This window comes from Equus asinus, unplaced genomic scaffold (assembly GCF_041296235.1).
Source record: "Equus asinus isolate D_3611 breed Donkey unplaced genomic scaffold, EquAss-T2T_v2 contig_193, whole genome shotgun sequence".
Classification (NCBI taxonomy): domain Eukaryota; kingdom Metazoa; phylum Chordata; class Mammalia; order Perissodactyla; family Equidae; genus Equus; species Equus asinus.
Genome location: NW_027224842.1, coordinates 717,837 through 786,502, shown reverse-complemented (window position 1 = coordinate 786,502; position 68,666 = coordinate 717,837). Strand labels below are relative to the sequence as shown.

Sequence of the window (68,666 nt, the reverse complement as noted above, 5' to 3'; positions counted from 1 at the left end):
AAGAAAACTTAGGAATAAAGCTCCTTGACATGGATCTTGCAATAAACTTTTGTATATGGATTTTTTTGACGCATAAAGCACAGGAACAAAATAAAAAATAAACAAGTGGGACTGCATCAAACAAAAAAGCTTTTGCATGGCAAAAGAAACCATCAACCAAGTGAAAAGACAACACTTGGAATTGGAAAAAATATTTGCAAACCATGTATCTGATAAAGCATTAATATCCAAAACATAAAAACTCATACAACTCAGTGGCAACAAACAACGAAATTAAAAAGTGGGCAAGGGATCTGAATAAACACTTGTCCCAAGATATACGAAAGGCCAACGTACATAAAAATATGCTGAACCTCACTTGTTATTAGGAAAATTCAAAGGAAAATCACAAGGAGATATTATCTCATGCCTGTTAGAATGACCATGGTCAAAAAGACAACAGTTAAGAGATACTGACCTGGATGTGGAGAAAAAGGAATGCCTGTGCCCTGTTAGTGAGATTGTAAATTGGTACAGTCGCTGTGAAAAACAGTATGGAGGAGTCTCAAAAATTAAAAATAGAACTACATTATAATTCAGCAATTTCACTTTTGATAATATATCCAGAAGAATAAAAGCATAAACCCAAAGTTAAAATAATACTCCGAAGTAACCCCATTGTTAGCCTCCAATATGGTTCTTTTTGCTTATCATCACCTAGAATATCAATACAGATTACAAGATATCCTGCTAAAACTGTATGCTGCTTAGTTTCATATTTGGAGATGTCTTATAAATGTCATGGCAATAAAGTATTCTTTTATATTTTGATTTTAATACTCAACTTCAAGTCTGTGTTCTTCGTTTAGGTTCATTAATGCTGCTCTGTTTGTGATTATCAATTTTATAGAATATTCCATTGCACGTTTTGCACTATTCCTTGTATTAAACTAAAAAGTCGAATCTAGTACACAGGGTATCAAGTCTTGAGGCACATTTTTCCCCAAAATAGTTCTCTCCAATTTACACAAACTCCAGCAGTGTTAGAATTTTAATTGTTGCCAAAGTAATGTGTGGGCATACTTGAATCCCTCGTTTGTTCAATTTGCATCACCTTGACCTCTAGTGAGCTTGACATGCTTTTAAAATGTCTGGTAACATTTTGATCTTCCTCTTCTGTGAATTGCATGTTGGTATCCATTTCTCTTTTCCTATTTATTTAGGTATTCATCTTTTCCTATTGAATTTTTTGGAGTTTTAAAAGGCTTGTTCTTTATACCAATCCTTTTTCCATCACGTATGTTGTCTATATTTTCTTCTGATATGTCTTTTGTGTTTTGACTTTGAATATGTTGTCTTAGTTGTTATTGCTGCTGATTGCAATAATTATGTTAATATGCACTTAAATATTGAGGGAAAACCTCCTCATCTTCAGCTCTCTGCCGGCACCATGAAGCCCATCATAAACATCACTCGGCCTACCTGGGACGGACACCATGACCTGAAAAAGAGATGGTGGTGGGGAGGGGGTGAGACGGGAAATGGAGTCCAGTTGTGTTACTAAGCCCCGACTTCTGAACCAGTCTTCTCTGTAGGGATTTTAATTCAACTTGGCAGTTTGGGCTCATTCATGCCCCTCTTCTCACTGGTCACACTCTGGCATACTGCCGTATGAGGTTCACTCTGTGGTGGAAGTTCCTTCTTTAGGTTTAGAATGACAGTTCTTCCATCCTGGGAAAAAATGAAGCCTATTAAAGGAAAATGCCACAGATAAAATTATTTTTGTGGCAAAAAGAGGGGAGATCATGCATGCATGTATGAATACCTGCTATTGTACTCCATTCACGTGTGGAGATTCTGCCCAAATCTGAGCCCTTTTGTTGAACTAAGTGCTATGGACTGAATATCTGTATCCCCTCAAATGAATATGTTGAAATCCTAGCTGCCAATATAATACTTTTGTAGATGATTATGTCATAAGGAGGCAACTCTTAAAAGGGATTAATGTTGTTGTAAACAAGATGCCAGAAAGCTCCCTTACCCCTTCCACCATGTGAGGACACAACAAGACTATGGTCATCGATGAACCCTCACCAGACATCAGATCTGCAAGACCTGATCTTGTAGTTTTAGCACCCAAAACTGTGAGAAATAAATTTTTGTTTTTTAAGCCACCCAGTCTGTGAATTCTTGTTATAGCAGCTGAATGGACTTACACCAAGGAAAGTATCCTTTGAGAGGTTGGAAAAGATCACAGCCCCCAGTACAAGGTAGACGTGCAGACAGGGAAACTGCGGAATGCAGAAATTCTGCAATGTCGACAATTTGCTGCTTTGGGGCCTACTGTAGAAACAGTTCAGAGCTGGGAATGTCTGGGTCATAAGGAGAAGGTCTCTCTGATCGCTCACCAGGGGAAGCTGGTGATAATGGCCCCAAATATGCTGGGACACTAGACAAGTTCTTTCCTATGCTAAGGAAGGAGAAGTCACCACAAACCTGGAAACTATTCAGTGTATACTCCAGCACAGCTCCAAATCCAAATCTTGTCTATGGTCTTGTTTCACTCTTCCTCAAAGCTTCTCTGAAGAACAAAAGGTTCCCTCAAGTTTTGAGGGGAGGGTGAAAGCAGGGTGGTAAGCATCTTATATAAGCTTCTCTCCCATAATCAACTTAAAAACTAGTCTCAGAAACACACCCAACCAGAGACAGTGGAGAAGGCAGACCCTAACCCCCCACACAGGCTCTCTGACCACACGTAGCAGCTTAACATCTGGTTGTCCTGGCCGCTCTCACATCACAGGACAAAGATAGTATGATAACAAGCAGGAGACACTGCTTCAAAGTCCATTCTGCAGACTGCAACTCGGTCTTCCTTATAATCTGGCTATGAAATCAACTAAGGCATAATGGGAAGTGGGGGAGAAAGGTGATACATAGGTGGGGGGATGTTCCTGTTGTTGGATCTTTGCAAGCCAGCTGTTCCAGTCTGGTTCAAGCTCGCTATAAGCAGAGTATTCAGTCGGCAACCATATCCACCTGCACAATCATCTGGGCCACCCCTTGCCAGACCCCTTCCCTCCCATCCCCCAGGGACTTAGTGGAGGGCTCTCCCTTTTCCATACAAATGTGGCCCTCCTGGTTCAAGAAGTAATTGGCTGTGCCCCTCTTCCATGAAAAAATGAATTGTACACAGCAACTGCTCAGCCTTCTCTTGAAGGGTGTGAAAACACCACAGAGGACAAGTGAAGGAAACAGAGGGAGGCGTGAACTGTATGTGACTCCTTATGACAGGCCTGCTTCCCCTTGGCTGGTGAACTCTCCTATATGTGCTCCATTTAAAAATGATGTGATATGAAACATGGCAAACCACAGATAATCAATGTTAAAACTAATGCCAACAGTTCAAACATCCAATGAGGTAGCAGAATGTCAAACTAACATGCAACAGTCAGTAGCATTCATGTAACAAACAGTAGCCACAGCATATAATAGATGAATAGACCTTATTTACAATAGAAATAAGGAAAGATAAACTGAAAAAGCTACCAAGAAATGACCTGGACCTCTATACTCAAAAGTACAAAATAACCTATAAATGCATAACAAACAGAGAGACAGGATGGTCCTCTCTGCTAAGTTCAACCATAAAACCTGGACAACCATAAAAGAAGAAATTTAGTGAGAACTCTGAAAGGTGGTAAGAAGAAGGCAAACTGACTTGGGACTTCAGGACTGGAGGAACAACACAGTGACAGGGTGTCTTACCCCCCAACTTTAGAAGGAGACCCAGATTCAGTAATCTCAGATCCTGACCTGCCAACAGAACTCAGCGCAGGTAGGCTTGTCCTCCTCCAGATGTAATGAGTCTCAGGAATTGTTCCAAATTAGCACAGCAACACTCCCAAGGGGGTCTTTGGAAAGTGTCACTAACAAAGGAAACAAAGAGAAGATTCTCCTGCCCTGTCACCCATGAGACTTTCCTCCTTTCCCTGGAGGTACCAAGCCTGCTGGGCAGCAGCAAGAGGCACTTTGCCCACTGGAGGGGACAAAATGACTTCCTCCTAGGTTTTTAGGTTCTGTGGCTGCTCTGCAGATTAAGTTTGCGTGAGACAAATTAACAAAAGAAAATAAATTGATTACACAGTAATTTAACTATGGCTTGAATTTCATAAAATATAACACTCAAGAATGTAGCCAGATGACTCAGATTTTTTTCAATTTTTACCAATTTATTAAAGTAATGTTTCTCTAATAAACACTAACCGCCACTTGAGTGAGATTCATAATCATTCTTGTGATTGTGTTCAAAATTAGAGACAGTTTACTTACCCCTACTGCTGTGAATAAAATCAATTTTGTCAGTGCTGTTGGCACGTCATAACTGAAAATTCTGTAAAGTTGAGATTTGGGCCTACAAAACGCTATTTAAGAGAGCAGGTGGGTCTTGACAGTAAAGACAGTACCAAAAGCTGCATTAAGAACTTCATCCAGGCAGTTTGCTGTGACAAAACTTCAATGCTATCATACATTGTCTTGGATTTCTTTAAGGTCCTTTTCATTCCTCTGAGAAATGATGATTCACTTCCATCCTGCTCTGTGTGCTGCCAGCACTTTTTCTTTAATTCACTGGAAGATCAAGACCCCTCTGAAATTTCTCCAGTCATAACTACATTTGAATGTAAAAGCAGCCCACTAAAAGGTGAGGCAAGACAAGTCACTATGATAACTCCAGCATGGGGTCCATCTTTTGTGACAGCTCCAGCTGGAAAGTGCACATGGATGTCTGTGTTGTTAAGATCAAAACTTCCAGAAGCACAGGGCAGATGGTATTTCTCGGCATTGCTGCAGAGCCTGCTAATAGCAAGATGGGCAGACTCTTCTCATGATATCCCCTAGCTGAGCAGTTAGAGTTAAATGACCTTCACCATCCATTCAACTTGCCTCCACAAATATGATTTCTCCACCTAAGGGAGTCCAAGCCAAACTTATTGCCATTCCTGGTTGACTCAAATGCCCATTTTATCTATCTGGAGCCCAAAGATGTCTTTTGGAGCATAGAAATCAATCAAAATTGGCATTTCAGGTGGTAGGGCCAAGTAAGTGCTGTCATTGATAGATTCAGATTTTGCGTCTTCTAAGATGTTTTCTCTGTAAATTTCTTTCTCATTCACATCAAAATGGTCCAACTTGACTTCCTTATATTGTTCTTTTCCCACCTTCACAGCAACAGCTGGGCAAATGGCCCCAAACCAGCTATCCAGAGAATGACCCCCTGCCCCTCTGGTACACCTGGTGAAGATGTGAAGAGGAGTAACCTGAGAGATCTGAATCTGCTGAGGACTCAGCCCATGCTGTTCCAGTTGCTTTGGGATCAAGTGCTTGCTGGCAATCTATCTTCTCTTGTGTATACCCTGGCACCTGAATGTCCTCATTCTGTCCAAGAAGACAGGTGGAGTAGTAGCAGTGGTATTGGCGATAGTCATTAAAATAACTTGGGAGAGGTTAAAGCCCACATTTAGAGAATGATTTGTGAAGCTATGGTTTTGTTCATGATCCAATACCTCAAGCAGAGCTGCTGCAGGATCACCTGGACACAATTTTTTCTAATTTGTGAACCTCATCTAATAGAAACACCAGATTGTTAACCTCAACGGTCTTCAAGTCATTGATTGTATGACCAGGTATACTGCCAACATAGGTGTGCCTGTGTCCTCCAATGTCAGACTATTCACGTTCTCATCCAAATACAATCTTGTGGAAATCTCGATCTAGAGTCTTGGCCACAGACTTTCCAACATTGTTTTACCAGCTCTAGGAGGGTCAGCAAAGCAAAGAGTGGGCCCTTCAGATTGGTTTTCAGCTGTTTGACAGCCTAATATTCCAAAATTCTGTCCTTCAATTTTTCAAGGCAAAATGCTTATTATCCAGAAGAATTTGGGCTTCTTGAATGTCTGGATGGTCGGTTGTACTTTTGTTCCAGAAAGTTCCACCATAAATTCTAAATAATTTCTAATCTGAACATATTCTGGCATTGCTTGAAGCATCTTTTTAGTCTTTTTCTCTTTTTGACACAGACCTAATGGGCTTCTTCTGACATATTGGATGCTCACTTTTTCTTCTAGCATGACAATATCATGATTATCTTCTTCCTCATGTTCATCTTTTAAAGTACCTAGGATGCGGGCCAGCCCGGTGGTGTAGCAGTTAAGTGCTCACGTTCCGCTTCAGCAGCACAGGGTTTGCAGGTTCGGATCCCAGGCATCGCTTGGCAAGCCATGCTGTGGTAGGCATCCCACATGTAAAGTGGAGGAAGATGGGCATGAAGGTTAGCTCAGGGCCAGTCTTCCTCAGCAAAAAGAGGACAATTGGCAGCAGATGTTAGCTCAGGACTCTTCTTCCTCAAAAAATAAAAAAAATAAATAAAGTACCTAGGATGTGTGAAATCCTATTGAGGCATATTCATATAATGCATTTATTATTATCTTTCTTGCTTTTTCTGTTTTATTATTATTATTATTATTATTATTTTTAGGAAGATTAGCCCTCATTAACATCTGCCACCAATCCTCCTCTTTTTGCTGAGGAAGACTGGCCCTGTGCTGACATCCATGCCCATCTTCCTCTACGTTATATGTGGGACTCCTGCCACAGCACGGCTTGATGAGCGGTGCATAGGTCTGCACCCAGGATCTGAACTGGTGAACCCCGGGCCACTGAAGGAGAACACGCAAACCTAACCACTGTGCAACCAGGCCGGCCCCAAGTTTTCTGTTTTTTTAAAGCAATTTCAATTCTTGCATTGGTTTCACAAGCAGTGGTATCATCATCTTGGACAGTTCCTCCAGAGTCACAGTATCTTAAATTTGGAGCATCATGAGTTTTACTTCCAGGAACCCTACTAAGTTCTCACAGTGAAGAACCATGAAGAAACTCTGATGTTTCTGGCACGGGAGGGTGGGGGAGAAAGGTTACCATTTTGAAAGGATTTTGAAATATCCCCTGAGTGTGATCCGTAATAGAAGCCTCCACAGCAGGGGAAAAGAGTACCAAGCCTTATCCCACGTGGGTGAAGGGCAATTAACCAACTGCAGCCCCCTGTAGCCTTCCTGTCTCATCTAAAGAGTTCAAAGAAAAGAAAAAAAAAGCTTAGAAACACTTGTGAAGTTCACAACCCAGGGACACAGGCCCACTAAAAGATTTAATTATATCCCCTCCCTTAACACCTTCCTACCGTGTCCCCAGGGCTGCAGTATAGTGATGGGATCATAGCTGAAAGAGTTGCAAGGCATAGGCTCTGTTTAAGGAGGAGATTTAGGGGAACCTAAAGACACAGGAAACACAAAAACAAGGACACTAGAGGAAATTGAAGCCTCTGACATGCACAGCTACGGTAAATATTAAACACAGCCCAACACCTAGCCAGATGAGCATAAAACTTCACACTAAAGGTTTATTTATTTCAGTTCCTATTTCCTAATACAGCATGTCTGGCTTTCAACCAAAAATTACAAGGCATGCTAAAAGGCAAGAAAAAACAGTCTAAACAGACAAAGCAAGCATCAGATCCACATTCACATTGACACAGGTTTTGGAAGTATCACACATAGAATCCAAAATAACCATGATTAGTATGTTAAGGGCTCTGATGGAAAAAATAGATGGCACACAAGAACAGATGAGGAATGTCAACAGACAGAGGGAAATTCTAAGAAAGAATCAAAAAGGAATGTTAGAAACCAAAAACACTACAAGAAATGGAGAAGGCCTGTGATTGGCTCATCTGTAGATTGCATACGGCCAAGGAAGGAATATGTGAGTTTGAATATATGTCAATAGAAACTTTGCAAACTGAAATGCACAGAGAAAAAGAAAAAAAATTTTAAAGCCCAGACTATCCAAGAACTGTGAGACAGTTTCAAAATATGTCGCATGTGTAATTGGCATACCAGAAGGAGAAAAGAGAAAGAACAGAGTAGAAAAATATTTGAAGTAATAATGGCCAAGGATGTTCCAAAATTAATGACAGGTTAACCATAGATTGTAGAAGCTCAGAAAAGACCCAACAAGATAAATACTAAAAAGGTCTATACTTGGACATATCGTCTTCAAACTGTAGGAAACCAAAAGATAAATCTTGAAAGAATCCAGAGGAAAATAAACACCCTACATCTAGAGGAACAAGGATGAGAATTGTGGGATTCTCATCATAAACCACGCAAGCAAGAAGAGAGTGGAGTGAAATATTTAAAGTGTTGAAAGAAGAAAAAACACCACCCACCTAGAATTTTATATCTAGTGAGATTATCATTCAAAAGTGAAGGAGAAATAAAACCTTTCTCAGACAAACAAAAACTGAGGGAATTCATCAGCAGCAGACCTGCTCTGCAATAAATAGTTTTTAAAAGTTCCTCAGGGAGAAGGAAAATGATAACTTGGATCTTCATTAAAAAGAGGAAGAGAAGGAATAAATTAAGGTAAAATGAAACTTTTATTTTTCTTATTCTCAATTGAGCTAATAATAATAGTGACGATGTATTGGGTGATTATAGTATATGGATAAGTGAAAGGAATGAAAACAATGTTACAGAGGACTTACATTACTTATAAACGTATATTACAAACTCTACAGCAACCACTGAAATTTTTTTTAAAGAACAATTGATATAGTAAGAGATGAGAGAAAATGGAATCATAGAAAATGCTTGTCTAAAACCAGAAAACGCAGAAAAAGAGAAGAAAAAAGAATAGATATAATGAATAGTAAACAGTTATAGACATTGTAGATATGAGTCCTACCGTATTTTAAAAAAATCGCTAAATATAAATCGTGTAAATTCACCAATTAAAAAACAGAGACTGTCAGTGGATAAAAAAACAAGACCCAATTAAATGTTGTATACAAAATGCCCACTTTAAAAATAAAGATACAGATAGATTACAAATAAAGACAGAAAAAAATGTACCCTGCTAACACTAACCAAAAGAAAACAGGAGTAACTATATTAATTTCAGACAAAGCAGACTTCAGAACAAGGAAAACTATCAGGGATAAAGAGGGGTATTACATAACCATAAAGGGTCCATGCTCCAACAAGACACACAGTCCTCAACATGTATACATCGAACAACATAGTGTCAAAATATGAGGCAAAAACTGGTAGAACTGCAAAGAGAAATAGCTGAATCCATTGTTATGTTTGGAGATTTCACCCTCTCTCTCAGAAATGGACAGATTCAGCAGGCAGAAAATCAGTATAGATGCAGTTGACCTGAACAGCACCATCAGTCAACGTGGTCTAATTGACATTTTGTAGAGTACTTCATCCGATAATACTCATTCTTCTCAAACGCTCATGGAACATTCACCAAGATAGACCACGTTCTTGGCCACAAAACACACTTTAACAAAAATAAATAGAGATTGTACAAAGTATGTTTTCAGACCATAATGGAATTAAACTAGGAATCAATTACAGAAGGATAGCTGGAAATCCTAAAATGTTTGGAGATTAAACAACATGCTACTAAACACATTGGTCAAGGAAGAAGTCTCAAAGTATTTTAAACTAAATGAAAATTAAAATAGAACTTATTAAAATTTATAAGGTATAGCAAAAGCAGTACTTAGGGGGAAATTGATAGCATTGAATGCATCTATTTGAAAAGAAAGATTTGATATTTCTGAGGGACCTGATTTACTTACCTGATTGATGTCTCTCTCTTTCCGAAATATTGGGAAACATGGACTCCTCTTTAGGTAGCAGAGTGACAGAAGAAGGAGCCCCACCCCACACAGGAAGGCAGGGATGGGAATACCTAGGAACTCAAGCTGGAGCTCAGCCATGGTGCATTAACATTCCTCAGACAAAGAGGGTGATCTGCATCACCAGAAGTGCACTGCCACCTCAGGCAGCTGGGCGTTAAGAGTGCACATTCTAGACTAGAGTTCCAGGCCCACATCACAGAGCTTTAGCATAGACACCAAAGGTTCTTGAAGGTCGGGGAGGGGAAAACACAGAAGTGATGAACCCACAACCCTTCCCCCACCATCCAGGCCAGCAAATCAGTCCACCCCTCTGAGGCCCTTTAGATCCTTCCAACTTACCTTCCAACTCCACATGTTCACCATAGCATATATTTCACCTTGGTGAAATTTTCTATTTATTCTGTTACCCAGCTGTTACCTAAGAGCCTTTTATTGCTTGGTGATCTCCTTTTGGACCCCCACGTCATCTTTGAAAGTCGGTCCTGTGCCCAGGGATTTACATCCCCAAGATCTACTCGGCCTTCAACTAAAACTTCCCCTCATACATGATGTGTTTTTACCTGTATGAAACCACAAATACACTCAGCAGCAGCCCCACCTCCCGTTATCTCCTCAAAAGAATCCACTATCACCCAAAAGCATGAGAGAACAGAGTAGTCTGTATCAACCAACAGAAAGCATGAGAAAGAGGGCCACAAGGGCGTGGCACATCCGTGGACCCAGGGCAAACAACTTGAAAATGTTTGGTAGTTCTTCTTTTCCCCGAATCCCTCTTAGGCTAGTCAGCCTCTAAAGGTTCTCAAATCTGGCCCCCTCCACCCATACGGTGTCTCACCCTGCTGCTCCCTCTTTTTCTCTGCCAAAGCCCGTCCTCCCAGCAAAATTTTAAACTTTTCCATTATTTTACAGAGCAATTGTGCTGGACCATGACCTGCAGGGTCAAACTCATCTTGATTTAGGGACTAGGCTTCTCTTTAGCATAACTTCTAGTGAGCACAGTTGTAATCATATTTGACAGTACCTTTAGATTTTTTTTGAATCACACCTATGGTTACTTCTTCCATGAAAGGTTTTATGATTTTTTTCCCCATGTACTTTCTATCTTTTCCCCAAAATTCCCATTGACATCTCTGTAGCTTTTTAAACAATAATGTCCTTTTTGTTGATGGTGTATATATGTTTATTTCATCTCCCCCCACACTAGCTAGTCATTTAATAGTTATAACTTTTACAGCTTCATTGTTCAGTGCTAAACTGCTGGAATGAAGCCCTGTGTCATGTCCTCCCTTTGCCTGCCCGCATTCCCTCGCTGAGTCTGATGAATCTATCTTGGCCGCAGACACCCAATCCTTTCCCTCCCATGTGAGAGGGTTTACCAGTAATGACAGCTCCTTTCTTTCCCTGTCTTCTCCCTCATCCACAGCTTCACCATCATCTCTACCCAAAAGGAAGGTACACTTCAAGCCCACCCCTCTCATGTACCCTCCCTCGACTGCAGGAGGTCTCTGTTCAGACAAATCCCTCTATGTATCTTTGCTTCTCTGGCATTGTTTTTTTTTTATAGCAAGTCTGGTCCTGACTGCCCCTAAGGTCCCCAGGACTCATGATTGTCAAATCATCCTTTAAAGTCTGAGCAAGATCAGCTCCACCAACAATAGTTTCAGGTGGGGCCAGCCCCATGGTCAAGTGGTTAAGTTTGCACACTCCGCTTTGGTGGCCCAGCGTTTCACCGGTTTGGATCCCGGGCGCGGACATGGCTCATTCATGGACATCCATGTGTGCGTGTGTGTGTGTGTGCTGATATAGAGAGAAAGGGGAGGGAGGGAGCGGAGACAGAGAGAAAGTGGAGAGATATCGAAAATGGGTCAAAATACTAATGGGTACACCTGGATAAAGGGTATATGGTTGTTTACCATCCATGCAACTTTTCCACAAGTTTATCTTTAAATAAATACATTTTATAAATGGACCATTGGCTGTTGTCCCAAATTTTGCCTAACCTTTGAAATTTCTGGCTTTGATTCCCGCACCTGCCATCGCTAGCCTACCCAGACCCCAGAAGTGTGCAGTGGTGACTTTAAAACAGTTGTCGCAGGTTCTGTCCCAGGCAAGAAACCCTGGATCCTCTTTGCACATTTAAAGTGTGCTAACATTTCAACAGGGTTTCACAAAATACTGGAAAAGAGCATCCCCCCCAATTTTTTTTTAAAAAATTATACATAATATAAAACAAGAACCAAAGGAAAGAACAAAATATTCAACATGTGTACAGCATGAAACCCTTAATTTCTTCCTTATCTGGTGCCACTGGGTCGTCCGTCTTCTGGGGTTTTGTGGTGTGAGTTGGTTTGCCGGCACTGCCTCTGCTCTGCTAGTCAGTTACCACTCCTGCACCGGATTTCCGTCTTCAAAAATTGTGTTGACATCTTTTGTCATATCTTCTCCCCTTCTTGTCATCCTCAAGGGCCTTATTCTTTTTAAATCCTTTACTTGTTTTAGCAGCTTTATTGAAATATAGTTCACATACCATACAACTTACCCATTTAAAGTGTACAATTCCATGATTTTTAGTGTATTCACAGATGGGTAACCATCACCACAGTCAATTTTAAAGCATTTTCATGACTTCAAAAAGAAACTTCATAACCTTTAGCTGTCATTCCCCTGTCCTCTCATCCCCCCAGCCCTAAGCAACCACTAGTCTACTTCCTCTCTCTCTAGATTTCCCTGTTGTGGACATTTCATATGAATGGAATCATATGAGGTTATTTGTGACTGGCCTCTTTCACTTCTGCATAATGTTGTCAGGGTTTGTGCATATTGTAGCATGTATCAGTACTTTTTATTGCCAAAAAATATTACATTGTGTGGATATACCGTAATTTATTTACCCATTCGTCAGTTGATGGACGTTTAGGTTGTTTCCGTCTTTTGACCGTTATGAATAATACTGCTATGGACATTTGTGTACAAGTTCTTGTGTGGACATATGTTTTCATTTCTCTTGAGTGTATAGCTAGAAGTGGAATTTCTAGGTAATATGGTAATTCTGTGTTTAACTTTTGAGGAACTGCCAGATGGTTTTCCAAAACAGCTGCACCATTTTTCATACCCACCAGCAGCATAGAAGGGTTTCAGTTTCTCGGCCTTCAAACACTTGCTATTATCTAACTTTTTGATTCTAGCCATCCTGTGTGTGAAGTGCTATCTCACAGTGGTTTTGATTTGCATTTCCCTGGTGACTAATGATGTGGAGCATCTTTTCATGTAATATTTTACTTTTGGGGAAGGAGAGGAGATAAAAAAGTGTTTGATCTCCTGTGTTTAACTCATCATACAGTAGCTCGTTTTAAATGTATTACAGGAAAGAAACTTTCTTCTAAATCTTTGAAAACACTTGCATGGTGATGTGAAGTCCTTATCACATGTACAGTTTTCTCCTTCTGTGCTCTCTACGTGCTGCAGTCACTGTGTGACTGAGGGACTGCAACACCGTGCACTGCATTTGCTTAGGAAGATTCCTTTCTGCGTGGGGTGGAGGGAGGAGTTAACTCAGTGACTTCTCAGGCTTGACTACAGGGCTGAGCAGAACTGATGGCCAGAGCATCTGAAGCTCAGTGCGTTTCCTCCCCATGGCTCTGTCCATCTGTTTTGGGTCAGTGAGCTCCACAGGTAGTAAATGTCAAAGAAACGTGAGAGCTGTGACATGGGCACAAAGCATACACCTGAGAGACGGATGGCAGGATGTTCCCATGGGCTTTTGCCCCTTAACCGTACTGTAGGAGACGGGCCGTATCACACGTGCCAGATGATAACTGTGAAAGTGGGGTAAGGGGTACCTGGGAAGTCCCACTGCTCTTGTGCATGTTTAAACATTTCTGTAATAGAAAGCTTAAAATAATGAAAGAAGCTGGGTGTCTCCTAAAGAGAGGGAGGGGACGAGAGGATACCTGGCAAGGGGGCTCAGTCCGTCAAGACGAGGGTTTAGCTCTCTCAATAAGGACATTTCAGGAAGTGTAATCATTGAGGTTAGGAAGGAAACCTCTTTTCATATAACAGGAAAGAAGGAAAGGAGGAACGGGAAAAGGTTTTTGTGAAGGTTTATTGACGGAAAGTTCCTGTCTCCTGACTTCTAGTTCCTCTGTGATCAGTGGTCCAGCACATCTACTGAGCAAATGGAGACAGCCTAAATTTGAGGAAAGTGAAGGAGATTTGAAATAAATTTGAGTGTCCCTGGAGAGAGAATGGAATAAGGAAACAGCGACCTAAGCTCCATTTGTCTTGTTCTCATGTTAGTAAGCATGGGATAATTCTTTGTGGAATGAGTGAGTGATTTCCAGCTAGTGCTGGGGCTGAATTTACTGTGGCATCGGTAGACTCCATTGTGAGATTTAATCCAATAGTGATCAGTTAGTTATAGGAAGGCATTTCTGGGAAAGGCAGAGAGATGGGATTTTGCCAGACAGGCAGGATTAAAAGGGATTGGATGGGGCCCATTAGTAGTGGAGCTTTTTAAATGTTGGTTAGCTGACAGACCATCGAGTCTACCCCGGAGAGGGAGGAAATGTAAACAAGAGCTTGACCGACAGACAAGGAGTAAGTGGAAAAATGAAGGGCCTGGAGTTGAAAAGTTAACAAGGGGCATATGAATCAGAAGAATGAGAGACGAGGCCAAGGGGTGGAATGTCCGACTGTAATAATCTGGATGGCTGAAGTGTTCCTGGTGATAAGCTCTGCAGTGTGGCAGTAACTACACTGGAATGGAAGTAAAGGACCCTAAGATGAGATGATGTAGAAACTGAGAGGCTGGTCTTTGGCTGGTCTATCCACATCGATGGTAGAGCCCTCCATGGCCGCCTCACCTCTTCAAGTCTCCTGCCCTGGGCCCCATCCCCCTCCCAGGACCTCCACAGAATCTGCATTCTTTCTTTGACCTCAAGTTTCAGACATTGTGGGTTCAATGGCATAACTCTGGACAAGAAGATACAAGTGTGGAGTGAGAGAGGCTGTAGTGGACACCGGTTTTGTTTTTGGTTTTTGTTTTAACACCTAGCATTCACAAGCCTTTCTGGGAAAACTACCTCCAGTGCCCTCTGGGATACTCACCCCATTTGTGTGGTGTGTGTGTGTGTGCGCGCGTGCGTGTTCGGTTTTGTTACAATAGTTACCATTATACTTGTATCTTTTCTAATGTCCTCAAATTCCTTTCCCTTACTCGGAGTCTTATTTCGTTTGTCACCTATATCTTGACCCCCTCTTATTACTTATAGAACAATCATTTTATTCTATTTTTCCCTTTTTCTCCTCCCTTCCATTTTTAAAATCATGTTGTTTTTAGAAAACAAAATTGGTATTTTATTTTTCCACCCTTGTAGCCATCTTTATTTTACTTAGACGTCTACAACTTAATGTATTTAACGCTCACCATCATAATGCTGTTTGAATTTTGCCCCAGTTGACACTCAGCCAATTTTTGAGTCCCAGTCTGTCTAAGTGGAGTTGCCTTTCCTCCAAACCCCTATTGTAAGGGTGGGTATGTGTGCAGTCCATGGTGAGACCCCCATATATCTGTAACCTGGTGCACAGTCTGGGACTCACCTCTGGTTCATGAGCTGCAGGTGTTCTGGGGGAGACCAGCCATGGCTCCACCAAGGCCGTGAATATCAGAGGCGGCACTTCCATCCTGATAGGTGAACTGTACACACTAAGGGCAAGATCTTGTATATTCCTATTAAGCATAGATGGAAGGAAGGCAGCAAGATCACCTTCCCCAAAGAGGGGGATGCCATGCCTGATGACCTCCCTGCAGATATTGTTTAGTATTCAAAGAACAGCCCAGTGCCTTTTTGGAATAAGGCATCAGTGTGCTGTGCAGTGCCTGGATCAGCCTCAAGGTGGTGATGCCTGGATCAGATTGAGGAGGGGGCAGGGGGAACAGGACAGGGTCACCATATGGATGATGAGGCATAAAGCTTTGTTCTACCAGCAAGGTCCTCCTTTCCCCTCTTCATTTTTTCTTCCCTCCTCGCTTACTCCAAGTCATCTTTTCCTCACTCTCCGCTTTATTTTATCCTGGGAGGTAGGTGGCTACCTGGTCAACATTGTTACTACTGGCAGCTGAGTGATGCTTTTGCTCTGCAACAAAATATCATTTGGCAGTCTGAAGAAATACCTACAGAGGGGAACCACTTCCCCCAGGTGCCTTTCCAGTAGGGAAACCTCAATGTAAAGTTTAAAGTATTCTTCCCTAACACATTAATATGACTCGCATGACAGATTCTTAAGCCGCGTCTGTGCTGTTCCTAGCCCCTCCCCCACCAGCCCAGGATCCACTGCAGCAATACCCTCCCCCACCCCCCAAATCCCATTCAGGGTTCACCCACCTGTGGGGTCCTCTGGTCACTGACCTCTAAATCATGATGAAGCCACTGTTTTTTCTTCATTGTTGTTTTATGAATTGCATACCTATTCTTGACCCTCTTCGGATAGAGAACACCTGTCTTCCCTACTCTCTGAAGGATGTAAAACATTCAGTGAGCGGAAGGTGTGAGCTGCTCTACACTTTCGTTAAGGCTAAGCGAAGAGGCAGGAGGTAGAGCCCACCTCCTCAAACTTCATCAGGGAGGAAATGGGCTTTTGGGGGCACGTGATATCTCTTTGTCAACAAGAGCTCCAGAGCACTGGTGACCTTTTAGAAGCCAGAGGAAGCAATCAGTAAGAGCTGAACTCACTCCTCCTTTTCCCTAAGCACAAGCCCTGAGTTACCTGAAACCCATGCCCCCAACACAGGACACAGAAAAGACATCACTATTATTAGAGAATCATTTATTGGGGAGAATTAATATTCTCCACAAGAAGGAATTATTTTGCGGTGGGAAATTTTCCGCTCTCGAAACGCTGGAAAAGCGTTTTCTGTTGACATAGAGACGGATCCCTAAACATAGTGCCTTTAGCAGTGGTGAGAACAGCTGGAGGCCCCTGGGCCGGCTTGACGCCTGCAGGTGGAGCTTGGATGGGGCACATGCTCCCTGCGGGGCACAGATAAGGGACGCTTCTGATCCAATAGCTGATCTTTAAACGCCATGACTTTCTGAGGGTGTCTGTTCTGGTCCCTGATCCGTCTAGAACATGTAGGATAATTCTGGCCAGCAAAGACAACTTCTTGGTGGCGGGACTTGGTGCTTGGCACTTTACAGGAGGGAGCCCTGTAGTTGGAAGGATGCCCCTGGACGGGCTCTGCCTGGGCCTGCTCTTCTGCCTTCTGGTCAGTTTTCACAAACTTCCTCAGGGAAGGAAGGGGCTCTTGAGGGCGGGTGACCTCTGCTGCACACAGCTGCCCCAGTTTCTCCACTGGGAACTTCCCAGGGACCGTCCTGGTCTTCTGAGCCGTGGTGGTCCCAGTAACGGCAGCTCTCCCTTTAACCAGGCCTCTGCTCTGTGCAGATGATATGGGGCTGCCCTTTTCCTGGGGATGTTCTTGGTTTTTGCCTTTTGTCCCAGGACGAAGCCATTGAAAAATGTGGTTCATCTTTTTTCTGAACAGACTTTCAGGAGGCGGCTGTGCCTTCTGTGATGAGGTCTGGGAAGACTTGCTCCCAAGCGTCTCCTCTGATGCTGTGATCTGAGTAGGGAAACTCTTTCTTGTAGGTTGGGATGTCCCCAACCCTGCATCCCCTCCACCAAGCTCTTCTTTGTTGCTGCCCAGAGGGCTCACTCTCATTGTAGCTGGTGGGAATTTCTTATCCTCGTACCTCTTTCGGTCTTTCTTAGGGACCCAAGGCTCCTGCCGCTGCTGCCTGCTGATCCCAGTGTCCTCCAGATGGACATGCAGCACCTGGGAAGCTCCCATGTCCCCACTGGAGACACCGTGGGCATGAGTCAGTGAGGCCTTGTAAGTCAAGCTCTCTGAGGCAGGGGACCTGTCAGTGTGTTGGCCTTGGACCTGGCTCTGATTCCTCTTCTCTAGTTTCGACTTTAATTCCCTAAACAGATGTTCCTTAAGATCCGATGACTTCGGGTCTTGGGGAGCTTGTCTTTTTGGTGCAGGGCTTTCAATGGTCCCAGTAATTTCTATTTTACTGTGATTCTCACGTATCCTTTGGGAGCTTCCTGGCTTGCTGGTTGTCAACACATTAGCAGTTTTTGACTGCAGAGCGTTGAGCTCCTTGGCCCTGAATATGTCCCTGGCCGTGCTGTGCACGGAAAAGGGTTCCGACTTCATCTTTTTGTCCTGTCGCCCTTCTCTTCTATCACTGGGACTCACTCTCTCATCCTTTGTCTCATGTTTGGCACCAGCTTGCCTTGCAGGCAGCTCTGGGGGGCATCTGTTGCCTAGCTGAGTAAATTTCTGACTCGGTTTGCCTGTGATGCCACACGTGACAGGCAGATGAGTCTGCCTGGCACCCTTACTCCTCTGAACAACCTCTGCAATCTCTTGGTTGATACCAGAGGGTGATTGTCTCGGCACCCCTTGTCCTTGCCTACCCATAGGTGAAGTAGCAGGGCAAAGACGATCCAGGACCAGGGCTGAATTTGTTGTTTCTGCTTTTTCTTGAAGAACAGATTTAGAGCTTCCTCTATGGGGCTCGAAGCCCTCGGATTTGGAGTCCACTTCCAAAGTTGGGTTATTTGAGGGGGGACAGTAGAAATAGGTCAAGGACTGGGATGCAGCATCTTCCAATTTAAACGCCTGTATGGATTCAAGGACCCTGCAGGGAAGGCCCCACTCCATTCTCATACGAAAGCTTTTAATATGGGTTTCCATCATCTGTTGCGCACTGGAATCAATGAAGCAAAGCTCCTGGAAGGTATTCAGGGAGGAGTCCCCACCCACTGAAGGAGGCAAACTCCTCTGTGTTATTTGGGTGCGGGATTTGTCAGAAAGCAGCAATGTCTGCTTGCTGGCATGCCATGAACTGCGCACCGTCCCAGGGAGCCGAGCCTCACTGATTTCCTCAAACTTCTTGCTCAAATGTGCTTTCAGGACATTTTCAAGTTGTTTCTGATCTAGACTTTCCTCCAAGGCCCTTGAATTTTTCCCTGACAGACTTGCCACGTGACTATTTAGGTCTTTCTCAGAGTCATATGCCGGATCCTTATCTGAAGAGCTCTCTGGGTCACTCAACAGATGAGCTTTTGGGCCGTTCTCTGGGCCATGCCCCTGATCCTTCCCCATCTCCTTCTCTACCTGAAGCAGTTCTGAACCCCTCTCATGGAAGCTTTTGGACTGGCTCAATCCAACATTTAGATCTTTGTTCACCGAGATCCGTGAGAGTCCACGATTGCTCTCTGCCTTAGCTATCTCTGAGAAATCTCTTGGAGGCATCATCAGTGACAGACACTCACAGATCCTGCGGGGCAGGCCCCACCGGTGTTGGATGAGCCTCTTTCGAAGGTGATGTTCCAGTTTCTTCCTCAGCTCATCACTGAGAGGAAACTCTACGGGAAGGATGGAGATGGAGGCATGGGCCTGGGAGGCCCGATGGTAAGGAAAGTTGGGAGCTGAAGAACAAAATTCTTCCTGAGATCTTTGGACTACAGAGGGGGAACCCCACAAACTTTCCTGTTGCTTCTGCAACACTTTCCATTCCAGCTGTTGAATTTCAGATGAGGTGAGAGACTCTGATTCATCCTGGGGTCTATGGTGACACACTCCACAGATCCTTATCTGGGGTAGAGGACCAGATGGTAGGATTGGGAGTGGGGATTTAAGGTGGGCCTGGGACTTGACCTGAGTGAGAGGTAGGGGCTGGGATTGGGGCAGGGTTTGAGGCAAGGGTTGGGGCTGGATCTCAGGCAAGGATGGAGGTGGGCGCTGGAGAGGTACTGGGGATTCTTGGCCCATGGAGGCATTTGAGATGGTATTGAAAAGGAAGATTGTGGTGCAGTCACTTGAGTCACGGATAGCAGAGGGCAAGGACTCGCTGTGCAGAGATGGGAGACCCCAGAAGAGCTGCATACATTTTTCCTGTAAATGGTCCTCCCAGATTTTAGGATATGGGGGCTGCTCATGCATGTGAAGCTCCTTTGGTTTGCCTGCACTGCTCCAAAAAGGAAGGGAGAATGCTGAGTCACACTCATCAGCATTTGACTCTAGCATTTTCCCGAAGGATTTAGTTGGTAGTCTGGCCTAAGCTTTTTTGGAAAAGAACCCTTCTCCTTCTCCTTTTCCTTCCACATCAGGAAATCCCTCCTCTTTTGGACTTGTCTCTCCAGGAGTGCCAGGACATGAGGGCTGAGAAATGAGAGGTTACCAGGCTCTATAAGGTTAGCTGTAGGGTGTCTCTCCAGAGAGGACTCTGAAGAATGGAGGGCAAGAAACTCTCGATTAAAATCACATGGTGCCAAGGTGGAAGGTGCTAAGAACAAGTCTTTGGCAGAAGCTTGCCACCAGGATAATTCTGAAATTGACAGGCTTGAATGGTCAGTGCCTCTGACTGTTGGGACATAAGTGGACAACCCACCAGGGCTATCTGGAGATGAGTTCTCTGGAACAGACTTCAATAAGATGGAAACCGATTTAGATTGAGTCACAGTTAAAGGGTGGTCTGTCGGTGGTGAGACAGACAGCCTTGGTGGTGTGTGATGACAAGCCAGTGAATCAGTGGGATTGATTATCTGGGACAAATTTGGTAAGGGGTTAATATCTTGGGAAAGGGTGCGGTCAAGAGAGAAGATCGTATTCAGAGACAGAGTGGCCTCTGGTTGGAGAATAGGACCCGTTGCCTGGGTGTCATGTGGTGGCAGAGGGGGAAGGGCAAGGGGTTGGGGTGGGGAACGGTCTGCTGGGAATTTGGACTCCAAGGGAGGAAAAGGCTCTGGTGGCATAGAGTGACCCGGTGGTGAGGGTGAAAGAAAGTCAGCTAAGGGTGTCATTGGGTTAGGTGAGAGGACGGAGGGGGGCGGTGGGGAAGGGTCAGGTGGAGGGGATGGTGTTAGGTCTCCTGGAGGGACTTCTGAGAAGGCAGAGGACAGAGTGAATGATGACTCAGTCCCAGAAGCTGTGGAAGCCAGAGAGGACACAGAGGCGTTATCATCTTCCAGGTCCTCCAGGAGCCGATTGATCTCAGCAGTTGTGCTATTACACACCTCACAGGAGGGGTCTGGGCATAATAGTTGACGAAAGCGGGTGGTATCGAGAGGCCGGCCTAGGGGCCTGCGGGAGACAGGAAGTAGAAAACTGTAGCCCGGACCAGAACAAGGAAAGGAGGACCTGCTGGCCTGTCAGGGGAGGGGCCACCTGAAGCCTGCTGCCCCTTCACAATGCCCCACGTCTATGACTTCACCATACACTCAGCAGCCCTCACCCCAAGGCCTTCATTCACATACCCACTCCTACGGCAAACCCCTCCCATGACTACTGCAGGCTGTACTGAATCCCTGGAATTGCAGAGAACATGTCAAAGAGGGATCAGGAAAGAAAAGACTAGTCACCTTTTCAGAATAGAAATTAGCCTCCTTTTCTCCTCTGTTTCCCTCTGGTAATTTCTCCAACCTGGGAAACCAGAAGAGTGAATTACATGTAATAAAGGCAGAAGCATAGGTGTTACACAGGAGTCCCTTTAGGGGAGACCCTTGGGATATTAACGGGCTGTTCACTCTGAAAGCCCCAAGAACCAGTAGATGTGGTCAAACGGTCAATGATAATATTAATAAGGTTCACATGTGTTTGTTGCTTCATTTATAAAGTACTGTCACATACATTATCCCATGGGATGTTCAAAACCACCATGTGAGGAACATAGGTCAATGGTTACCTCGAGGAGTCTGATCATCCAGGAAGTCAACGTAGTTTCTACAAGGTCAGGAGACAGAAGTTCTGACTCTTGACGTCTCCCACGGCCACCCACTGGGCAACACCCATTGTCCAGGCCCATCACTGCTTCATGCCCAGAGCTGGGCAGAGCAGGAATCTGAGAAATGTCTCGGGTTCTGACTACCTTCCCATGAGCCTTTCCTCTGAGGCCTCTATCTTCTGAGAGGGACTCTATCTAGCGACTGACATCCTCAGAGACCATGGACCTGGGACCTCATGGAGAGGACAGGAAGGGTCACCCTTGGAGAGCTCAGGTGGGATAGGTGGAACCTTACCACTTGATGTTCCACCTCTTCTTCTCCTCTTGGCTCTGCCCTGACGCTGAGAACAAAAAGAAAAGAATGAGGAGCGAGGACTTAGTTGGCTTGCTCCTCTCTCTAGGAAACTCAGATATTCATCCAAGATTAATGTCACTCTCCATTTTTATTACTAGCACTTTGTGTTCTTTCCCTTTCTGAATTTCTAAAGGTGATAAGATACTTTCAATTTTTCCTTCTTTGAAAAACTCGAAGGAGGATTTTTGGCTAGAGTCCACACTTGATATTCTCAGTCAGAAGTCCTCTGCTCAAGGAAGGCATAGACTCTGAGGCCCACAGTCACATCTGTGCTTCCTCAGATAGGACCCTGTATCCTGGGACAGAGCTCACACTCCAGTGTCTGCTCAGAGGCTCAGCCCTGCTCTCCTGATCTGCCCAATACAAAGGACAGTTTGGTCGAATGACGCCCGACATGGGAACGTGACTCATGATCCAGTGTTGGGAACAGTGTTCTCCTACACAGATCCCAAACTCTCTAAATAACCTAATGCAGGGCCGTGAAATCAGTGATGGGATTTTATCCAGGAATCCTCCACCACACCCAGATGGTCTGTGAGTTTTAAATGGGAAACAGTCCCAGCTGAACCCCTAGTCCTGCCTGGCCTATTCCCCTAGAAGGATGATGTTCTATCCTCTATTCAGACTTGCCATCTTAGGAGTCTCTCTGGACCAACTCATTTAAAAATGTGGGACTAGAAATGGAAACAATAATAAAAAATCCCTGTTGGTGGCTTGCCCAGGGATCCTTACCTTTTGGTAGATTTTGGTTTTCCAGAAGGTTGGTAAAGATGGAATCCCCACCAGGAAGCACAGGAACAAAAGAAGCAACCACAACCCACACACGATGGTGAGGTTGTGGTCACTATCTAAGAATGTTGAGCAGATGCTCAACAACAACTCAATATGGCTATTCAGAAATGAGAGAACATTCCATTGACTGAACTCCATTTTCTGAATCGCAAGGCTGCCTGAGGCAACTGAGCTCTGAGAGTGTCCACACTTGCCTATAATCCCAGGCCTGCATCACAGAGCACTGAAGAGTCACAAAGGGTTTCAGAGGGTGAGGGAGGGGACATGAAGAGGGTGTGCCCATGGCCCCTTCCCCCCACCAGCCCAGCTGATCTCTCCATCCATCCTGGGCCCTCCAGGTCCCTCTGCCCTACCCTGCCATCCTATTTTCCAACTCTGTCCGTTCATCATATCATACAATTACATTAATGGAATTTTCTGCCTGTTCCACCTGTACTCCAGATATTGCCTGGGCCCCCTTGACTGTTTGGAGAGCTTGACTTTGGTTTCACCAATTCCACTGCCTCAAAAGTCTGAAATGCTCCCTGGAATTTTTGCTAGTACCCAGACATTTACACTCAGAATCATATATGTCCTCAAATCCATCTTTCCTTTAGAATGTTTTTGCCTTACATGAACCCTGATATAGAACTTAAAGTTCTTTACTCATTTGGTTTTGTGAATGTTGAATAACAAATTTTAGTTTTTTGCTTCAGTCAGCCTTTACCGTCTTCAGCCAGTGGGGCTGGCTCAAATAATTGAAATGAATAATTCATTATTCAACATTCACAAGACTAAAATCAGTACGGGCATACCTCACTTAATGAAAGGGACGTGTTTTGAGAAATGCATCATTAGGCACTTTCACTGTTGTGTGAACATCACACAGTGTACTTACACAAACCTAAGTGGTAGAGCCTACTACACACCCAGGCTATGTGGTGCTACCCGTATGGGACCACTCTCATGTATGTGGTCCATTAGTGACCGAAACATCGTTAATATTGTTACATGGTGCGTGACTGTGGTGGATGACAATGACAAAATGGAGTACCATTTTCAAGGCTTCTAAAATGGAGCTGGGAGGCCATTAAGGAAGTGGGGCTTATGCTTGTACACCACATCCACCACCAGACGTTAACTGAACTTTTGAGCTTTACCTGACAGCAGAGGTCACATCTTGAAGTATTTCCTCATTCCAAGAAGGGGCAGTCTGCCTAGGACCAACTATGTTCTGGCAAGTCAGCTCACCCCATGCCAGAACCAGTCATTAACTGTTCACTGTAGACCTTTGTAAGCCTGTGTCCTTTCCTTTTATATACCCCTGCCTCCTTTGTCTTCCTAGGAGCACATTTGAGCTTCTACTCGAATCTACATCTCCTGAATTGCAATTCTTGAGACCCCAAATAAACTTTTTGGTTCTTTTGCAGTTTATGCCTCTTATTTGCTGACTTTACTTGGTGACAGAAGTGGGATCCCTAGCTACTGACCTTCAATTCTGGTGCCACTTCACAGACACAAGCAAGGTGCCTGCAAAGAATCTTTTGTGCTCTGTCGTCTCCTCCTGGTGGCTCTGGTTCCTGGTGGTAAGTCCTCCTGGGCCTGGACCACCCATTTTTGGTAGAGGTCCAGACTCTTTATGTAGGCGTCCTTTGATACTGGTTCTGGCCATCCTTCCATTGTCAGCTTTGTTAGAAACTTCTGTTTCTTTCACTCCTTTTCTGGGCCTTTGATCCTTTGGTAAGTTCATACAAATGAGAAGTCCATTTTCTAAGAGGACCACCGAAGAACAGCCCCACTCTGGGACTCCTGCTGGTTTTGTCTTTAAAGAATACAGACCTTCTACATGTAGATTTCTGTCCCACTGGGCTCAGATTACTCAGGGTGATTTAAAGCTTCGCTGGCCTAAATGGGGCTCCTTTGAAATACCTAAATTGGTTTATCTGTGCACTCAATTGGAAAAAGCCTATCAAACCAAACAAATAAAATGGGAAACTTTTTAAAATTGGTATCTTGAGGCCTCTAAATGAAACACTGAAAAGGACACTTCCTTGCAAGCCATAACAATGTCATAACTAAGAATTTCAAATGATTAAATGTAAATGCCATCGATAAAAGAATATTAACTCCTCCTGTATTTGTCAGGGTTCTCTGGAGAACCAAGGAGATTATCTGTATATATATAATATATATTAATATTGATATATAATAGAATATATAATCCATTGTATCTATATTTAAATTCATTTATTTAGTTCTATAAATTACATATATACACATAAAATTTATATATAAAAGAAACTTTGGCCTCGCCCCTAACTGCCTAAAAGAATTTAAGACAGAAGGCCTGTTCCAGGAAGGAGCTGTCAACGTAGGGAACTCTAGATGTGGTAGAGAAGAAGGTACCTAGCCGGGCCCATTTTACACAAGTTCTCTCTCATTTGTTTAGAGATGGCCCAGCAAACATTTGGTTTCCTGTCTCCTTGTGAATCGGCTTCCTCCTCTTTGAAGTCCCAAACCATGACCCCCAACCCCGCGACTTTGTAAAATATCTAAACCCTAACCATAGAGCTGGCAGACACGCTGTAGACTGAGCAGCAGCATGAAGACCAGGGTCAACCTGATGACATTGTGGGTGGGACTACTGGCTGTTTGTCCACATCCTTGTCCTGGGTGCCCAGGAAGGCAGTCACCCAGCAACTTGCAGTGAGGTGTGGCGTGTGACTATGTTTCAGCCAATGCAATGGGAGTGGAAGTGGTGTGTGCCATTTCCAGGTTGGAACTTTTGAAAGCAGGTGTGTCTTCTCCGTGTTCCTTCTTTCTCCTTGTGCAGATTGGTTGCAGACAATGATACAGGCATCAGGAATGGCAGAGCCAAGAGACGGGAATTCATGGGTGACTGACACACCCTGTGGAAGAGAACCACCTGCCCAACACGAAACCCACCTTGGCCTGTAAGGTAATCACACATAAATTTCTACTCTCTGGTTATTCTTTTTTGGGATCTGCTTGTTATTTTCTTAACTATTATGGAAATATTTCAAATATGCAGAAGAGTACATAGTATGACCTCTATCTCCGGCCCCAATACCCAGAAAGAACAGACGTTAAATTCTGCCCTATTTGCTTCCGATGTTGCATTCATTTGCTGGGGCTGCCATGACAAAATACCACACGTAGGGTGGCTTAAACAATAGAAATTTATTTTCTCACGGTTCTGGAGGCTGAAGTTCAAGATCAAGGCGTTGGCCGGTATAGTCTCTTCTGAGGCCTCTCTCCCCGGCCGCTTCTCCCTGTGTCCTCAGACGGTCTTCCCTCTGTGTGTGTCTGAGTTCTAATCTTCTCTTCTTACGTGACTATCAGTCACATTGGATTGGAGCCTACCCATGTGACCTCACTTTACCTTAATTACCTCTTTAGAGGCCCTCTCTCCAAATACAGCCCTATTTTGAGGTCCTGGAGTTAGGACTTCAACATATGAATTTTCAGGGACATGATTCAGCCCACAACGATATCTCTGTTTTTAAGAAGCAAAATGTTGCCGTCACACCTAAAATTCACATTTCCATCCCGTTCTCCTCCCTCCCTCATCATAGGTATCAATATCCTAAAATTAATTACATTCTTTATGATTCCAAGAATATCCATGTGCATGGCTCCATTAACAAAAGATTACATTTTTATGCAGAGTCAAGACATACATGTGTATGTCTCCGTTAACAAATTCTTACATTGTTATGCACTTAAAAAATGTGCAGGAACAGCATCACACTGCACATGTCCTTCTTTGATTGGCTTTGGGCTATAAATGGGGAAGGAAAAACAGCAGCCGAGGGTAAGAGAATAAATAAACGGCTTATGCATAAAAACCCAAAAGGACAGATTTCCAAGAGCATCCAGGTTGGTGGCCACGTGCAGGTTCTGGGAGAGTGGTTACCTGGAGAGGGCGTGGAAGCTCAGTGCCCTTTCCCCATGTCTTGCCCTATGCGTCTGTTCCATCGAGCTATTCCCGAGTCATATCCTTTTCTAATAAACAGGTAATCTAGTAAGTAAGAGGTTTCTCTGAGTTCTGTGAGCCACCCTAGCAAATTCGTCGAACCGGAGTAGAGAGTCTTGGGAACCTCCTACTGACAGCCAGTTGCTCAGAAGCATAGGCGACAACCTAGACTTGCTGTTGGCACCTGCAGTGGGGGCAGTCTTGTGGGGCTGAACCCTTAACCTGTGGGGTGTGATGCTGTCTCTGGGTACATAGTGTCAGAATCGAGTTGAGTTGTAGGACACCCAGCTGGTGTCCCAAGAATTGCTTGTTGGTGGGGGGGACTCCCCCGACCCACAACCCCACACACATTGGAATTGGTACCAGAACCTAGGAACAAACTGTGAAAGATAAGCATCTTAGCTTGGGTTCCCATAACAAAATGCCATAGCGTGGGTGACTTAAACAACAGAAATTTATTTTCTCACCATTCTGGGGGCTGGAAGCCTGAGAGCAGGATGCCAGCATGGTCAGGTTCTGGCGAGGGCTCTCTCCTCAGCTTGCATAAGGTCCCCTTCTCACTGAGTCCTCAGATGGTGGGGTGTGTGTATGCGTGTGAAGAAACAGAAAGAGAGATCTCTTCCACTTCTGATGAGGCCGCAGTCCTATCTGATTTAGGTTCCACCATTATGACTTCATTTTCACCATAATTACTTCCTAAAGACCTTGTGTCTGGACATGGTCACAAGGGGGGGTCAGGGCTTCCATATATGAATGGTGGGGAGAGAGAATTCAGTCCATAGCAATAAATAAAGAGCAAATAAATAGAAACAAAGGTTTGGCATTTCTCTTTCTCATTTCCTTTCTTCCTGACTTTACTGTCTTGCTCTTTGTCTAGCTTCTTGAACAAGTAGCTCATTGGTTTCTAATTTTTCTTTTTAGATACGTATGTTGAAGGTATCTTTCTTCTAAGTATTGTTTAATTCCATCCACCAGATTTTGTCATGTAGTGCTTTCAGCTATAAATATTTCCTGAGTTCCATATGAGATCCCTTTCAATGCAAGGTTCTATAAGTTCCCAGCCATTATTATTATTTTCTCATCTGTCGCTCCTTTTACAAGTATGTAATGTTCCTCCTTGTCACCATGTTGGTTTTGTCTGGAGCTTTACCTCCAAATTTCTATAGATATGCTTTTTTATTGACAGGTAAAGGACAAAATGAGGAAATATTTTTGCTATATATAAGCATGGTATCTGTCTACACTCCTGGGACAGTGTAGACTTCTAATCTGTCACTTATCCACCTTTGTGAAAAGGAATTCTAATATTGGCTCACTGAAGTCATTTTGGTCAACAGCACAGGAAATTGGTAATATGTATGTGTGGGGACCTGGAAATGGCCACCCCAAGATATGTCTCTTTGGCATCAGGATTATTTGAGGCTGATTGCTTTTGAGAAACTGGGACAGGGAAGGAGGAATGGAACTTGCCCTTTGTTAGGGCACATTTACATTTGTAAGGTAAATCTCTATCTGTAAAAGTTGCCTCCCTCCCTGTACCAGGAAGAAGAAAGGAGATGACCTTCTCTCTAAAAACTCTTAATCAATACCAAAGGCAAGGACTTAAATCTGCATTTTATTGTGCTAGTCTGGTAACCTCCTGTAACTGACTTTCCTCCCCCTCCCAACGTTGGCATTTCTTAAGGATTAAGCATCTTTCCTTAGGCTAGGAACTGATTGCTGAGCTCACCTGTGACCGCCCAGCTCCAGACAATCGACTTGAGTCCTGCTATGCCCACTGAGATAGCAGACCCACTACCTGCTGTGTCCATCAAGTGCCGACAGGGCAATCTTGTGACTATTGTGGGAGGGACATTTCAATCACATGTGAAACACCCCATTTGGCGGTATATAACCACTATGTGCACCCCACTTCTTTGGTGCCCTTTCTTCCTTCGGGAAGAAAGGCACCGGGCCACGGTTCCTCATAAAGCTTTGTTTAATTTTCTCTTGCTTTTCTGTCTCATGTGAATTTAATTCGTTCTCCAGCCAGACGAACCCACATTTGGGAAGAGGAAATGTCTTCCTCCCCTACATATGTTTTCACCAGTCAGATAGTCCATGTTGTGCTGTATTCACAACAAACTCCTAAGTCTCAGCTAAAAATAACCAAGGTTTATTTCTCGAACATGCTCCATGTCATCAGGAGCTGGCTCTGTATTATCCTTGCTCAGTCTGGAGGATTGAGTAGATGGCAGCTAAAAGATGCTCGATCCAACTTCTTGCACAACTGCCAGGCAGGAAAAACACACTCCTACTGTTTGCCAAAGGTTTGTCTGGAAGAGACAGCCTCATTTTTGCTCAAGTTTCATTTGCCAAAGGCTCACAAAGTCACATTTGACTTTAAGGGGCCAAGAAGATACATCCCTTCTGTGTGCCAGAGAAGAGCCGACAATATTTGGTGAACGGCAGTAATAATAACTATACACTGTGCTCTATTGTGTCTTCCAAAGCTTATTTTTGCTTTTTGTTTGTTGATTTTTTCAAAAATTCCCTTCAGTTATGTGAGTTACCGTAAATCCTTCTAGTCAATTTCTTTAATAAGAAAACTGAAGTTAGCCAGAGTTAGCTTCTTTTGCTTAAAAAAAAAAAACAACGGTCTAACGCATTAGACTTTGCGTTATAAATGTTACTGAGCAGCTTAGGAAAATGAACTTCAGTTTACACCTTGGGCTGGTCTTCAAGAAAGGGTACACACCGATTTTTGAAGGATAAGGTTTTAATAGGAAAAGAAGCAGGGCATGGCATGAGCCAATATTTAGATCCGAATAATTATTGGTGACTGCAGCATGTCAGGCAGGGAGCCAGCTGTTTTTGCATATGCTCTCTAAGTCAATTTTAATTCTTTATAAGAACAATATGAGGTGACTCTTACTATTCATCACTTATATATGCAGAAACTGAGGGTCAGGGAGGTGAAATGACCTGTGCAAAAGTCACTTAACTAGCAAATGATGGCTTTGTTTCAAGTCCATCATCTGATCAGGCAGAGGTGAAAGAGAAGAATGCAATGTGTGTTTTTGGGTAGTGGGTACTGTTCGGTTTGGCAGGACTGTGGGATACATGAAAGGCGGAGGGGCCCTTGAGTGCTAAGGCAGAGAGTTGGAGTCTATCAGGTAGGCAGTGAGAGGAAGGTTTCCGCATCAGAGAGGGCACTGGTGGAGCCATGCCTCAGAAACATTGATCTGCTATTGTCCTCTACGATGAAGAGAAATGAGGCACGCTGGAGGCCTGGAGACCAGTTGGAGGAGCATTGTAAAAACTCACATAGGCCTGAATGGGCATGGGTGTTGGCAATGGAAAAAGAAAAAAGTATTCTATCGAGTCTCCAGACGCCCAGGAAATTGCTGAACGAAGTCTGAGTTCTCCCTATGTAGATAGCTCATACTTTTCATTATAGATTTCTCAAGAACTTGCTCCCAGGAAAAACCCTGGATGGAGAACAAAACAGGTAAGTGCCCAAGTGAGAAATCTACAAAGCTCCTCTCCCCCAAAATCACCTCTTCCCCATCTGGCATGTCTGGTTCTGGCATGTCTTGCAGGTGGTCAGTCATGTCCATCACCTGGTTTCGGTGTGTGCGACACCTGTATCTGGTGTATCCGGCAGGTGTTTCTCACAAGACTTGTAGGTGGTTCAGACGTGTCCAGAAGGTGGTTCTCGCGTGTCGGGCACCTGGTTACAGTGTGCCTGGCATGTGGTTCAGGATTCTCCATCTAGTGGTTCAGGCTGGTCTAACAGGTGGTTCAGGTGTGTCCAGCCGCTGTTTCAGCTGTTTCTGGAACCTGGTTCTGGCCTGTGCTGGACCTGTTTCTGGTGTATCCATCATATGGATCTGGCATGTCCAGCACAGTGTTTGGGCGTGTTCAGCAGGTGGCTTCAGCGTACTGGGCGCCTGGTTCCATCGTATCTGACCGTTGGTTCCGTGGTGTCTGGCAGGTAGTTCCTGTGTGTCTGGCATATGGTTCCAGTATGTTCTGAAGGTGGTTCCGGCGTGTCCGACTGGTGGCTACCATGTGTCCGGAACCTGATTCCTTTGTGTGTGGTTGGTGCGTTCACTGTGTCCAGGTGTTGGTTCCGGCGTGTTTGACAGTTGGTTCCCGCATGCCTGGCGGGGGATTCCAGGCTGTCTGGCAGGTTGCTCTGGCCTTTTCTGGAAATTGGTTCTGGCGTATCCAGGACCTGGTTCCGGTTTATCCAGCAGGTGATTTTGGCATGTCCGGCAGGTTGTGCTGGCGTGTTAGGCTGGTGGTTCCGGCTTGTCTGGCAGGTGTTTGTGGCATGGCCAGCACCTGGTTCTGGCGTATTCGGGAGGTGGTTTCAGTGTATCTGGCACATGGTCTCGGCATATCCAACAGGTGGTTGCGAAGTGTGTGACAGGTGGTTCCTGTGTGTCTGGCATGTGGTTCTGGTACGTTCGGAAGATGGTTCCAGCATGTCCTTTGGGTGCTTCTGACATGTCTGCAAGGTGGTTCTGGCGTGTCAGTGTCATGGTTCCAGTGTGTCCGGTGGGTGGTTCCAGGTGGTTCTGGCGTGTCTGGTGGGTGCTTCTGGTGTGTATGGCGGGTCATTCAGGCATGTCTGTATGGTGGTTCCAGAGTGTGCGGCAGGTGCTTCTGGCATGTCTGTTGGCTTTTTCCGGCTTCTAAGGGGCCTGGTTCCAGTGTATCCGGCAGGTGATTTTGGCTTGTCCAGAAGGTGGTTCCAGCGAGTGAAGCAGGTGGTTCAGGCGTGTCCAGCAGGTGGTTCATGTCTGTCAGTGATGTGGTTCCGGCATTTCCAGCACATGGTTCTGGCACTCTGAGAGATGGTTCTTTCATGCCCGTCATGTGATTCTGGAGTGTCCATCAAGTGGTTCTTGTGTATCCGGCAGGTGATTTTGGCGTTTGAGTCAGATGGTTCTGGTGTGTCCTGCAGGTGCTTCTGGCACGTTTTGGACCTGATTCTCACATCTGCGATGGGTGGTTCCACCGTTTCCAGATGATGCTTCTGAAGTGTCCAACAGTTGGTTCCAGCATTTAAGGCAGGTGGGTCACACAAGTCCCGCCCGAATCATTCGGCTGAGGCACGAATGATTGTCCTTCCACATGCTTAGGAGGAGAGAGACAATAGGATTTTAACCAACCACTCTTTGGAAGTTAAGAAAAACTCGCTTTCCACAGTGCTCTTACAGCATACTGGCAACCTCTCATGCCGCCCTTGTGCATGGGTGGAGAGAGTGTTCACAAAGCAGCTATGGAAGAAAGGCCAAGTTTGCTCAGCAGAGTCCTACATTGCCCTAAAATTGCAAGGCACAAAACACTGCCTCCAACCCTCAAGGGGAGATGAGCAATAATCCATCTTGCTTCCAGCTCTTTAGGAAGCTGAGAAAGAACTCACTTGCCACACTGTTCTTATAGTGTACCTTGAACATCTCATACAAAGGCACCTGAAATGCTGTTTATTTGGAGCCCTTAACTCATTGCTTTAGAACTTCTGCTTTTGGGGCATTTCCATCTTGCCAACCCGGCTCAGACAAAATGCCTACATCTTCTCCTTAAGCAAGGAGGCTGAGGCCCGAATGATTGTGCATCCACATGCTTAGGAGGAGAGAGACAATAGGCTTTTAACCAACTGCTTTTGTGCACTGGAGGAGAGAGTGTCAGAAAGCACCTATGGAAGAAAGGCCCCTTTGCTCTCAGCCGTGCCCTACATTGCTCTAGAGGTGGAAGGCACAAAGCACTGCCTCCATCCCTCAAGGGGAGACAAGACACAAACCATCTTGCTTCCAGCTCTTTAGGAAGCTGAGAAAGAAGTCGCTTTCCACAGTGCTCTTATAGCATATTGGGAACCTCTCATACACAGGCAGCTGAACGCCATTTCCTCCCAGCCCTTAACTCGCTGCTTTAGAACTTCTGCTTCTGCCACATTTCCCTCTTGCCAACCCGGCTCAGGGGTAATGGCTACATCTTCCCCTTAAGCAAGGGGGCCAAGGCCCGAATGATTGTGATTCCACAAGCTTAGGAGGATAGAGACAAGAGGCTTTTAACCAACTGTCCTTGTGCATTCGTGGAGAGAGTGTCAGAAAGCCCCTATGTCAGAAAGGCCCATTTGCTCTCAACCATGCCCTATATTGCTCGAGAGGTGGACGGCACAAAGCACTGCCTCCATCCCTCAAGCGGAGACAAGCCACAAACTGTCTTGCTTCCAGCTCTTTAGGAAGCTGAGAAAGAACTCACCTGCTGGATATGCTTGAACCAGGCACCTTAGAGGCTGGAAAAACCCGACAGGCATGCCGAAAGCACCCGCCGAACACTCTGGAACCACCACACAGACATCCCATAATGACCCAGCAGACTCACCGGAAGCACCCACCGGACACACCAGATCCACCTGGAACCACCCACTGGACACACTGGAAACATGAGTCTGACACACCAGAACCAACTTCCAGACATGCTGGAAGCACCTAACGGACAGGCCGGAACCATCTTCTGAACCTACCAGAACCACATGCCACACACTTCGGAACCACCTGTTGGATATCCCAGAACCAAGTACCAGATACACTGAAACCACCTCCCAAATATGCCAGAACCAGGTGCCAGACACGCCACAAACACCTGCCACACAAGCTGGAACCACCATCCTAATACGCCAGAACAACCGGCTGGATACGCCAAAATCACCTGCCAGATACACCGGAACCAGGTCCTGGATACGCCAGTACCAATTTCTGGAAAAGGCTGGAAAATCTGCCAGACACGCCAGAATCACCCACCGGACATGTGGGAACTAATTGCAAGACAGGCCGGAACCAAAGCCAGGACACTCTGAAAGCATCAACCGGACAGGATGGAATCAGGTCCCAGACACACTGTTGCAACCTGCTGAACATGCCGGAACCACCTTTCGAATGTACCAGAACCATATGCCAGACACACAGGAACCACCTGCCAGACACCATGGAACCAACTGTGAGATACACCGGAACCAGGCTCCCAGTATGCTGAAGCCACCTACCGAATATGCCAGAACCATGTGCCAGACACGCTGGAACCATGTGACGGATACACCAGAAACAGGTCCAGCACAGGCCAGAACCAGGTGCCGGACACGCCTGAAACAGCTGCTGGACACACCTGAAACACCTGCTAGACCAGCTTGAACCACTTGACAGACAGTCTGGAACCACATGCTGGGCACACCAGAATCAGGTGCCCGACATGCCAGAACCACCTGCTGGACACGCCTGAAGCACCTGCCAGTCTTGTGAGAACCACCTGCCAAGAACTCCAGAAACAGGTGTTGTACACGCCAAAACCAGGTGCTGGACATGAATGAACCACCTTAAAGAAATGCCAGAACCAAGTCCCAGACACGAGTGAGTCACCTGCAAGACATGCCAGAACCAGGTGCCTGACATGCTGGAACCACCTGCCGCTCACGTCGAAATCACCTGCCGGATACGCCGGAACCATGTGCTGCACAGGCGGGAATCACGTACCAGACATGCCGGGACCACCTGTTAGATATGCCAGAACCAGGTGCCTGATTCACTGAAACTACCTGCCGGGCACACAAGAACCAGGTGTCAGACAGGCCTCGACAACCGACAGGGCACGTTGAAATCACCTGCATGATACCCCATAACCATGTGCCAGAGAGAATGGGACCACCTGCCGGACACACCGGAGCCACCTCTCAGATATGCCAGAACCACATGTTGGACACGCCGGAACCATCTCCCGGACAGACCTGAACCACCTGCTGGACACGCCAAAATCACCTGCCTGATACGCTGGAACCAGGCACCTTGGGTGCTGGAAAAACCTGGTAGACATGCCGTAACCACCCGCCACACACTCTGGAACCACCACACAGACATGTCAGAACGACCCGCCAGACACACTGGAAGCACCCACCAGACAAGCCAGAACCACCTGGAACCAAATGACGGACATGCTGGGACCATGACTCTGACACGCCAGAACCAACTCCCGCACATGCCTGAAGCACCCAACGGTCACGCCTGAGCCATCTTCCGAACGTACTAGAACCACATGCTAGACACTTCGGAACCACCTGCCAGACACTTCGGAACCACCTGTTGGATGTGCCGCACCCAGGTACCAGATACTCTGAAACCACCTGCCGTATACGCCAGAATCAGGTGCCAGACATGCCACAAACACCTGCCACGGAGGCCGGAACCATCAGCGTAACACATTGGAACAACCTGCTGGACACGCCAAAATCTCCTGCCGGATACACCAGAACCAGGTCCTGGGTACACCAGAAGCAATTTCTGGAAAAGGCGGGAACAACCTGCCGGACACACCGGAATCACCCCTGGACATGCAGGAACCAACGGCCAGACATGCTGGAACCAACACCTGGACACTCTGAAAGTACCAACCGCACACGATGGAATCAGGTCCTGGACACATGGTAGCCGCCAGACGGACATGCTGGAACCACATTCAGAGCGTACCGGAACCACATGCCAGACACGCAGGAACCACCTGCCAGAAACCATGGAACCCACTGTCAGATACGCCGGAACCAGGCACCCAGTACGCTGAAGCCACCTGCCGAATATGCCAGAACCATGTGCCAGCCACGCTGGAACCATGTGATGGATACACCAGAAACAGGTACAGCAGAAGCCAGAACCAGGTGCCTGAAATGCCAGAACCACCTGCTTGACACAGCTGAACCACCTGTCAGTCTTGTGAGAACCACTTGCTGGATACACCAGACGCAGGTGTCGCACATGCCAAAACCAGGTGCCAGACACATCTGAACCACCTGCCAGTCTTGTGAGTACCACCTGCCAGATACACCAGACACAGGTGTCGCACATGCCAAAACCAGGTGCCGACATGACGGAACCACCTGCAAAACATGCCAGAACCAGGTGCTGGACATGCTGGAACCACCTGCCGGACACGTCGAAATCCCCTGCCGGATACGCCGGAACCACATGTCACATGTGCTGGAATCGCCTACCAGACATGCCGGGACCACCTGTTGGATACGCCGGAACCAGGTGCCTGATTCACTGAAACTACCTGCCGGACACGCCAGAATCAGGTGTCGGACACGCATGGAAAACACACAGGATATGTCGAAATCACCTGCATGATATCCCATAACAATGTGCCAGAAAATAAAGTACCTAGGATGTGTGAAATCCTATTGAGGCATATTCATATAATGCATTTATTATCATCTTTCTCACTTTTTCTGTTTTATTGTTATAATTTTTTTTTTGAGGAAGATTAGCCCTGACTAACATCTGCCACCAATCCTCCTCTTTTTGCTGAGGAAGACTGGCCCTGTGCTGACATCCATGCCCATCTTCCTCTACGTTATATGTGGGACTCCTGCCACAGCACGGCTTGATGAGCGGTGCATAGGTCTGCACCCAGGATCTGAACCGGCAAACTCCAGGCCACTGAAGGAGAACACGCAAACCTAACCACTGTGCAACCAGGCCGGCCCCAAGTTTTCTGTTTTTTTAAAGCAATTTCAATTCTTGCATTTGTTTCACCAGCAGTGGTATCATCATCTTGGACAGTATCCTCCAGAGTCACAGTATCTAAAATTTGGAGCATTTCTGTTGCTTGTTTGGATAAGTGATGTCAGAATGTCTAGTAAATCTTCCCTAGGAGAACTGTCTAAAAGACGTCTCAATTTAGCAACTGCAGGGACATGTATATTCAACATTTCAATCGATAGTAGTTCATTTTTGTAGAACTCTTCTGATAATTCTCCCAGCTTCTCTTTAGTTTTACAGGTGTTGAAAAATCCCTCAAGTCAGTCCAACAGTTCCCCTTTAACAGCAGGATATGACTTCTCTTTTAAATCTGTACCATCTGCAAACAGCACAGGCGTGTGGTCAACAAAAGTGAGTGGGAATTGGGCTGGGTACTGCCCACAATCTGAACCATCAGTGCAGCTGCCCCAATCCTGTGCAGTGGAGGCAGATCCTGAGTATTGCTGGCCAGGTAGGTCATGGTGGGGATGAGACTTAGGATGGGGCTCTGCAGCCCTCGAGCAGGCAGCTCCACACCAGCTGCCAGTTGCAAGTCCAGTCCACACTGGGTGCACATGGGGGAGCTTGGAAGCAGGAAGCCATCTGGGTGAGCAGCAGCAGGAAGTGGCTGAAGGAAAATTATGGGAAGATGAAGGGAGAAAATGTATAATAAATAAAGCTTGCCTTGTTATGCAGATAAATCTCTCAGTTAAAAAAATTCTCTAGGGGTTGGCCTGGTGGTTCACTGGTTAAGTGCGCACGTTCCACTTTGGTGGCCTGGGGTTTGCCGGTTCTGATCCCAGGTGCAGACATGGCACTACTTGGCACGCCAGGCTGTGGCAGGTGTCCCACATATAAAGCAGAGGAAGATGGGCGTGGATGCTAGCTCAGGGCCAGTCTTCCTCAGCAAAAAGAGGAGGATTGGCAGCAGTTAGCTCAGGGCTAATCTTCCTAAAAAAAAAAAAAAAATTCTGTAGGGGCTGGCCTGGTGGCACACGGGTTAAATTCACACATTCTGCTTTGATGGCCTGGGGTTCACCAGTTCAGATCCCAGGTGCGGACCTACACAACACTTATTGAGCCATGCTGTGGCAGGCATCCCACGTATAAAGTAGAGGAGGATGGGCACGGATGTTAGCTCAGGGCCAATCTTTTTAAGCAAAAAGAGGAGGGTTGGTGGGGAATGTTAGCTCAGGGCTAATCTTCCTCAAAAAAAAATTCTCTAAGAGTCATTCTCTTTCTGGTGCAGATGCTTTTACTAATGGAAATTTCCTTTAGAAACATAAATTTCCTTTCCAAAGAGGAAGTCTATCCTTCATTTAAAGCAGTCAAGGTGGAGATCAAGAGTTTTTCCTGCATCTGCGGGCTCTCGATTGCTTTTGGCTCCAAATAATTTGTATGTCAAAGTACCATACTTTGGGCATCTTCAGCATTCCTTCAAGAAGAAACAACTTGTTCTTGGAAGTCTCTGTCTCCTCCCCAACCCAGATGCAGTCAAGCTGTTAGGGGCCAACAGCAAACAGGGTTCTGCCTCAAGAAGCTTTGGGGAAGCCTCTTCACCCTCAAAGGCCTGAGACACACGAGAGGGATAGATCACTGCAGGTTCTTCAGCCATTGAAAATAATATAAACAGTTCCATTCTCATAAACTTAACAACTTGAAAACAAGGAACAACTTACCAAAAATTTCAAACTAACAAAACTCAACCAAGATGATAGTATTTTCCTCAATCGGGCGCTGCTAGCCAAGCTTTTTGCCACAAAACTCAAGACTTGGATTCATGCGACACACCTGAAGAAAGCACAAACTCTGGGGGGAACTGCACATCATTTGGTGACTTAAAAATAAAGATTTCTCCAAATGGAAGCAGACAGTATCTGATGCGAAGGTTTCCAAGGTGTCTGGACCAGGTCTGTTGGAAGTTTGTCTGCCAAACCTTTGAGGATGACATGACACTTCAGATCATCTCCAATGCCTATGATCTTGATAACATGCAAACTTCAGGTAAAAAGTGCCAGAGAGTTCTCCCTCCTCTCACTCCGTGTTCCTCAAATGTGGCCACAATAGGTTTCCAATCTGTGTGTTTTTCCTCCAACCTGGGACATGACTCCCAGAGAAGCTCCTTCCTGGCCTCAAGGGACGAGAGGCTACTGAAAGTGGAAAAATCTGACTGCAGATCAACAGTGCTTTCAGAGAAAGATGGCAATCAAAATGGGGACATGTGAAAGTTAATAAACGGAAACGTAGTTGAAATAGTGTTGGAAGGCTAATAGAGGGAGTTCTCATGCCCTATGTCAAAGGCGCAGTGCAACAGGAAGAATAAAGACTTTCTCTTCCTGACCAGTCAGAAACTAACCCAAGGAGAGACTGTCACAACTCTGCCAATGAAAAGCCACTGCCCTCAAGACTGTGTCCAATAGCCCCCACAGTTTTCCCCACTCTGAGATAAAAGAGCTTCTCCTCTCTTCCTTGCTGGGTGCTCCTGCATGGCTTGCCATGGTTGCACACTCCAAATGGCTATTCTTTGCTAATCCCAGATAAACCAATTTTTGCCAGAGAAATAACTGGCTGTCTATTTGTTTAAGGGCAAGACTTGTTAATAGGCAAGAGATGTAGAGAAAACATTTGATACAATCCAACTCCTGTTTGTCATAAAATTTTCTAGCAAGTTTGAAATAGATGGAAACTACTTTCACTTGTTGAAGGTCGTCTACAGAAAATGCACAGTTGACTTCATGCTTAACAGGGAAAGACTAAATGATTCTCCCCACAATAAGGAACACGGAAAGGAATACCACTTTCACTACTCTTATTCAACAAAATACTGAAGCTTCTGGCAATAACAGAAGTAAAGGAAATAAAAGCCATAGAGTTTAGAAAGGAAAAAATGTAACCATTCCTAGTTTCATTGTTGTCTGTGTAAAAAAACTCTGGGAATCTACAAAAAAAAAAAATCAGAACTAATACATGAGTACAAAAAGTTCACCAAGTACAAAGTACAAGATCAACACACAAAAGACAATTTTATTTCTACAACTAATGAGGAACCTGCAGATGATAAACTTGAAAATGCTGTATTATTTAGAACCACTCCGAAGAACATGAAATATTCAGGCATAAATTCAAGAACATGTGTACAGGATCTGATGCTGAAAATTATAAAATACCGATTACAGTGATTAAAGAAGATGCAAATAAATTGAGAGCCTTACTATTGTCAAAGACAAATGCAGCAGAAATTAGTTAAAGTGGTGAAAGCAGATTTTATTCAGTAACAGCTGACAGAAGCTGAGCTGCGCTCAGATTTGTACGGAGGTGAATCTAGAATTTTAAAGACGGAATGAAGGAGCAGGGTTCAAGGGCTCAGTAGAGTCAAAGAAGTAAAAAAGTACAAAGGTTGGTCAGTGTAACTGTGATTAGACCCACTGTGTTCGTTACTTTGCAGTTATCAAAGTTAGGATTCTATCCTCACTCAGAAGTTGAGAGAAAGAGGCTCTATCTGTCTTAATGATCGTATTTCAAAGGAGTGGCTCTTAGGTCCTTTAGAGAATTGTGAGAGATACATATCTACAGTTGTAAGCCCTCTTTAGTAAATACTCTAAGAAGGGGGATCAGAGGCCTATAATTGGGTGTTGACTAAAATAAATAGCAAATTTTTCTGTCAGCTTTGAGCTCTCAGGAAGGCATTTTAATGGTGGGCTGGAGTCATTCCGGTTACACAGACTTATGCAGCTAGAAGCCACGCCAGAGTTTGGTTGAGTCTCCTCCTGGTGTGGGGGTTTGGAAGGAGGTGTTACGTGCTGAGAATTCTGCAGTCCTCACCATGTTACTGGATGGAATAATGAGGACAGGTCTCAATTATCCCCAAATTGATCTATAGGTCTAATATTATTCTAATAAAAATTCCACCACAGTTTGTAGACAGAGACACCTTTTTCTAAAATTTATATAGAAAGGCACATAGCTGAGAGTAGCTAAAACAATCATGACAGGAAGAATAATGCGGCAGTAAACACTTTAACAATATTTAGTATTGCCTTGTACATACTGTAATCACAGCATCATCATTTTCATTGTAGGACAGCTACATAAATCAATGGAACAGAGTAGAGAATCCAGAAATGGACCACAGAGTTATACCCTAGTGATCTCTGACACCAAGAGTGAACCTTAATGTAAATTATGGACTTTGAGTGATAATGATGTGCCTATGTATGTTCATCAATTGTGAAAAGTATACTACTCTGATGAGGGGTATTGACAACAGAAAGGTTATGCATATGTGGGGGCAGGGACTATATGAGAACACTGTGTATTTCATTAAATTTTGCTGTAAACGTAAAACTGCTCTAAAAAATAACATCCATTGATTTTTTAATAGGCAATGCAAGAATACCTTGTAGTGATTAAACTGGTCATTATTTTAGCTGTGATGGATACAGAAACTTGCACATCTGATAAAATTGTACAGAACTAAATACACAGGAACAAATTAGTACAAGTAAAACTGGAGAAATCTGAATAAGATAGTGGATTGCATCAATGCCAACAAGCTGGCTGTGGTATCGTCCTATAGTTTTGCAGAATGTTATCATTGTAAGGAACTCGGTAAAGTGTACACTGGAACTTTTGGAGTTATTCCTTACAGCAGTGTAGAATCTACAATGATCACACTATAAATTTCAATTAAAAATAGTTGGCAAATGGAAAGTCAGTCTATGTTTTAAGTTAGGAAGTTTCATTAAATGGTCAGTCCCATTACTTTATAAATTGAATACAATGCCAATAAAAATTTTAACGAGCTTTTCTGTTGAGTTAGATAAATGATCCTACATGGAAAAAATAAACGCATAAGCTAAGCTAGGAAAATATGGACCAGGAAGAACTCTGAGGGAGGAGCTGGTCTATCACACGTTAAAAATATTGCAGAGACTGTAATGCGACAGGAGAGGATTGTCGCATGCACAAGAAGAGGAGAGAAGGGAAAGGGAGGGGAGAGGGTGGCAGAGGTCAGGGGAGTGGGGGAGGGGTGGCCTGATTGGAATTTGTTGACACGGGGAAGCTGGAGCTCACTAAGTAGAAGGCAGGCATCCTATGTGATGGTTTAGGGAGCACATGTGGCTTTCTCTGGCGGTCCTGTGTTGAAAGCAGAACGAGAGTTTTGGAAACTGGCAGTTACTGACCAAGTGCTGACTGTTCTGTGCTGAATGCTGCAGGGGCTGTGATTTGGCTTCTTGGGATGTTTGCTTCCCACGTTGGGGGGTCAGAGTTATACTGTCATATATGATCTGTCCTTTGTCCATTTGTATATTCAGTCTCAAAAAAACAGTTGGTGCACAAATTCATCAGTTAGCTCGTCATTAAAAAATAGTCTCTTGGAAAGTTAAACCTTCGAAAGTTAAAAAGATGAAAATGGTAAAAAGATGAAAGATGCCAAATAAGTTTTATAGATAAATATGAAGAAATTGAATAAGAATCTCAAAATAAAATGTCCAGCAGTTAAGTGTATTTACTTGAGAATATATCATGCAAACTATGTTTCAGTAGAGTGTCATTTTTATTATCAGCATAGGAGAAAAGATGAGTTATGGAAGGGATTCTGCTCATGCTCAGTTATTTCCTTTACTTAACATTAAATCTTGAATAAAGTATAATGTCAAGCTGACTCATTTACTCCTTCATTTTAAAAGCTGAAGACTATTTCCTTGGTTTTTAAATAATGAGGTGTAAAGGAGGGGGTGAGGTGTTGAAAATAACTTCCACTGAGATTGACAGTAGCAATTGCTCTTGATTTTTTTGAGAGTCGTGGGGTCACCCATCAAAGCAGGAATGGTATTTATGTTCAGAAATTAAGAATCTGAATTTTATTAGAAATTTTGACTTTTATGCACCCTCAAAAAGTAAACTTAGGAATTTATTTGAATTTTTAGCTCTGTTGAGGTATGAGTAATAGACAAAAAATGCACACGTTTTCTATATGTGTATTGATTAGTTTGGACATATGCATACACCTGTCATATCATCCCCACAACCAAGTGCTGAACACATCCATGACCTCCAAAACTTTCCTTGTGATTTTTGTGTGTTTTTTTAAGCTTAGGAATTTCATGGATTTTAACCTAATGCTCAGATAAAAGAGGGAGAAGATGAGGTGTACGTTGTTTCATTGTGGTACCTTAAGACATAGACTTTCAACATACACATGACTTCTGAAAAGCAACATTTATTACTTTCACAATGAAATATTTTCTCCTATTTCCTTCAAATATATGGCCTTCTTATTCTACCCCCCACCCACTTCCTTTTTGAGTAGGGACTCAGGAGAAATTTCCAATGGTACTAACAAACAGGGTCCAAGGGGTGGCTGCCCCTCAGCCCTGCAGGCTTTTCCCTTGTGAGAAGCGACCACTTTGCACATGTGTGAGCCAGTGTGGAACAGGACAGAGTATGTCTGCAGACTGGTTCAGCCTGCTGAGCCCCTTTGCTGCTTCTAACCTATGGCCACGAAAAAGGCTAAATGGAGGGAAATTAAACTTTGATGTGTTGATGATTGAAAAGGAAAGTGCCTTGCTCTCTAAGGGATAAAGTCATTTGGAGGAAAATCAAATAACTATCATAGTTATTTTTTCCTATCTTATTTTTCCGCTGAAGCCACTAGATATTTCAATCTTTCTGACTTCCTAACAGAATCCAGTAGTACTTTCCTTTTCTAAGGCCAATGAACTGTTATGTAAGGGGCTTCTCTTGCTTTTTCCAAACCCTCCTGGGATTCTATTTATCTACTGTTCGTTTTTCACCCCCTGCTTTTCAGATTGCTTTGTTCACTGTCCTTGTCAAATAAATGTGGCTCATTAAAATAAGCAGCATTAATATGTATCTCTTTCACTGCATTTTATCTAATAAATATGCTGAAGATTTTCTGTATTCTGCATGTGAATCCTTTGTTGAATATTGGAACTGGGACAATCTCTTCGCATCCTGTGACTTGCAAATTCCCTCTTGTAATGTGTCTTATGATGAACCGAAAGCCTAAATTTTAGTGAATCCCAGTTTACCGATATTTCTTGTATGGAGAGTGTGTGTGTGTCTTCTTTGAGAAGTTTTTTCTACCCTGTGGTCCCGAGGATGTTTTCTTATGTTGTCTTCTAGAAGTTTCATTATTTTACCTTTCCCCTTTAGGTCAAAGTGTCCAGGAATTGAGTTTTGTGTGTTGTGAGGGTAGGGCTCAAGGTTTCCTTTACATCCATATGCCCGTCTCTACGAGTAATAACAGGCAGCATTGGGACAGGTGGACACAAGCCTGGGAGTTAGGGGTCCTGTATTCTCAGCCTTACCCTCCCTTTAAAGCACCCTCTGAACGTGGGCAGGTGACTTTCCCAGTTCTCCCTCCTCTCAGACTCCTTCCTTCCTCTCTTCCTCCTATCCTTCATTCCTCCCTCCCTCGCTCCCTCCATTCTTTCCTTCCTTCCTTCCATCTATCCACCCGAGCATCTGTCCAGGTATCAATCTGTCCAACTGTCCTCCTGCCTGTTCGCCGGTTTGTCCTTCTTCTCTCCTTCCATCCTCTTTCCTCCCATGTCTCAACTTCTCTTCCTTGTCTTTGTTCTTCCTGCTTTCCCTGTGACCCTCCATTTGTCCGCTCTTCCTCTGTCCATCCAGGTATCCCCTCTATCTGTGCCTCTACCTGTCTCTTTGTTGCGTCTCTCTCTTCTTCAAGCACACTGTCTCTCTTGGGTTCATCTCACTCACAGGCTCGAACATCCCGCTACTCACACAATCCCTCCTTCTGTCACTCACATTTATGGCTCACCTGTGAATGGTTGTCCTGGGACAGCCACTGTTGGAGTGCAGATGAGCCTGTGGGGCTTCACCCACTGTGTGGGGTCTCTGTGTCTCCCAGACGACAGCCCTTTCCACAGCTCCTGAGCCGGGCAGCACGTTCCTGCCTACTTCCTCATTGCTTGAGCAACCAGAAGCCACCACAGGCCTAGGGGGGCCCCTCTTCCTTCCCCAGAGGAGCTCTCCAGCCCCACAACTCCACTGCCCAATTATTACTGGGCAGCTGGGAAGCCGAGGTGTGCAATTCTGCTTTGAGGGCAAGCATGCTGATCACAAGGATTATAGCAATATTTCAATCTGATGCAGCCCTCAGAGAGCCCCTGGTCTTGTGAAAGTAACAGAAAATTCTAATACAAGGTGGGATGTTTTGAGGAGAAGCACCTGGCATCCTTTGGGTTGGAAGAGCTCTCTGGAGGGAGTTTTGCCCAATTGGGGTCTTTAAGAAGGAGTAGGAGTTATATAGGGAAATAAGGTGTGGAGCGTGTTCCTGGCAGAGGAAATTGCATGAGCAATGGCCCTGTAGGCAAAAACAGCATAGTGTATGGGAGAAGTGACAGGAATTTTGTTTGCCTGAAGCACAAAGCCTAACTCAGAGTGAATGGATCAATAAGGCTGAAGAGTCAGCAGGAGCCAGATGTGCAAGGGCTTTGAGTGCCAGGTCAAGAAGTTTGAACTTAACCCTGAAGGCCTTAGGGAGCCACGGGTGATGCTAGAGCAGGAGTGTTCTAGTGAGATCTTCATTTCAGAAAAATGCTTCTAATGTTCAAGGCAGAGAACATCCTTTAGACAATGCATCCAGTGAGCATGTTAGGGTGTTGGTTCCGGTGAGAAAAGATAAGACCTACCTGGGACGTGAATGAACAGAAGGAATGCATTGAGGAGCAATCTGTAGGTGCAGTTGGTGTTACCGGCAGGGGAGGGAGGAGGAGCTGAGAGATATGCTGGCTTCAACTTGGATGAGCGCAGCATTGGGTGGTGGTTCCACTGGGAGCAAAGGCAACAGATGATACTGAGTTCAGGCTTCTGATCTGGTCTCAGCCCAGCTCTCAGTGATGGCCATCTCTCTCCCTCTCTTCTTGCAGCCAAGGGGCACGACCTGAAGGCCCTCACACTCAACTCCACCATCTCCAACATCCAGTATTTGACAGACATGAGCAAGAGCTCAGCCACATTGAACTCCACTGAGAGAGTCCTGCAGCACCTGATGAGACCCTGGTGCCAGCAGCTCCCGGCAGGATGAGTCCCAGCCAGCCGCACCCCACCTGCTGTCTCTCCTGCTCGTCCTTCTCCTGCCTCCTCCCCTGCTTGGATCCTTGTTCAAGAAGAGCAGCCTGGGCCCCTTGTCTTGGGCTGTAGACTGATCTCCCTCAGGGAAGTCCCTTTTCTGAGCATTTGAGAGTCATGAACACTTTCGGTGACCACCCCAGTTTTCACTCTTCCCACTGACTGCCAATTTGCTCCTCCCTCCCTCTGGCCCCCATTATCAGAGGATTTGGGACATCTCTCTAGAGTCCCCACATTCCTCTCTCCCCGGGCCTGCGGAGGAAGGGGCAGCCTCCAGCATGGAAGCTGTCTGCACCTACCACCCTGACCCCATGGCTCATGATGGAGAGTGTGACAGAGACCCCATGTGACAGAGAGCAGCATTCCTGGGTGCGGAACCAGCTGATCCACCCTGTCACCCCGAGGGGCCTCTACTCCCTGCTCAGGGACAGCCTTTTTGTCGGTGGTGAGTGTTCGTGCTGAGCTGGATTGACAGTGATCGTTACTTATGCCTGTTCTGCTTTATTTCATCTCTAACACGTCAGCCCAGGTTCTGAGTGGGGGACACAGAAACCGCATATGTAAAAAGTTTCAACTTACAAACGGAGACTATGTAAATGGATTTGTTGATCCCAATAAAAAAAAAATGTGAACTATCTCACTATTAATTTTTATATAGATTGCCTGGACAAATGGTAATATCTTGGTTATAATGGGTTTAAATATCCCATTAAAAATTAGTTTCAATTGTTTATTTTTACTTTTTTAAATGTCAGTATTTAAAAAAAGTTTAAATTTCATTAGATAGAGTGTGAAATTCTACTGTTGGACAGCACTGTTCAAGACGTGAAAATAAAGCCCAGAGAAAGTGGTTAGGGACAACTTTTCCAAGGAAAGGAGTCAATCTGACCCACGTGGCAAGATGCAGACAACAGTCTCATACACACATACATACACACACACACACTTAGAAAGCAAGACCAACATCATCATAGAGTTGAACCACTACTTCTCAAGTGGCAAGAGCTTGCAGTCCTACATTGTTCTAAGTGGACGAACCTCAGGAAAGGAGCCAGGAGTCAAGAAAATTTACCAACCAGGAAGATCTAAAACCAGAGAGTAAAGGTCAGGATCTTTGGTGAAGTTCCCAGCGGTGGATTCTGTTAGAGACTCAATACGTTAGTGAGAACTTTGCAAGAAGGGTTGTTACAGAACTCACCTATCCTTTCCTAAGTAAAAGTACACAAGTTTTGTAAAGAATACTAGCTCCTGCCAATCAACGAAAAGATGGTAGAACACGAATATCGCCCTTGTAAATCACTCCTGGATTAGTGAGCCAGTCAGGGAACAGATGACAGTGCATTGCGCTGGACCTCATTAGGCTGATTCTGACTTCATGACCATCCTGTGGATTGTCTCATGCCAGGAACTCTAAAACATGCTGTCCCCACCACTCTTTTGCCACCAAGGTCCACCAACCAGACCTTGCTGACAAATGCCCTGGCTGGGCCCCTTCTGACCACACCTGGAGGACTCTCCACAAATCCTACTCCGTCACGGCGCTCTTCCACCTGCCACTGGCCAGGGAGGCATTTCCTCCAAGGCTGACACTCTGTGTGCCCAGCTCTGGGAATGACACGTCTCCCTCAAGTGAAGAAAAGGATCTGAGTTCAGAGCCTGTGGGCTGCAGCCATTAGGACAAGGCCTGGGGTTTGCTGTCAGACAGAAGAGAACCTGTGGTGGGTGTGGGTCCCAGGGTTCAAGAAGCCCCCGTGATTCCTGGATAGAAGCCCAGAAGACGATGCAGGACGGAGGAGGGATGCTTGGGTGTGATTGTCCTTGGGAATGTCCATAGGGAGGCGGATTTGCCATTGGTAATGACTTCAACAGGGTTGTTCATTCATCGATTCATCCTGTCTCAGGGAGTGCTGTCTACATCCTTCCAGCCCCTAGTCTCCCGTCTGGAGCAAACAGACAGCGTCAGAAGAACATTTACATTTCATTTGTAATGTATGCGTACAGGGCATGCAATGTGCTGGATGTTGCAAGTGTTTTGAAACATTAACTCCTTTAGCAGTCTCCATATCCTCACAAATTAGGTACGCTTATCCTTCTTGCCAACAACAGATGAAGAAACTGAGGCACCAATGAGGTAAGTACTTTGCCCTCTACCAATATCTAGGAAGTGATTGAGGTGGAATTTGAACATAAGTTGTGGCTCCATATTCTCTGCTCTTAACCATGTTCTTTGCTCCCTATGACTTCACACCATGAAGACGTTGGCTCAGTGTATCCATTTTCTTGTTACACCCGGTAGCCCCACTCTTTGATCTCTGTCTGAAAAAGATGCTATTCGCATCAAAACTGTTGCACATACACAACCAAAATGACTTCTCCCCATATCCCATGTCCTGGAAAATACATAGAGAACATTTCAAAACATTTCTTGCCCAGGCTGGGAGTGCTTCTGGGAAATCCCACGGTTCCTGTAAGAAGCCAAGGGCAGGCTGGGAGCTGTGTCTTAGCGGAAAGGTGAGATCAGGAGATACTATGGGGTTACAAAATGGATGGGGGACCTCAGCAGGAATTGACTTCAGGATCTGGTGGTGTTTCAAGCTGGGTGCTAATTTTCTGGCTTTGGGTGTAGGGGCTGGTGCCGCATTCCAGGGAGAGGCCAGTCTCCCTGTGTTCTTGGGGAAACCAGACCCTTGAAAGCAAGGGAATGAGAATTTCCTTTCACGATGGACTTGGGAGGGGAAACATTCAGCCCAGAAGAGACAGTCATGATCCTGAGGAAACCAGAAGAAGCTGCCTCCTCGTCCGCCAAGCAGAAAGCCCTCCTTCATGGACTCACTTTATCCAGATGAGACCAAGAAGGAGGACATCATGAGATGCCCTTGCAGGTGGGAGACCTGTGACAGTGGAGCCTGTGCCTGGGAGGCTCTGAAAGGCATCATAGGGGTGACATTTGCTGTCAGCAGGGTGCCAGATGAGAGGCACGCCTGCTTGTGTCTGGGAACAGTTTGTCAAGGAGAAGGCACCGCTGGCGCAGAGGCTCACAGGAAGAAGTGGGTCTGACCAGACAATGTCCGAAAGAGGGCAGTGTAGCTGGAAGGAGCCTGAGAAGAGAGAGGAGGGTAGATGGGGACAGGCAGGGCCAGAGGGCAGGAACTGGCAGACTGTGCTTTTCCCGTCACTCTCTGATGACACTGCTCTAAGACATTGCACCTAGAAAATACAAATCCTTAACATCTCACAAATTCTGTGTGCCAGGAATGGGGCACAGCTTAGCTGGGTGCCTCCGCCTCAAGGTCTCTGTGAAGCAGGGGCTGCGGCTATATTGCGGCTCGACTTGTGGAGGGTTTGCTCCCAAGTTCACTCACATGCATGCTGACGGGGTTTGTTTGGACTGAAAGTCTGAGTTCCTGCCTGTCTGTTGGCCAATCATTCCCTCCGTTCTCTCCTATGGAACATCTTCATAGGACAACTGAAAACATGCACACTTGCTCCCCCAGTTCCAGAGATATAAGATGCAGAGAGAGAGAGAGATGGAAACAGAAGGAGGGAAAGATGGAGGGGACTAAAGCCAATGAGTAAGAAGGAAGGGCCAGGCTTTTTGTTCTTAACCCTGGGTTGCAGGCCATCCCATCACCTTGGCTGCATTCTATTCAGAAGGCAGCTCCTGACCACTTGTGGTTCCACAAGGACGTGCACAGCAGAAGACAGTGAGCACCAGGAGCCATAGTGGAGGCTGCCCACTACATAGGCCGACACGAGGCACTTGGGTCTGATTCTAAGTCAAACAGGAGACCTTGCAAGGTTTCATGCCAGTGAATGGAAGTATCTGAATTTCCCCTAATTTCCACCTCTTAAAGGTGCAGACCTGGAAATGAGGCCCAGAGGGGCAGTGACTTTCTCAAGGTCACAGAGCTGGAACCCAGTCCTGTTTTGAGGGGTACTCCACACTACATCCCACCCCTTCTTGTCATTCTTTCATCTCTAAGTGTGTGCATCAGACACATGCAAACCAGACCACAGGTGTTGTTGCTATTGTCTCTTCTACACCTGAGGACGTCCCGAGGGAGATATTTCTGGCCTCGTCCCCATTGTGCAGGTTGGGTGATTGAGGAGGCCCTGGGAGGCCCATTGGCATTTCCAGGACACAGAGCTTGTAGGAAAAAAGAGGTCGGAACTCAGCTGCATGTCCTCAAGCTGGAACCCTGGTTCCATCTCAAGGTCCTGTGTTGGGATCTGTGCTGGCTATTTGTGTACAGTTCTGGAGGTGACATGGGCAAGGAGGGTGAGCAGCCAAGATCCCAGAGAGGTTTTCGGTGGGTGTGATTGAAGAAGGCGCCCAGGTAAGGGAAACTTGAGGAAGTGACCTCACTTCCTTGGAGACAGACCCCAACAGAACTTAGCACACTGGTCTCCAGGCGCCCACATTCTAGACATAGCATCCTATTGAGCCCACTTGAGTGGCGACACTGAAGACAAGAGGATGTTCTCCTGCTGTCTCCCGAGTTGTGGAGGCTCTGGCTTCAGGAAAGCCAAGAAAAAGAGCCTTTTCAGTCACTATAGACACTGGCTTGGCCCTCACCTGCACCGCCTCTGTCCAACTGGCAGGAGGAGCACTCAGGTAACACAGGGAAAGCCAACCGGGTTAGGCCACAACTGGATGCCACCCGCACAACAATTTGAGCCTCTTGTGTGTCGGAGGGGAGTGAGAGACGGACGGCGGTGCTGAGCGGGGACCCACCCTGGGCAGGAGCCATTTGCTCGGTGTTTGGAAGCCTGGCAGTGTGTCGTGTCCCCAGCCTAGGTGGTGGCTAGCAGGATGGGAGAGTGGGTGCTGGGAACCAAGCTCCTCTACCCATAGGTTAGTCCCGAGCCCTCCAGGTGTCATCTCATTCCCTCCCTGGCTAGAGGTCTATGCAGATGCTGCTCGGTACCTGATCTGTGCTGGGGTTTCCTCCTGTGGCCAAGTCGAGGCATGCCCCTCAGACCTCCCGGCCCGGCTCTCGGGCACTGTCTTTGCAGAGCTGCACGCAGGAGGTGGTGGAAGAGCTGACGGATGGCTTCGGGTACTCCATCTCCCTGGACAGGGACCAGCTGCACCGCGCCACCATCAATAACCAGGGCTGCTCTGAGGTGAGAGTGGGCACGGAGGGGTCTTCCCACCCAGGCCCCTGAGATGACCAGGGCCGGCCCAGAATCCAACCTCAAACTGCCGTTCTCCTGGGACCCTAACAGGGCTGTCCCCCATGAGTGTCCCACAGTCCCATTCCCAAAGGAATCTGGACTTCCGCTCCTCCCCACCAGCTGCATAGGAGGGTAGGAGGGCACTCTTTGCATTTTCCTAGGAAGATTAGAGAAAACATTGATGTCGTTGTCACTTCCCAATAGGCCCTGAGTATCTTTGAATTTCGCCTTTTTTGGAAAATGAAACCTGGATAACAAGGGTCTCCAAACTCCCTTTAATGTAAAAGAAATAACCATCAGCGTGTTTGAAAGTCAAAGGGATTCTCAGAATGTGTCACTGCCCTGTACACTGTTTCCAGACCTGGGAGGGGTGAGGTGGCCACATAACATTTCCCTCCAGGTCAGGGTCTGATGAAGCCTCAGGCAGTTACAGGGGATGTCCCTCAGCCCTCACTTTGGGCGGTTCTCAGTTCTGAGCCACAGGACCTAGAGAAGCCACTTGGCATGCCTAAGCCTCTGTTCTCCTCTCTAGAGAGGGGTGTCTGTTGAGGATTCACTGGGCTGGTGCCCTGCACAGACGGAGGTCTGTTGTCCCTCAGCGAGCAAATGGCCTTGAGGGAGATCAATGTGGAATCCTTCGCAGGACCAAAGTCAGATTGTGCTTTGAGAGCCCAGAACTTTGCTGAGTTGGGACCCCTGTCTCTCCTGTCGCACACGTCTGGGAGGGGCTAGGAGTTCCTGGGTCAGCTGCAGACCCTGATAACGCTGGTGGTTGGCAGTGGTGACCCTGACTCTGTGTCCCTCCTCGTCCCACCCAGAGTGAAGATGAGTCCACTCCGTCTGTCACTGAGGCCTGCAGGATGCGTGCCCTCCGGGCAGGCATGATGCAGAGGCTCTCAGAGACTGTGCTGCCAGCCTTCCCCAGCAGAGTCCTCTGCAGTGTCATCACCTCCCTCTGCAGCTACTCAGGCTCCAGCACAGCCCACCAGGTGCTGGACCAGCTGTTTCCCAGGTGACTGCCCGCCTCCTCCTCAGCACAGTGGTGACTCTGCCCACTGCCAGCTGTGTGTCTTGCCTTGGGAATGTCACCGCATCTCTCTCAGCCTGAGTTGGCTCCTCTGAAACGTGGGGTGGGAGAGGATGAACTTGCTAGGCTTCTCCCAGGGATGAATGGGATCAGCCCTCCAGGTGCTGCCCTGGTGCCCGGCTCTGCAGAGAGGGTGGTGGGCCATGCTGTGGTTGCTGGTGGTGATTATTTCTCTGCCCCCCCACGGAAAGTAGTCTTCCTCTCCCTTCACTGGCTTGTGGCTTTTTGAGTTTGGAAAAGCACCTGGAGAGCACCCTGTCAAGGAGTTTGAGATGCCATCCAGCTGGTCCTGGTGCTTGTCCTTGGTGTAGCCACTTAGGGATCTCTAGGGCCACAGAGGGGCCACAGGCCCACTCAGACACCCGGGGTGGTTCTGGTTGGAGGTCATTCAACAATGTCTATGAAGGACCTACTCTGAGCAGGACTTCTGGACACACTAAGTGTCACTCAGTGACTGAAGCAGACAGCCTCCCAGGCCCTCCCCTCTAATCTGAGAGTCAGACAGTCACACTTGACAGCATTCACAGGTCCCATCTACCCTCCATCCCGGGCGATGCCCTCATCCCCTTTGGGACACATGGTGGCAGCTTGGCCCATTGCGTGCGGGATGCTGGAGGACAGGACCACCTCCCAAAGTGAGTGGTCTTTGGGTCGAGAAGGAGGGCCTCCTGTCTCTAGCAAACAGGGTGCGGGGAGAGGATGGAGGCTGTGGCCGGGTCAGGCCTGGGAGAACCCTGCATCTCACCCATCTTTTGATCCCCATGGGAGGGCTGAGTTCTGGTGGCTTCCACTCCGGCAGGACTGGACTCAAAGAGAGCTGTGCATGGGTCCCAGGCCCCTTGAGAATTGGAAGGGAGGCTGGGCTGCGTTGTCCCCAAGAGACCCACTCCCAGCAGAGTCCCAGCCCCTCCTGCCTCCCTTTCTCCACATCCACACCTTGTGAGCACCACCGCCAGGTCCATAGTAGGAGGTGTGTGAGCAAGCTGCTCCCAAATCTGCTGGAGTCTTCATTCCAGTGGCCCACATTCATGCAGGGCTTGGGTGGGCTCTGTCCAGACCCTTGGGGAGGAGAGTATCGGTGGGAACAAGAGACTCTCACAGACTCTGTGTTCAGCCTGCTGGATGAGCAGGCCTGCCACAGCCAGGACAGCCAGCCAGGGCTCAGGGCTGGGATGGGGCCCTCCTCTGGAGGGGGAGGGTCTGGCAAAGGGGCACAGATGCTAACAAGAGTTCCTTGGGAGGACGGTGTTTAAGGAAAGGCCAGGCCACTGACTCTCTGGCCCATCTGCCTCCATGCAGTGCTATCTATTTCCTGCTGGGAACCTGGCTGGGCCAAGGGCAGGATTGCAGGGAGCCCCTGCGGTTTCCCTCTTGGACCCTGCAGCTGGCCACTCTGCACATCAGCTTTGGTGGCTCCCACGTGGAGGGCCATGCCTACCTTCTGCCAGGCCACCTGGAGCATCTCAAGGCCATTGAGGCCGAACGGAAAGGTGAGGGGACTGGAGTCTGGGAAGACTGTCTGTGTTGAGGTTCATGGGCTAGCGTTCCCTTAGAGGCAGTGGAGCCCTTCCTATCTTTGGAAAGGCACAGAAACTGTCAGGTGTGTGGGTGCAACTTTCTCTTTATCCTGCTCCAGAGCCAGCTCCAAAGCTCCTGCCACTTCCAGAGCCAGAGCCAGTGCCAGCCCCCGGGCTGGAGCCAGCTGCACCTCCAGTCTCACCACGTGTGGTAGAGCTGGAGGCAGCAGCCCCTGAGTCGGCCAGTCCAGGACCAGAGCAAGGGCCACCATTAGAGGCAGCCCCAGAGCCCAGCTGCCCCTGGGCCGTGACCACCGAGGACCAGCTGCGGGAGGAGAAGCTGCACATCTTGGACTTCCCTCCCCAGCTGGTGGCAGAGCAGCTGACGAGGATGGCTGCGGTGAGCAGAGGAGCTCGCGGGGCGGGTGGCCCCTGCCTTCCCGGTGCCATGAGCCGCCCCACACCTGCCATTCCCTGCTCGGGATTCCGATGATCTGGGTCCAAATCCCTGCTCCCTCCCTTATCAACACTGTGACCTGGGCAGCTTTCTTTCTCCCCAAGCCTTCGCTGTCCCCTAGAGAACAGGGGACAGTAGAGATGGACACTCAGAGCACCTGCTGTACAGGGTGGCTGTGCCGGTGAATGAGGTGGGAGAGAGTGGAAGGTGGGCAGAGTCTGGCCCTTTGGTGGGGGATGGGCACTCACTGAAGTGCTGCCAGGTCCTTGGGTGGATCCCCCATCTGTGCAGGTGGCCCGGACAGCCTCAGCACTTAGCAGGAAGGTGATGTGTATTGACTCCAGTGGAGACAGTCAAACAAAGCCGGGGGTTGTCCCTGCCTCAGGGGGAATGTGCATGGGAATGGGGAGTGGGACCCGAGGGGCACTGGGATGGGTGGATGATGGCCCTTCTGGTGGGCATGTGTGGGCTGCCTTCTGGAGCTTGGAGGAAGTGAGACGGGGCTGGGAGCAAATGTCCCCTCCCTTCCCCACAGTACTGTGTCCGGGGTCATCCTGGACTGGGTGCATTCAGTGGACACAGACAAAACCCAGGGACTCCCACAAGCCTCAGGCCACATGCTCTGCTTCCTGAGCTCCAGTTCTGATCTCACCCTGCTGGGCCTATGGGGGACTGTGGACGCCGAGCTGGGGTGCGGCAGGACCGGGTGACACTCCGAATCTTCTGCAGGAGCTGTTCAAGACGTTGGTGCCCGCCCACTGCCTCGGCTCCATCTGGTCCGAGTGCGACAACAGGGAACGAGAGTACCTGGCACCCACTGTCCGTGACAGTGTGATGCACGACAACACCGTGGCCAATTGCATCCTCGTCACCTGCCTTGGGGACCCCAGCATGACAGCGCGGGACAGGGCCAGGGTGGTTGAGCTGTGGATCAGGGTGGCTGAGGTAAGCCTTGGCACGCTCTGTCTGGATGCGTGGGAATTGCCTCTTGTTTCTCAGCTCTCAGGATTGAAGTCTGGGGTCTTAGTCCCTGGACTGTCCCTTGACCCTCATGCCAGGGCCACGTTGACCTTGACTTGAGGTCCCAGTGGGGACAAGCTCACTTCCTCCCTTGTGTTGAGCTACAAATCCTTGTGCCTGGCAGTGTTACTCATCGGGTGGCAGGTGTGCCCTCCCTGGCTTCCCTGGGCATGTGTCTCCTCCAGGACAGGGGAAGTCCGTGAGGGGACAGAAACCAGAGGCAGCAGAGCTTCAGCTCCCCCTCACGGCTCCAACTCTTCGCTTCCCCAGGAGTGTCGAGGCCTCGGGAACTTCTGTTCCCTCCACACAATCCTTTCTGCCCTGCAGAGCCCTGCCATTGCCCATCTCCAAGACACCTGGGGACAAGTTTCCAGGTGGGTAGTGGGTGGTCTGCTCTCCAGCCAAGCACCATGAGGGTGAGGTGGCCCAGGCAGCCTGATTTGGGCCGGCATGTCCCCCAAAGTCAGCTGAGACCACCTGGGAGACAGCGAACGCCGGGCACAGGGACTGACCTGGGTGCTGGGTCTCTGAGTCTCTCAGCGCCCTTAAGCCAGCAGTTCTGTCCCAGGGATTCATTTCCTTCCAGACCAGATCCTGGCTTGAGCCCAGGTGGAGATTCTCAGGTGTTTCCTTTGCAGCAACAGAAGCCTCTATGCAGCTGAAACCAACACTGTTCCAAAGAGATCTGTTTGGGACATCTGGGAATGGAGGCCCCAAGGGACAAGAGGAGAGGCCCCTCCGCAGTCCCATGGGGACCTTAGAGCTCAGAACACCCCAGTGAAATCCCTCATCCAGGCCCCAGGCAGTTTGGATCTGCTGGGTTCTCAAACAAATCGGATTTGCCTTCAAGCATCCCACAGTTTTTCTTGCTTGCTTGCTTTCTTTCTTTCCCCACCCCGCAGGGAGAGTTCTCGAACCTGGAAGAAGTGGGTCAGGAGAGAGAAACGCGTGAGCAGGGAGCTGCTAGTGCAGGTAACCTGGAGGCTGGAGATCTGGAAGGAGGCCAGAAGGAGAGGGGAGGGGAGCATCCTGAGGGGATCCTAGGAGGTGAGGCTATGGCAAGGCTTGGCCCAGGCTGGGGGTCAGAGAGCCCTGTGAGGGTGGGGCAGGCCGGGGCCACTCGGCCAGGTCCCCCAAGACACCCTGCCCTCCCCCTCCCTGTCTGTTCAGCTGGGGTCTGGACGCACCCCTGGAGTCCAGAGGTCGGGGCCTTGGTCAGATTTGGAGCCAGGGCTGGGGTGAAGGCAGCGGGGACAGGGCCTGTAGCTGGCACGGGGAGCAGCCTCTCCCAGTGGGTCCTTGAGCCAGTCACTGCCCCTCTGGGGTCCTCCATCTCCTCCTCTGGGAAGTGGAGGGAACTGATCAGTGGTGCAGGCCTCCCAGCGAGGTGCTACCATCCAAGGGAGGACAGGAACGCAAGGAGATTTGTGCCGGCTCCTCCTCGAGAGGTGAGGGGAGAGCAGTGATGACACGCAGATGACTCTGAGTCCTCAGGAGACTCCTGGAAGCAGGTGACGTTCTCCTCACACTTTTCAGCTGAGGAAAGAGGGCCAGGGAGGCCTGGGCAGGCCCAAGGTCACACAGGGCTGAGTCCTGGAGCTGGGACTGGTCTAGAATCAGAGCACCCTGGAGGTGGGAGCAGCAGAGGCAGCAGGGGACTGGAGCCGATGGCCAGGGTCTGAGATCAGGGGCCTTGGGGGACATGCGGAGGGGAGTGTGGGCGCACTGACCCTGTCCTCGGCCCCGACAGGAGGCGACCTCCGTGTTAAAGACTGCAGAGAGGGCCCGCCAGGGAGCCCAGGAGAGGCAGCGGCAGCAGGTGAGGGTGACTGTGGGGGAGGGGCCTAGGAGTCAGAGGAGAGGGGGCTCCCCCTCCCAGCTGGAGACCTCCCTCAGGAGAGGGGCCTTCCTCCTCAGGCGAATCTGCTGTGGCTGCCAAGCATGACGGGCCTGCAGTGGCAGTGAGCAGGAGGAGGCCTGGAAGGGCTGGCAGCAGGGCAGATTTTGGGTGGGGAAGGGCAGGGGCCACTGCCCCTGGGAGGGGCCAACAGCCAGCCCTGGGACTTGACTGATGGAGTTTGGTGTTCCTGGCGGGGAGCGGGGGAGGGAATTGTGTGTGTTGGGGTGTCCCGACGATCCTAGGCTGCTCTGTGTGGGAGCGTGGGGTGGGCAGGAGGCTGGGCTGAGGGGTTTCAGGGGAAGGTTCATGGGGGCACCTGAGAGCGGGAGCTCATCGCCATGCCCATCCCGATGGCGGCACAGGGTGTCGTCCCCTCCCTGGTGACGTTCTTCCATTCCCTGGAGCTGCTGGACGCTACGATGGAGGATTATGTGGAGGTGAGTGAGCCCGGAGGTGGGTCCGGGGGCTCAGGCTCCTGAGGGTGGGGAGGAGAGAGTCCTGTCCTGAGCCCTGAGCTCTCTGCGTTTGGCAAAGGTCCTCTCAGCAGGGCCTCCAGCCTCGTGTGGGAGTTGGGGTGTCAGGCCCATCTCCCCAGTGGGTGATGCAGGCTCTGCATAAGCCACCGTCCAGGTTCCCTGGGCTGATGAGGCTCAGAGCTGCCTGACTGTGTGGCCGCAGGAGGTGGTGTCTGAGCTGGACTCAGCGTCTCCCTCTGGCCCTGCCAGTGAGGGAAGAGAAGTCGGGCCCCTCCCAGTCAGGAAGCACATCAGACGCTGAGCTGTCCCTTCCTGCCTGAGGCCTGAGTCTCCCCACGTGTCATCAGAGAGGGTTGGGTCACAAGGTCTGTTGCCTCAGTTGCTCTGCGCCCCCTGCTCTGGAGCCCAGAGACTGGCCCAGGTCCAAGTCCGGGCTCTGGATGGGCCTGCCCACTGGCAGTAGTGCAACATTGCAAGAGGTGTGGACGGGGGCTAGTGCTGGCCCCAGGGGGCTGTTTCTGATGGACTGCGGCTGTCTGCTTTCCAGGGCAATGTGCTCAACTGTCGGAAATGGAATGAGGTAAGCGGCTGCGGCCTCCCGGTGGGGAGGGTGGGGGTTGGAAATCAGAGACCCCCCCCCCGCAGTGGGCAGGACCCCCTCTGGCCCAATCCCCAGGGTGGAACATTTATTTGCCCACTTCGATATACAGAGCTAGGGATCCTATGGCATTGGCGGGTGGGGGAAGGGCTGGCATCAAAGACTCCTTCCTGGAGGAGGAGCTATTTTGGGCCAAGTGTGAGAGCAGGCAAGCCCTGACTGGAATCGCAGGGAGGGAGGGCTCCCAAGTGGGCAAAGGCCCCAGACTGGCCCCTTGCCCCCTTCCTCACCCCCTCCACGAGCCCTGCAGGGTCCCCCACTCAGGCCCTGTGGGCATCCTGTGCTTGCTCTGTCCTAGCAATTCAAACTGATGGACGAGATCGAGCTGCTCCAGGAGGCTGCAAATCTGTACACCGTGCAGCCCGACGAGCACTTTGGGGCCTGCTTCCAGGCCGTGGAGCCCCTGAGCAAGGAGGAGAGGTGAGTCGGGTCAGGAGTTGGGGGAGGGCAGGGCAACCTCTCTCTGCTGACCAGCTCCAGAGCCCATGGCCGTTGCTCCATGGTCAGCCCCTGATCTGACTGCATGGCGACCCCTGGGGCCCTTCGACCCCAGCTGCTGGCAGGCTCCAGGACGCACATGTGATGTGTGGCTCCTGAGAGCTCCCAGCTCCGCTCTGTCCCGTAGCTACAGCCTGTCCTGCCAGCTGGAGCCCCGATACCACTGGGTCAGAAAGATTCAACTCTTCTTCAAAGGCAAGAAGAACCGCTCAGGCCAGAGTGAGTGTCCAGACCGACAGTGGCTGAAACCATGGGCTCAGGAAACATTCAGGCTGAGCGTGGGCCTGGGGAGGCAGACAGCTGGCCCTGGGTTCCAGCTCCACTGCTGAGCAGTCCCGTCCTGGGCGATTGCACTCACGTTTCTGGGACTGGTTTCCTCCTCTGTGAAGTGGGTGACGCTAAATATCAGCCCCTGTGTCAGGGACAGATGGGGTGCTGTTGGCTGACTGAGCACTGAGCACAGGGCTGGAGCACAGAGCGCAGTGGGGGCCGGGATGCGGTGTGCACTGTGGTTCCAGGGCAGGCCGCTCAGGAAATGCCTCTCTTTCTCCAGACACCAGACCCCCAACCAAGGGCCCAGTGGTGGTGGTCGATGACCCTCCTGAGACCAGCTGAGCTACAGCGGGGACACAGCATTGATACTCAGGGTGCACAGGGCCACCTCCCCTGATTCTGATGAGGAGAACTTTGTGATCCGTTTCTTGGGGTCCCCTGTTGGCCACGAGGGAAGGCACCAACCCCTCTTCCCCCTCCCCCCTTTTGCCCAGCACCTATTTCCCTATTTGGCGGGGCCATATTTTGTTGTCAATGGTAAATGCTCCGTTTGAGTATTATATTAAATTGTTGCTTCCTTCTAATCCTGGGAGTGGAGGTGTGAGTCTTTCGCTCGCAGCGCTCATGGAAACCAGATCCAGAAACTCACATTCCTCCTCGAATTTAGAAATCTCCCAGAGTGAGCGGCTCAGTTTATGTGGAGAAGGGAGAAGTGCCAGTCCCCTCCCTGGCTACTGAAGGACGTGCCCAAGTGCCCCTCCCGCCGAGGACAGGATCATTGCAGTGTGGTTCACCCTGTCCAGGAGCAGAGAGGGCCCCTCCGACCTCTTGGGACTAAGCGGTTGGAGGCGTTTTCTCAGGCAGAGCCACAACCACTAAGCTGGGCGTGTCTGTCAAACTAGCACGTGCCTGTCCCTAGCACACGTCCTGCCCAGGACAGTGGCTGCCTTTCGACACTCTGCCGGAAGAGGGAACATTTTCCCGGTTTCTCTTGCACACAGATTAGGACCTTGTTTTCTGATTCAGTCTCCGCAATGGCTTCAGCTCTAAGTGGGGAAAATACCGTCAAAAGCTCAAAACGTGCACATAGAGAGGACGAGGCCAGAGGAAGGTCCTGTGGACATGGACCATGGGCAGGCAGGACTCTTCCTTCTCGGGCCCACTAGGGGCTCCCTGTTCACCTCTGACCTAGACTGGATCCCCCTGGGCTTCTGGTCCCTGACTCCGAATACCATTTCCTGCTTGTTGCCTATCCAAGGGGAAAGCTGTGGGATGCAGCTTTTAGGGCCTCAGCCAGGTCTCCCTCCAGAAACCTAGTGCTCCCAACAATCTGTTCCAGAAAATATAACCAGAGACAACACTTTCCAACTCATCTTATGAGCCCAGCAGTACCCTAAAAGCAAAACTAGAGTTTAAAAGTAGGGAAAACTTGAGAACAGCAAGTCTCAGAAATGAGCAATTACTGTCTTCTACAAATATTAGAAAACTGAAGCCAACAATGTAAAACAATCATACACCAGGACAAAGAGGAAATTTATTCAGGTATGCAAGGTTGTATCAGCATTCCAAAATCAAATCAATGTGCATCAATTCTGTGTTTGTGAGGCTGTATTCCTTTGAAGTCTTTGGAACTGTTGCTGTCTTTCAGACAAGTCTGAGTTTACATCAAAGGTCATCAACTAAAAACAACTACAGTATAAATCTTTTAACAAATGAATTTGAGAGTCATACCCACAAACAGAATATTCTTTATAAAGAGCATTCAAACTAGATCTATTTTTTCTTTTTTAAGATAATGACTAGCTGGCATTATTGTTCAATCAGAAAAATACAACTCTGGGCAAAACTACTATTCCAATTCAAATAGACTTTGCTACTGTTAAAATTCCTATAGTATTTGGTGTTTGTTCTCAATAATCAGATATTATCTTGAATTTATATTCTTTTCAAGTGCCTAGATCTTGTTTCCACAATAAAATGGCATTCCACGGTTCAGAGTATGCTTTATATTATTCTCTTTCCCTTAGCACCAAACACATTGGTTTTTCTCACCTATAGAACAGTTGCCAACAACTTACCCAGAATCTGTTTTCCACAACATGGCACAAACTATCTTGTCAGCTTTCTCTTGAGTTCTCTGGACCCTGCATTTCAGTCAATTAAACTGTTACATGTTCTCCCACGCATTATTTGTTTTCTTTTATTTGCTCGGAATACCTTCCCACCGCATCTCTTCTTTGTAAATGATATCTGTCTATCGCTTGAGGGTCACTCCAAGGAAAGCTTCCTGCAGGTGTACCACCAAACTGGCAGTCGTCTTCCCCTTTGGAATTCTTACATCATTTTGTCACTTGCTCTGTCTTCCTTCTCCCTCTGCTTGTCCCTTCTTGGTCTTCTTTACAGGCTTCTTTTCCTCTGTCCATTCCTCAATGCGCACTGAAATGTTAGACTTCCTCGGCATTCTGCCCTATGCCCTCTTCTCTTCTTGCTCTCCATACATTTCTTAAGCAATGTATTTCACTCCTGTGGCTCTAATGGTGACCAGTATGCTAATGAGCCTGGCCTAGAGAAGCTCTCTTGAGATTCTGACTAGCATATTTAACTATTCATTGGATATCTCTACCTGATTGTCTTTACAAGTATCTTAAGCTCAACATACGCACAACTGAATTCAAGACCTTTCCCCACCAAACCTATTCCTTCTTCAGAGAATTTCCTGTCTTAGAGATTGGAGCCACCATCTACCTAGTTGCTCAAACTAGAAACCGAGGAGTCATTCCTTCTATGCACTACCCCTCCTTGCTGACATCCACTGAGTTACTCGATCATGTTAAATCAGGCTCCTAAATATTTAAAAACTTTGTCCATCTCTCTCCATATAAATTGCCATTATTTCAGTCCAGGCCATAAGCACCTTTCCCCCAAAACACCATAAGGGCCTCCAGTCTTGGTCCTCCCCAGTGTAATTTCCACAATCCAGAGTAATCTTCTAAAATGTAGGGCAATTATGAGAACTTCCTGCTTAATATTCATCAATGGCTTCCCATAGAAGAAAAATGTCCAAATTCCTTAAACATAGCTTACAGAGCCCTCTGTAATAAGGGCTAACCTTGTCCCTGCCTATCTCTTCATTCTTCACTTAACATTCTAAACTTCAGGCATATGAAATTTCAGTTCTTCAAACTTGCCATGCATCACATCTCTGAGACTTTACATTCTGTATGCTGCCTTCTAACCCCACACCCCTGCTTTTTGCTCAGCAAACTCTATGTCAGTGTAAGAAGTCCTTCTTGTGGAAGCTCTCTTCACTTTGCATTCTTTTTTTTTTTTTCTTTTGGGGGGTGAGGAAGATTGGCCCTGAGCCAATATCTGTTGCCAATCTTCCTCTTTTTGCTTGAAGAAGATTGCCACTGAGCTAACATCTGTGCCAGTCTTCCTGTATTTTGTATCTGGGATGCTGCCACACCATGGTTTGATGAGCAGTGTATAGGTCCATGCCTGGGATCCGAACTTGTGAACCCCAGGCCACCAAAGGGGAGTGTGCAAACTTAAGCATTATGCCACCTGGCCGGCCCCCAGGATGCATCCTTATCATAGCATCTACCCCTTCTCACAGCATCCACCTTACTACTGTAATTGCTTGTTTAACTATTATCATTCTTTTATTTGACAAATATTCACTGAGAGTCCGCTATGTCACTGGTACTGCATTCTCCTCTGCATATAGAATTTAGTCAATTCAGGGTATTGTGTAAGCACATAAGGTATGTGGGAGACGGTCCAAGAAATGTCTCTTAATGACTTGCATTTCCATCTATTTCCCTACCAGTTTAAATTTCATAATCATTTCCGAGTTCTTTGAATTACCTAACACAGTGGATGGTAGATAAATATCTAATCTCATTAACTGTTGGATTTTAAACATATACAAACAATTTTTGCATTGTAAGAGGACTGCACCCAGCCATTACTTTCTACCTAGCAGAGTTTTTCTTTGATATCACTTTGGATATAATGGAGTGTAAACACTTAGGCAAATTTCTGCAGTGAAAAACGTGAGCCTCAGTATCAGAACAGTGTAATAATGCTGCCGCTTACTAGGCTGTGTCCATGGCCAAGAGCCTTAACCCCTCTGAGCCTCAGTTTCCTCATCTGAAAAAGTTAGTTACAAAGTCAAATGAGATATGAGAAAATAAAAGCATAGCACAAAATGTAAAGGGCTATCCAAATGCCATTATTACGATTGTTATTAGAGTGAACACAGATCAGGCCTCCCTGTCACTGGTCATCCCAGCTCTACAGGCAACGAGATTTCCAAATCTCATCCTTCACCTTCCCTTTATCATTTAAGAGGTAGGCTTCTGTACTTTAATAAACACATATTGATGGAAATGGTTAAAAAAAAAACACCCCACAACACCAGGAAAACCAAGCCAAAAAATTTAACAAGTAAATATTAAAGGGACAAGAGAGACAGAAGCACCAGCCTATGAAGTCTAGAATTTGGATATATGGACCAAAAAAAATCAGGCCACAATTACTTTTTTATTTTTATATTAACTAGAAGGGTAAGTGGCACAAAAGAGTAATGATCTGAATCACTTCTCAGTAAAATGGTAACCCACTGAGCTGCAAAGTCAGGAGATTGGGTTCAAGAACTAGTTTAGCTACGAACCTAACCACTAATCCCCAGGCAGTCTACCCACCCCACACTCTGGTCTTTCAGCTCCTGATCTCCTTGGCTCCTATCATCTTTTTTTCCACCCTATCTCAGCCACACACTCAGAAGGCCACAAATATCAAATGGCCACTCCATCGAGCCCAGCGATGCTACCATGCTCCTCTAGTATTACTATATACTGAATGTTTGTGTCTTCTCAAAATCCTTAGGCTGAAATCCTAACCCCCAACGTGATGGTGTTAGAAGGTGGGGCCTTTGGGAGGTGATCATGTGATGAGGGCAGAGCCCTCACGAATGGGATTAAGGCTCTTATTAAAAGAGACCCTGAGAGCTCCCTTGCCCCTTTTGGCCATCCATGGACCAGGAATTGGGCCCTCAGCAGACAGCAGATAGGCTGGCACCTTGATCTTGGACTTCCTAGCCTTTAGAACTGTGAGAAATAAATTTCTGTTGTTTAGGGGCCAGCCCCAGGGTTGAGTGGTTCGGTTCGTGTGCTCCACTTCAGTGGCCTGGGGTTTGCCAGTTTGGATCCTGGGTGTGGACCTATGATCAGGCCGTGCTGTGGCAGCATCCCACATAGAAGAACTAGAATGACCTATGACTAGCATATACAACTATGTCCTGGGGCTGTGGGGAGGAAAAAAGATAAAAGGAGGAAGACTGGCAACAGATGTTAGCTCAGGACCAATCTTCCTCACCAAAAAAGTATACTTAGAGAAAAAAAAATTCTTAAATTTCTGTTGTTTTATAAGCCTATGGTATTTTTATAACAGCGTCCCAGACTAAGACAAGTATGATTGCCTTCTGTCCTCCCAATGATTATTTTCTACTTTCCCTTTGCCCCTTAAACTGCCTACCCAAACATCCCTAGTCTCCTCTTACTGATCATGCTCATAATTCATTGAGAAAAAGTGAATCAATATCAGGCAGAAACTCTCTCACCTTCTAATCACTGAATCTACCCATCCACCTGCATCTCTACTTATACTCATTACCTTTCTTCCTATTACTGTAAATTTTATGTTCATATTTCTAAGCCAATACTTCATACAAGTTCTTTGGATCCTATTCCTTCTTGTTTCCTCAAAGACTTTACTCCTCTAATATACACATTCTCTGTTATACTATAATTTTTCCCCCTCTCTACTGGATCGTTCCCATCAGCCTTTTTATCCCCATCTTTAAGACCCTAATTTGACCCCACATATTCCTCTGTTACCTCCGTTTCTCAACTCTTCATAGTAAAGTATCTTGAGAAGTCTGTGCTATGTCCATTTCTTCACGTCACGTTTCGTCTTCATTGTGCTTGTCAGAGCACATCACCATATGTTGCCAAAATCCAATGGTCAGATCTCTTTATTTACGTGACTCTTCAGCATGTTTCAATACCATTGGCCATGCTTTGTTGTCTTGGCTTTTAAGTCATCATACTCTTCAGGTTTTCTTCACCAGATACTCCTTCTCCATCTCCTTTGGTTGCTTCTTTTCCTCGGCGTTACCTCTGATCATTGGAATACTCTACAAACACACTTTCTCTAGGTAGTTTTTCCTACATGCTGATGACTCTCAACTTTTATCTTTCGTCCCTTACACAGAACTCGACTCCCAAATTACTTTAGATTTCTAATAAGCACATCAAACTTAAGGTGAGCAAAACAAGAATATACCCCCCCACACACACACACACTATTTCTTCCCTAGTCTTTTCCATTTGGTAAAGGGCACAACCATCCACTCAAGCTCAAGATGAAAATCAGGAGCTCCCCTTATTTTTCTCACCTCTATATTTAAAACATCATCAAGTCTGTAGGCTCTGCCTCCAAATCTATCTCACAGTCATCTACTTCCTACCACTTTAGCCCAAGCTACTGTCCTTCCTTCCCTCCTGGATTACTGCAAGTGTCTTCTGCTACTAATCTGCTCCCCATCCCTATGACCCATTCACCACATGACAGGTGGAACAAACCTTTTCATAAAGTAATCAGATTACTCCCTTCCGAAACACTCTGTACTAGTTTCTCATCACACTTTACATACATTCCAAATGTATACCATGGGTATATTGCCATGGCTGATTCAGAGCACTACCTGATTTCGCCCCTCCCTATCTCTTCATGCTTATCCTGTACCGCTGTCTCTACATTCCAGCTACAGCGGTCTTTATGATGTTCCTTGAAAGAGTCAAGCTCTTTCATACCTTACGGCTTTTGCAATTGAAGTTCCCTTTACCTGAAATCCTCTGGCCCCAAATGTTTCTGTGGCTGGCTTTTTTTAAAGATTTTTTAATTTTTTCCTTTTTCTCCCCAAAGCCCCCCGGTACATAGTTGTGTATTCTTCGTTGTGGGTTCTTCTAGTTGTGGCATGTGGGACGCTGCCTCAGCGTGGTCTGATGAGCAGTGCCATGTCCACGCCCAGGATTCGAACTAACGAAACACTGGGCCGCCTGCTGCGGAGTGCGCGAACTTAACCACTCGGCCACGGGGCCAGCCCCTGTGGCTGGCTTTTTTATATCACTGAGGCCAGCACAAATGTCAGCTCCTCAGAGAGGCCTTCCCTAACCAATCAATCTAAAGTAACCCCTCCCCTAGTCTTTCTCACTTCACACGGTTTTACTTCTTCACTGCACTCACCATTATCAACACTTCCTTGTTCATATATTACCTGTTTATTTTCTATCTTTGTTCACCAGAATTTAACCTCCATGAGAACAGGAATCTTACCAGTCTTCCTTACCGTTGTATTCACAACGCTTGGCAAAGCAGTAGATTCCTTAAAAAGATGTGACATATGCCCATCTCTGAGCAAGTCACTCAACTTCTCTGACTCATATTTGTGGGGCTACTATTGCTAGACTTAGCTCTGGGTGTCGGGATTACAAAGGTGAATAAGGCATGGCTCCTTGAGAATCTTATCCATTTATCTCTTCAACAAATATATACTGAATGCATATTTTACTATGTTCCAGGTCCTGTTCAATGTCATTATGTAGTTCCCTCTTCAGTAAAATGGAGTTTTGTTAACTAACTCTATCTCACAGAGTGTATAAACAGGATGAGTATGAAAATTATGCACAAAAAGAGGACTGCTATCAAAATGTTACCTTATATATTACTATCCCTGCACCTGCCTCTTTCTTTTTGTCTGGTAATGGGCAGGAGCTTATGACAAGAGAGAATCAACTGACAGAAACACAAGTATAAATTCTGGTACTCATAGAAAGTAACAAATATGAATAGCATTTCATAGGTTTTCATAATGTGCCAAACGACTAAGACGTTTGGCGCATTAATGTTTTAGATGTGATAGTAATCTGTTAATTTTCTGCATTTGTATTGCACAAATAACAGTTCTATTTACCTCCCTGCGAAAAACCAGGGAGTAGGGTGTGGCCTCCCTCAGTGCCACCGGGCCAATCGCCCTCTCCATCACTGCGTCTGATCTGTCACAGACTACAGGGCACACTTGGAGGGCGTCAGGGGCCTGGCGTGGGCCTGCAGAGCTCTTGGGCGGCCTCCTAAATGATGCGCCTGACACACGGTGCATGTGCAACAGCTCTCCCATCCTCTAAACGCACTGAGCTACAGCGCGGTCCACTGTGAGAAAGCCAACACCGGGAGCGGGGCAGGGTGAAGGAGCACGGAGGAGCGCTCTCCCTGCATCAGCAGCCAATCCTGGGCCACGTCTCCAGTCACAGGCGCGCGTGAAGGCTCCTGTGCAGGTATTCACTATTTGTACAACAGGCTGCGCTGAATAAAATGGATTGTGCGGTCTGGACTGACAGACCCGCTTTTTTCTTACTTGTGAGTACCTGTAAGACGAGAGAGAGGAGGCAGCGAACAGGAGCAGCGATGCGAGGGACGCGAGGGCGTGAAGGACCGAGTCGGGGGAGAGGAGGGGTCCGCGGCTGTGCCCCGCGTCGTGGGGAGAAGACGGGCGCTCCCTCGAATGGAGGGGGAGCGGCGTTCCCGCGGCCGCCGGAAGGGACCAGCGCGGGGGACGAGGCGCTGGTGCCCCGGGGCCTGGAAAGGGGCAGTGTCGAGAAAAATGGACCCTACCTACAATTCCTTTAGCATCCCCCGCCGCCCCAGGAGCGGCCCTGGCACCCAGCAACCGCCGCGGAGACCGCGCGCCGCTCTGGCAGAAGCCGCCAGGAGCGGACCTCTGCGAGGGTCACGGGGCCAGGCTGAAGGCCGCGGGCGCGGCGGGGGCGGCGGGGCGGGGCGGGGCGGGGCGGGTGGCGGCGGCGGGGCGGGGGCGGGGCCTGAGCGGGCGGGCCGGCCGGCGGGGCAGGGGGCAGGGGTCGGGGGTCGGGGGTCGGGGGCGGGGCCTGAGGGTGCAGGCCGGTGGGGGCGGGGCGGGGCTGGCGGCGGCGGCGCCTTCCAGTGGCTTGGCGGCCGCCTCGGCTTGCGGAGGCGTGGGTTCCAGGATCACCTGGGACCGCCTGATGTGTTTTCAGTCTTTTCTGACTATTGACCTACTGGGTTATACAAGTCCAGGGACAGAGTTGACGTCACAGAGCCCGTTAGCCAAAAAACAGCTCCAGGGGCTGCACGTGCCAGAAGTAATTTATCAAAACTCAGATCGTATTTCCCCTTAAATCAGCTTAAGTATAGTGCAATCGTAAAAGGGCATAGTCTGTGGGGTCATGACCGTCAGGGTTCAAAGTTCAGCGCTGCCACTTTTTAGCTATGGGACCACCGGCAATTACATGATCTCTTTGAGCTTCGGTTTTCTCACTGTAAAGGATGTGGTGGTGAGAATAAATGAATTGATACCTGGCAAGTGTCTGGAATAGGGCTTGGTACAAAGTAAACACAATATCCTGTTATCAGTATAGAACCTTTGGCTTTTCCCCCCTCACAAAATAACCTTCATAGGAAACAAATGAAAGCAGAACTGCTCTGGTTGAAGGTGGGCCCAGAAGCCTTGATTTCTCAATCCCAAAGGTTGTCTATAAGGTTCCTCTAATGGAATCTCCAAGCTTCCTAAAATATAGACAAAAACAACTATTATGGGAGAATATCCAAACTTCTTAGAAGGACAAACTGCTCTTTTGTATCTAATTTTTCTTGTGATAATCCGAACTTTTCCTCCTGCAGACAGTACTCCTTTTTGCCTCTGTGTTTTTTCTAGTTTGTCTATCGGCAGTGTTCTCTTTCTCCTTTTCCTATTTATCACTTAAGATCTGATTCAGATTACAACTCTTTCTTGGGTGACAATGAGAAATTCTCTTTTCATTGTAACCCCCTCCCACCTTCAGCATGGTGTAGACATCTCAGCAAAGATGGAAAGTTATTTTCCTCCTTGTTTTAGAAGAGTAGACAAAGTCTTTTGTGCTTATAGGGTTAAACGCTTTGTTCTCATGGTAGGGAAAGGGAAAGCAGGTAGATCCCCAAGGATACTGGGAGGAAGGACCTTTGAGAGAAGTCCGATGACCTCCAGGGCACGGCTCTGTGCCTCAGATGCAGTGGACTGCTGGAGGTGAAGTGCTTCCGGGTCCATCTAAAGAAGTGAAGGGCACATCAACAAATGGCGTTTTGGAATTCTCACCAGGTCAGAGGGCTCAGGCCAGATTTGA

General features: G+C 47.3%; 1 protein-coding gene and 1 long non-coding RNA gene across 2 annotated transcripts; both read left to right on the top strand.

Moving 5' to 3' along the window:
* Positions 1–24,105: 24,105 nt before the first annotated feature.
* On the top strand, positions 24,106–45,300 carry LOC139043170 (uncharacterized). Its single transcript, XR_011500247.1, has 3 exons — positions 24,106–24,252; positions 25,500–25,625; positions 45,142–45,300. It is a non-coding gene; the product is annotated as an uncharacterized lncRNA (long non-coding RNA).
* Positions 45,301–55,531: 10,231 nt separating this feature from the next.
* Positions 55,532–58,989, top strand: LOC139043186 (ral guanine nucleotide dissociation stimulator-like). Its single transcript, XM_070503476.1, has 7 exons — positions 55,532–55,574; positions 56,353–56,421; positions 56,865–56,939; positions 57,526–57,558; positions 57,935–58,056; positions 58,262–58,353; positions 58,688–58,989. Exons 3-7 carry the CDS (start codon positions 56,922–56,924, stop codon positions 58,747–58,749), a joined length of 327 nt encoding a protein of 108 aa, XP_070359577.1. The 5' UTR covers positions 55,532–55,574; positions 56,353–56,421; positions 56,865–56,921; the 3' UTR covers positions 58,750–58,989.
* The last annotated feature ends 9,677 nt before the right edge of the window (positions 58,990–68,666 follow it).

Excerpts from the sequence above, each read along its gene's own strand:
- LOC139043186 (XM_070503476.1), top strand. Across the intron at positions 58,057-58,261 it reads CCCCTGAGCAAGGAGGAGAG|CTACAGCCTGTCCTGCCAGC; the intron begins GTGAGTCGGGTC and ends TCTGTCCCGTAG. Across the intron at positions 58,354-58,687 it reads GAAGAACCGCTCAGGCCAGA|ACACCAGACCCCCAACCAAG; the intron begins GTGAGTGTCCAG and ends CTCTTTCTCCAG.